Source organism: Labrus mixtus, chromosome 14 (assembly GCF_963584025.1).
Source record: "Labrus mixtus chromosome 14, fLabMix1.1, whole genome shotgun sequence".
NCBI classification, from domain to species: Eukaryota; Metazoa; Chordata; class Actinopteri; order Labriformes; family Labridae; genus Labrus; species Labrus mixtus.
The window spans coordinates 12,831,950-12,902,331 of NC_083625.1; the positions used below are offsets into that span (position 1 = coordinate 12,831,950).

General features: G+C 39.4%; 1 protein-coding gene across 1 annotated transcript; it reads left to right on the forward strand.

Moving 5' to 3' along the window:
* The first annotated feature begins 3,156 nt into the window (after window positions 1–3,156).
* gabra6b (gamma-aminobutyric acid type A receptor subunit alpha6b) lies at window positions 3,157–33,449 on the forward strand. The gene is made up of 10 exons (XM_061055135.1): window positions 3,157–3,522; window positions 3,678–3,796; window positions 4,206–4,273; window positions 5,398–5,618; window positions 6,140–6,222; window positions 6,846–6,989; window positions 7,281–7,433; window positions 11,985–12,265; window positions 23,688–23,944; window positions 32,479–33,449. The coding sequence occupies exons 1-10, from the start codon at window positions 3,434–3,436 to the stop codon at window positions 32,489–32,491; spliced, it is 1,428 nt and encodes a 475-aa protein (XP_060911118.1). The 5' UTR covers window positions 3,157–3,433; the 3' UTR covers window positions 32,492–33,449.
* The last annotated feature ends 36,933 nt before the right edge of the window (window positions 33,450–70,382 follow it).

The window sequence follows — 70,382 nt, forward strand, 5'->3', positions numbered from 1 at the left end:
GTACAGCATTCAGAATGTTGAGACGGGTGAGATCTTTCTTTGTCTTTCTTCTGTTTCTTCCTTTCTGTCCTTGTCATCTGTTTCTGCAGATTTCTTCTCTTCCTCACAGCATGCTTTTATGTATGTCAGTCTCAGTCTGTTTTCCACAGAAAAAAAATGATGACTAGCACTGAGCAAACAGCTTATAAAAAAAAAAAACACTCTGCCATCTGAGAGCTCTTTTTCCTTCAAAAAGGTCAGCGAGTTTTTGAAAAGTTTCTTACAATAATCTGCTTGCTCAGCACCCCAGCGTCACGTTAAAACGACTCGAATCCAGAGAACATATCATGACATGTATAATTAAATCCTATTTTGTGGAATAATGAACCAATTAACAAACTCCTACTGAAGCCGCCTTTTCCGTCATCAAAACACGCCGGGTTTTGAAGTGTGTCCCCTTATCTTCCCAAAGTAATTGTACTTCTGGAATTGACATAATTGAATTGCTACCCATCCTGGCATACGTGGCTGTATTGTTCTCATGGAATGGGCCATTCATAATTGCAATCCATCACAATTACTGCACCCTTTTCATCTCCATGAATTGTTCAGTGATTATATTTATTGGAAATATTGTCTACAAGGTGTATTAGCCTTCAGTCCTTTAACATTCTTCACTTGACATGGACTTTAAAAACTAAAGACTGATTATAGAAAAGATGTAACTTTGGCCAGGTAGCATTGATAACTTGATTTCTTGGCTTGAAGTATGGCACCATATCAGTTAAACCTGTCAAAGGATTCACCTGGGTTGACAATAATCTCGTTGACTCTCTTGACTTTTAGGATTATGGTATCTGTTTTTATTCTATGATCTGCATTTATGTATCTCTAAATTTAGCGCGTCTCACCATCTGCTTCTCTGCATCACAAACTGTGGATGTTGGCTCAGTGACTGACGGAGCACGCTCGGTATCCGGGGAGACGGTGTTTAAGTCAGGAAGGCAGGCTTTTACTTTTTGAGAAGCAATCCCGAAATCAGTCATTCTGTCTGCTATTCGGCCATTTAGAAGAAGCACCTAGCTACTTAGCATGCTATTATATCCATCTGACAGTCAGACAAAATGAACAAATGAACTCAGTACAGTACAGCGATGATACAGTATTATGCTAATATTGTCCAAGTAACAGATTTTATTATAGGTCACATGCCTAAAAAGCAGAGATTAATAACGACTGTGTGGGTGTGTCAAGTGCATGATACTTACAGCTACCAGCTATAGAGGTGGATTAAGAGTAATGGTCCTTGACTATGTCGTGTGAGTATGTGTGTCCAACTCATGTGTGTGTGTGTGTGCACTGTACATGTGGTCCTCTGCTTACTTGTGATGCTAGAAGCCATCGCATAACATGCTAAGCACTAGCACAAAGTAAGTCATCCTGGATCATCCATAGGCTCATCTAGTGCCAGCAAAGTGAATCAGGTCAGAAGCATTTCGTGGGTAGTGCGTAAAAGAGCTGACCCCGGTTGATAAGATCAAGTTGATCACAGCATTGGGGTCGGATTACTCTGTCAACCAGCGTGCCAAAAGGGAAACTGAAACAGCAAATTGTTGACGAATAATTTAAAGGTTAATCTCAACAGACACCCCACCCCATCGCAAACCACCGCATCTTTGTCTACTACCCCTACAGATATCCCCCCTAAAATGTTATTACATAAATTAAGGTCACACCTGCCAATTCTACTCCTACAACTGCTACAACGTATTTTTCCTCTTTCCCTGCAACTTTTGGATAGTAGGTTGTACTGCAGACTGAGAACGTATCAAAAGATGTTTGCTTGATCCCCAGTACTTCCAGTGTGGTTGTATATGTGTCAGATTAACCGCCTAGACCAACCAACAGATGTTGTATCACTGTCGTGTCTCTGAGGAAATCCATTCACTCTAGTGTATTACATGTGGAAACAAAGTTTTACTTTATGCGAACTTGAAATCCTTCAGAAAAGTTTACCTTTATTATAACGATGGAGCTAAATCTAGCAGCACTAACCCAAGTTTTTTAGTGCAACCAGAGAGGAATGCTTTCATCAGATCTATTACAGTTTTGTCTAATCCCCTTTGAACGGACTAACTCTGGGTTCACTTGACCTGAAACTGATCCATTGTTGTTTGCATATGATTTTAATCATGTTTTGAGATGATTATATAACTTCTGTTTGGACTACAAAGAGAACAGAGTTGAAGGATTATGTTGCGTAATCATTCCCCACATTTCAATGCTGTCAGAAGAATATCCTATATTTTTCTTCTGCCTCAGAATGAATTATTGATAACATGACTATGATACCACTTATAATTAAAAAGTAATGACGTGCCGAAAAAACATATTCTAGTTCACTGATCAATGGAGAAGTGATGCAGTGAAGACGTGCGTTGACACTGGAACATCAGAAAACATCAGATCTTTGATTGGTTTTCCTTATTCATACATCACAATATATATGGGTCTACCCTTTAGTGTCAAGTAGGGCTAAAGTTACTTATATGGTTTTTTTTAATAAAGTACCACTGAAGGGGCCACTGGTGAAACTTTCCACCCAAAACTGAAACTAGACTCACCAAAAAAGTACAAATTCTACTCCCAACAAGGTTAAACTTCTTATTTCCCCCCCGTGACTAAACTGAAGAGTTGGTGGTTTTCACACTGCCACTTACTGCACAAGTGATGCAAATTATTTAATTCTGTTTCTGCAATAGAAATCAGCTTATGTCATTCTGGTTGAAACAGCTGATTTTGGCTGTATGGTGAGGTTTCCTTGCTCCTCATCCATGGATATTGTGAGTTTGTAGTTGCACTAAATGTATCTACCACCTACTCCACTCAACCACCCAACCAATATATGAATCACAGTTCAGCATGCTTTATGTGGAGTAGCATTTTTTTGTCTTTGCAGGGGCCAAATACGTACTGGTAACAAAAGCTTCCAAGTTGATAGTGAAAAATATATAATTCACAAATTATTCTGAATTCAAGAGGTCCCTCCTTATAGTGGCAATTTATTTCTGAGAATTGTGTTTATGCAAGAATTCTTACACTTCTCCCTCCCCTCTCTTTCTGTTTCTATTCCTCTCCTTTCCCTTAAATCCCATAATCAAATAGACACAGCAACCACTCAACACACACGCTCTGTCAATATCCACGTTGCATGTGAGACCAGTGTATTTCTTGTAAAATGCCTTCTTCGGTGGACGCTAAAGCCCCCCTCGTCCCTCCTCTTCACTCTCTTAAAAACTCTTCAGGTTTTTCCAACTGAGCGATTCAGGCTGAGGCGGGCGCAACCGCACTAGAGGGAAAGTGAAGTCGTGTTGGACTGGCGCGATATCCTCGCACGGTTCACAACTAAAAGAAGACCTGACGCGCGTTTAATCATGTTTCTAAACGATGGAATATGCTGATTTTGAAAGTTGACCAGGGATTTCTAATTGTGGGGTGTTTGCGAGGGATGGCTTTCCTTTTAACTTGCTTATTTCTGGCTTGGTGAGTATGACAACTCTTTCCTCTGCATGTTCTCCGACTTTTACGCACGGGAATTAAAGACTGTGGATCGATGTGCATTTTGAAACTCTGTATTTTCCAATGTTCTTAATCCATTTGAATGAACTCTCAATATTGCTTATGCACTTTGGTTACAGTGCAAGCAGTGTTTGGGGAAATAAGAACGGTGACACCAGTATCTATTTGGATAACATCACGCGCATATTGGATAGATTACTGGATGGCTATGACAACAGGCTGCGACCTGGATTTGGAGGTATGCCCATGACCGTGTCATGTTGTATTGTATAAAATATTGCTCCAAAAATTATTAAATTATTTCATTCTGCCTGAAAGAAAAGTTTTACTCCATGAGTTGTGTGTGTCTCATTTTGATTCAGTATATTGTGCTAAAGTCATCTAACACGGAAAATAATTTCTTTTGTTATACAATGATGATAAAATTACCAGCTAATGACAGGAAACAATTTGAATACAGTTTGGAATCCATTTCATGCCCTGTCGTTGTTGAAGCCGATTTGAGTCAGTTACCCTTCTTTCTTTATGAGACTATATATAAAAAAATATCTCTATCCTTGTTTTAGAAAAAAAAACCTTTAAATATCTCTTCAGAAGTTGTTGTCTTTTTTCTGCATCAAAGCAACTTACTTATCCCTCTGCTGTAGGTCCAGTTACAGAGGTCAAAACTGACATCTTTGTCACCAGCTTTGGACCTGTTTCAGATGTTGAGATGGTATGTAAGATATGCTGACTGCTGAAACACACACACACACACACACACACACACACACACACACACACACACACACACACACACACACACACACACACACACACACACACACACACACACACACACACACACAGGCTGATTTCACTGGCTGACATGCACACGCACATGTTTCATCACTTGTTATCAAAGTCAACGTCAATACACAAACAGAAAAAAAAAAGAATATGTCCAGTCTTCCCGGCATCTCTGTGCATTGGCATCTCAAGTAATGGTCCTCCCAGCCTTCATTATTCCAGCATTTGGGCTGGATGTCATTAGTGCAGCTTAGGATTTTAATCTGGTTGACAATCCCCTCGCCAGAGAGAGAGAGAGAGAGAGAGATGTGGCTGATGTTGGGATGGGGATAGTTTTCCACTCCTGACATGGGATAGGCTGAGCACTGTATATCTGTTGTCCTGCTTAGGCTTTAGACACTGTTTTCCTGCATCTATAGCCTGCTTGAACTATCATGTGATATGCTGGTGACAGTTCCATAGAGAGGCATTTAAAAGGCTCTCCAGGGAATCAGGCCTTCCATTTGATCTAAAAGCATCCAGGATAGACACTTATTGAAGAGTTTATGCTTACTCTGTAGATGAAATAAAGTCTATAAATAACGTAATTATTCATGTTTTATAAGATCATCAGTCACCAATCAGTAAATTCAGTTTATTTTAATATCTGACAGGGCATAGAAAATAAGATAAAAGCTCAAATAACCTTTAAAAAAAATGAGAAAAATTATGTTTAATGTCTTCAGTTTGAGCTGAATTGTGTAAAGAAGGAATTTGATATATTTTCTTAATTTTTTTCCAATCATAATACTAATAACAGCAGGAACAGCCTGGCTTTTTTATACTGGTAGCACCATATGAATAGTCCATAAATAAAAAAAAAACAAGTAATCAGATTGCCAGAAATCCACCAGCAGGTCCATCAAAACCACGGCTCATAAACCCATCTGTTATTCTCTCCGGGGGTACTGGAGATACTAGCAGCAGAAGCAGCACCAGCAGCAGTAGAAGGAGACATGGTAGAGATGGTAGTCAACACATCCTCAATTCACACTCTCACCTCCCACCCAGGAATACACCATGGACGTGTTCTTTCGTCAGACTTGGATCGACGAGCGGCTAAAATTCGAGGGCCCCATCGAGATCCTGCGGCTCAACAACCTGATGGTCAGCAATATCTGGACACCCGACACCTTTTTCCGGAATGGCAAGAGGTCGATCTCGCACAACATGACCACCCCCAACAAGCTGTTCCGCATCATGCAGAACGGAACTATCCTCTACACCATGAGGTAAACAGTGCTGGACAGTCAGCTCCAAACCCAGCCAAGACCGGAATAGAGCGCAGACCTGGACAGCAAATCAAACAAACAAACGTCCAAGAATATGCACAGACATGAAAAGAAATGAGGAGTGCTTTTCCAAAAAAAACATGATATGTGGCATCTGATACTGAAAACAGGCCCTGGAAGGCAATTCAAACAAACATGACTCCGCTTCCGTTCCAAAAAGACGATGTGTAGCATGAAAAAATGAATCCCCTCGAGTTACTGATGGCACAAAATGTGATTTTAAAAGTAATTAGGTGGCTCAAACATACTTAAAAACATTTGATAATTAAGTTATTTCATCCAAATATTCACTCACATGAAAAGTGACCTTAGTTTGAGGTAAAGTTACATCTTTCTCTAAAACAGCATAAGATATATTTCTAGGATGTGATACAAACTCTTAAATATTCAGTTTATAAAATGTTTCAGTGTAACAACAAAAAAGTCAAACCCTTCCTGTAAACATTTTATTATTCTTTCAGATTGACTATAAACGCTGAGTGCCCCATGCGTCTGATGAACTTCCCGATGGATGGCCACGCCTGCCCACTCAAGTTTGGGAGTTGTGAGTTTGTTGGTTTGTTTGCTTTTGAAGCCTTGCTGTTCTGACAGATGGTGTCACTCTAAAATGATCAGTCTGTCGTCGAGACAGTGACTGATGGGGGAATCTGACAGTGCATTGGCAAAGATTTCAATTGGAAATGTCATACACAGTACATGTGGGTAAATGTAATTGTATATATAAGGCCCTATCCTGAAAACGTTGTACAAAATGAAAAGTGTCAAGGTTATCTGTAACTGTTATTTTGTATCAGCTACAACAAGACATAGTTGCTGCTTTCCCTTTGAACATCAGTGTCATGGGTCAAATTCTTTGAAAGTACAAGAACGTGCTTTTTTTGGCTCAAGGATGATGTCTAAGAACTTTTTCAGCATACTGACATGCAGGTTTGTTTTCAAGGCTTGACGGTTTGTATGCTTATTTGATTTCTTATTAGTGGGAAAGGTCAACTTTGAATGCCAGACACCGTTGAAGCATTAAAGACTGTCATGTATTTTAAGCCATCCTCTGAACATTTCAAAGTAACTTTAAGTTACTTTGCACTTTGAGTCCAAAATTATTGAAAAAAAGAAAGAAAATAAAGCATCCAGCATTTTTAACATAGCTCTTCATGTATCCTGCCCTAGATGCCTACCCCATCAGTGAGATTGTGTATACCTGGAAGAAAGGTCCCATGTCTTCTGTTGAGGTGCCAAAGGAATCATCCAGTTTACTTCAGTACGACCTCATTGGTCAAACAGTGTCAAGTGAGAGGCTAAAGTCCAATACAGGTGAGCAGAAATGTGAACAGAAATCTAATCAATTGTACTGTATGTGTTGAGTATGTTGATTTCTGAATTGCATATTTGAGTGTAGACTGTGGTTATAACATAAATCAATATGCATACAAGCAAAACGATTGATTAATAATTCCATTATTAGCATTCTAAGTCTGATGAAGCAGTTATCAACAGTATGATTGTTTTTGCACAAACATATGTTCATGAATGGATGATACATCAATTGTTTCTGTAAATTGCATATCTGCCACCAGAAAAGCTAACTTGTGTTCCCCCTGTCAGGTGAATATGTCATCATGACCGTCCACTTCCACCTACAGAGGAAAATGGGCTTCTTCCTCATCCAGACTTACATTCCCTGCATTATGACTGTCATCCTGGCCCAAGTCTCATTCTGGATTAATAAGGAATCCGTTCCAGCTCGGACTGTGTTTGGTGAGCTTTCATTATTCTCATTTTCAGCTGTACAACTTCCGAGCTCATTTTCCAAAATCATGTAAATTAGCAGACCGAGGACACATGGAAAGGAACACATGCTGCCCATAACTTTCTGGCTGGTTTGGAGTCATTTAGACAATCAGAACGTATTCTCGTGCCAGAAACGATTTTGCAGATAACGTAGCAGTCTTCTCAGTTGTCATTTTGCAAGATTGAAAACACTAAGAACTGTAATGTGTAAAAGAAAATGGAATTCACATCAATATGCTTGGTAGAACAAGGGAGAAGGAGATTTTCCAATGCTCCTGCCATGGGTCCTCCCTTATGGTGTAGTGTCTTACAATGAAAAGTTTTGACCTTCCATTACTCAACTTCAGCTCTTATAGCTCAAATGGAAATTTCCTGGATTTATCAGCTCACCGCCCACTGCTTGACCCCAGTGTGTGTCCTTCTCTGCAAAACTTTAAGCCAACATACTTCCTCTATTTACTGCATCCTAATTGGTTAAAACTATGCAAAGAAGCCCATAGAACATCACCTTCTACTGTCGGTTATGTCGATTCCTCCTCCACTGTAGTGCGGCTGAATTAACTGGGAATAAATGTCCTTTTTTGAAAAATTGGACATGGAAGGGGCCAAGAGAGGGAGGATGTTTACTTGGCCATCATCCGAGCACTCACAGGTTCCGCTTGCTCACATTACATTACGCTACAGTTGCCATCAAGATCTTGCCTGGGGAGCAGAGAGGGTGAGAGACAGTGAACAAAGACAGAGACTAAGTGGAAAGAGGGAGATACAGGGAGATGGAGACGAAGGACAGAGAAAAATAATGGGGAACAGTGTGCAAAAGGTTCTGGGAATTCTTGCGAATGTTTTTCAATTTAAATTTCTCCTTGCGTTAATCTTCAACAAGCTGCAGCTGAGAGCGGAGTAGCATTCTCAGCTCTGATAGGTTACGGTTCTGTACGTCTGCACTCGTCTTTGGAAATAAGCCAGAGCTCCGACAAGCCTGCGCACTTCTTCAGAGAATAGATCCCAATCATTAGTGATGGTGTAGAAGTTGAGAACCCCATGCTGAAAGCACATCTGTGGCAACTCATTAACCTCACTCGTCCTGCTGTTTTTGTTTCACTCAATATTGTGGAGTACGATGAAAAAAAAAACGTCTCTTTCTCTGTATCAGCTGTTGTTAAAAAGGAGCTCTGGGCTAACCCAAGGGATGTACACTATTTCAGAAGATGTTTTATTGAAGAAATAAAATACCACATATTGGATTTTTTATGGCAAAAAGGCTTAACTTTATCTTCAAACTGTGATAAAGTTTGATTCTTATATCACAGCGTCCTGCTTATGAGCTCCTATAAAGTGCTTGGAGCTACAAATAGAGGTTCCATATGTTTCTGCTATTAAGAATAGAATGCAATTTGTCCTAAAAATACCATTATTGAAGTTTATTTAATGCTTTTTGATATTGCATGAGATGGGAAGTTGAAAATGAGGTAACACTGAAGAGAAGGGAAATTGCCATATGGATGTGCTCCACCCTGAGAGTACATTAAGTACTAAGTCATAGTATGTGGTGTGCTGGATTGTCAACAACCTCTCTAAGAGCTGAAAGTCCCTTGAGCACAAGTCTCACAGACTTAATTGAGTATGGCCTAATTTGTACCTTGCTTTTTTCCCCCCTATAAAAGCACATAAACGCCCCAAGCATTTCATCTCTTTCCTGTCTTTATATTTCATCCCCCTCCCTCCCACACTCGTTCTTTCTTTTCTTTCTGTCTTTTTCTCTTGCCTCTCCCTCCTACCCTGACAGGCTTTCTTTCAATGTCTCTCCTCCCCTTTAGCGATCATTTAACTTGTACTCAAGCTTGAGACAGTGTGCATTGCTTGTCTATGGGAGGAGATTTCATACAAGAGTTGCTAGCTTTCATTGCTGCAAGTGTTGAGTGGAAAGGAAAATGCTTCTGAGACATTAGCAAGTGCATTAAATCCCCCATAAGTTCCTCCACTGCTAATGAAATGAGTACAACTACCGCGCACATTTGGTAAAAGCATGGACAGCAGGGCTCAATGGACCTTTTTCCCTGCTTGCTTTAGCTTGATGAAAGTGAATTGGATATATACTTTGTTAATGGGCCATTAAAAGGGATGTTCATTGTCAGCATCTTTCTCTGACTTAATAAGGATAGAATCCAGGCAAGTCAGAGATAAGTGAGGAAGAGGCGTTTCACTAGAGGCAAAAGCTGCCTTATTTTGACATGTTCAGATAGTTTGATACTTCAAAAGTGGTTCTAAAATGCACACCCATGAACCTTTGTTTGTGCAACATTCAAACTACCATGTATCTAAGAGAATTTATGAATGGCCTTAGATCCATGCAGAGTTGTTCCAGCCCAAGCATCAATCTGGAGCCATGGTCTCTGATGTACGTCGCTTTGGATAAAAGCGTCTGCTAAGTGAATTGTAGAATGGCCAGAAGTTTCCGAGAACTTTCGACGGACATCAAACAGCATAGAGCAGCCTTGATTTAGCTAAGAAAACTATATCAAAAACATGTCATTGTCCTTCTCTAAATCCATTGAAATCATTTGTCTTCTAAAATATAAAAAACATATTCTGCACATTCCACCAGTGCCTTGTATTGTACAATGCTTATTAAGGGATAAACAAATGTTGGCAAATGCTTTGTGGCATTGGGTCCTGTCATCTGAGTGGTTGCATTGCTCAAGAATGTGTGCAGATATGTGGTCTCTTTTATTAGAGTGCAAAAGCGGGGGCATGGGTTAGTCCCCTTATGGACAGATTACTGACGTGACTTTTTGGCGGGCTTCACTGAACTAAAATGCCACATGGCCTGACATTCTAGTTCAGGGCCATGAAACAGAGCTGCTGCCATATGTCAAAGATATTCCTTGGGATAAACCATTGTTTACTCAGTACAATTCTTCAGCATTTATGTGCTTTCAATTCATGTAATGATTTGTTGTTGCCATGTTATATTACAAACAGCTTTTGTTGAATTAGTTTAGAGAAAGGAACCGGGGCTATTTTTGACTAACACACTGCCATTGCCATCCAAGTTATTTTCAAGTTAAATTTAGCCCTTTTTCAAGAAAATATTATCTGCCTCTCTGCCAAGAGACCTTCTGCATTCTGGATCTTTAACCACAGATTGAGTCCAAAAAATAATAATCATATTGCTTCTGTTCAGTACTCTGGCGATAGGGATGCAGTAATATTTGGGGAAGTAAACACGTTCATCACCTTATGGTTTGTTGAAAGTTTTGAGACCTGTGTATCACTGATGAAGGTGCATGCTGAGACTTATCTGTGAATCAAGACCGCTGTATTGTGCTCCAACAAACACAGAAGACAAGAGTGCCTCATTTGCTTTGCTTCTGCAATGCTGAAGTGATCCCAGACGTTCTTAGCCAGATGGTTGATTTTGCGAAGACAGTTGAAATGGCAATATCCACCGAGATGCTGCCATTTTTGTTTGCCACTTAACTGCTAAAATAACTTTGCTGAGAAGCCCTGAGGTTTAATATATAAATAATGAGAAAAGGCACTCTGGAGTCAGATGAGGGGCTAAATGGGAGCAATTTATCCTCATTATTTCCTAACATGTACGTGTATGTATATGTTTGTTCATTCAAATCAAGCTGATTGCAGTGATCTCCCATAATCAAGCCTCTCCATTGTTGTTCATTGACAAACATTCCCATGTGTTGAGTCACAGAGAAGCAAACAAAGACATTCAGATACTCATTTCTCTCAGGAATATCACTACTCACTGAATGAAGAGTTGGTGCTTAATTACAACTATGTATCATTCAACACATGGCATTCTTTTTCCATGCACCATTATGGCATTATTGACTTGTACATGTACAGTATTTTTTCCAATCTGGGAATGCCCTACAAGGGTAAAAATTACTAGATCAAGATTTAAGATAAAGGACAGGCTTACATCGTACACAGTGTTCAATTTAGCCATTTCACAAAACCACGTATAAGGGATAGTGCAAATTGAGAAAAAAACATATTGGCTTTGTGCATTAAGCTCCATGGCCAGGAGGCACTTAGCTTAGCATTGATTCTGTAAACATGGTAAAAATGTTAACTTAGCTAGCTTACATGGTAAAAATGTTAACCTAAGAATCTGTGGGGGTTTTACTGCTTTTGCTGACACAAAGGTGATGTGGATCCTCATTGTCGTGTCTGTTTGTGCTTAAATTAATTGGGAGATAATGTTCTAGTTAGTAAACTTCACAGATTTTGTAAAGGCAACCATTACCTATTTTTTTGTGGAAAGGGCCAGGGAAGCATTTTTTTTTTATGTGCTTCCGGTTTTAACCAAACACTAAGCTAACAACACAGAGTTTCACTTAACTCTGCAGTAAAGCACATTCCTAAAATATCTAATGATGATTTATGACCAAACATTTTCTAACTTTTAAACACAAGGTAAAGACATATCCAAAAAGCCAATCATAACCAGATATTTAATGATTTTCTGTAACTCTATCTCCTCTTTGTTTACAGGGATCACCACTGTTTTGACCATGACAACACTCAGTATCAGCGCCCGCCACTCCCTCCCAAAAGTATCCTATGCCACAGCCATGGATTGGTTCATCGCTGTTTGCTTTGCCTTTGTGTTCTCCGCCCTGATTGAGTTTGCAGCGGTCAACTACTTCTCCACTCTTCAAGCTAACAGGGAGCTGAGAAAGGCGGCGGCCATGAAGGCGGCGGCTCAGGAGGCAGCAGCTGCAGCTGCAGCAGCTCCGGCTGTAGCCACAGGGAACGATACGGAGGTTTCATCAGTAAGTCTTACCGACGGTTTCATAATTGGTGTTCTGTTGCATACATGTGATCTGACCGTGGATTCAACCTCATGATAGACTGATATGAAACTTAGTTCACATGCAGGGAGAGGATTATTGCTGTTGCATACAAAACTTAAAAAATAACTGTGGCCAGAACCATTGCTGAAATATATTGGAGGGAAAAATGCTTCTCTTTGCCTTTTTACATATATGCATTGCTTCTATTTTTTTTCTTTGGTGTGTTGTCTGATGGTGGTACACATAAAATACGTTGATGAAAATAGTTCTCATTTGTTGGTTAGTTGCAGAAAGGAAACGCATGAAGGATATACCCTTGTTTGTTTTCTTACTTGCCTTGTGGACAACAGTTGCATGTGTTGTAGTCTGTCAGGTTTCTCATGAAAGGAGGTCTCCCGATGTTTTAGTTCCAGAAAAGCATGGGGATGTGTTAAGGACACATGGAAGCACATGCTCTTGGGAGGCTGAGTACTCGTAGGCTCTGTCAGTAGTAAGTTTGCGTTTAAGTTCTGGCCAAAGAATAGCAAGAGTGAAATGTATTTTTTTTTGTTTTTGCTGTATTGGTGGCACCAGGGAGGGGTTTGGGCATGCTGAAGTTAGCTTAGCCACAAGACCCCCAAGAAATGTATATGGTTTAATTATATTTTTTAATGTCTTTACATGCAAGTCCTATACATTTCAGTATTAAAGAAGACATAAAAACAAACCAACAATGAAAAGTGGAATCAGGTGATTAAATTTGGCCAATGCCGTTGAGCAAATCACAATGAGACATTAATACACTTCCTTTTAGTTAGAGTGCAACTTTTCAAGTTTTCGCTAGTTTGGCAACAGTTACGAGGGTGTATGGGCAATGGATCCTTTTGTATATTTTAGAGACGCAAACAAAAAAAAACTCAAACAGGATGATGATGAACCTAGAGAGGCTCATACAGGTGCTGTTTATTGGGCTGATAAAAGATTTAGAAACACCACTTCACTAAAGGAAAAGTCAGTCGGAGCATTGCCGATGATATATGCAGTCATCCCTATGAGAGTCCACGTGGAGTTTTAACATCCTAAACTGTAGCAACAGACAGGTTGTTTTATCAAGTAGACATCAAAGGGTAGGTGTGCGTTTTTCCCAGCAGCTGTGTATTAATGCAATGCATTTGGTTGGAGGCACACATTTCAAATTTTTGTACGCTACTTATATCTTTGCTCTGCTCATTTATACTTCAGGATGCAATGGTAAAATGTTAATTTATTATCTGACATGCTGGCAGCTGATTTGGTCTGATCTTAGTATCTGAGGGTGAAGGGTGCATGAAATTAAATGTAATGCTTGCTGCGTGTGTGCAGGCCCTGCACTTGCCTCAGTCGTGCTTAATTTTACATTTAGATGTGTGCATGTAGGCAGGCTTGTACATTTGACTTCAGCTGATGTTCCACCTATAGTTTAACATCGAAAGACCTTTCCAATGTCCCTGGACAGGTGTTTATGCATGCTTGCGTGTGCGATTGTGCATTTGTAGGCATATAGGTGTGTTTGCGCATCAGTAGTGTTGGCAGCACATCAATTGCTAACACTCTGTTTGAAGAGCACCATCACTCCAAAGATGAGCACCCCAATAGCACCTGAAATCAAATGAAAATCTCTGGCCCCACCCCTGGTTTGCAGCACCAAATCAATACAGCATCTGTTTTTTTTTCTGCCACACTACTAAAATGTTTCACAATCATTCTTAACAACTTTGGTAGCTAGCATGTCAGCAGCTTATGGCACGCCAAAGCCATATTAATCAGCTTGAAACTAGCGGTCTCTCAACTCCGGTTCAGAGGACGGAAACAGGAGAAGAACTGTGTTGTGCTTGAAAAAAATATAGTATCGCACCAGTTTTTCTGACAGTTTTAGAGTAATTCCATCAGTCATTATTAGCTTTGTCATTAACAGGAAGCACATTTTTTGATGATTCTTTTAAAATCTTCAAATGTAAAAGGCGTATTATTACACAGTCTTTCTTATTCAAATATCTAACAGGCACAGTGTAATGTAGATAAGTGTTAGCGTCTTTACCTAAAATATTATTAATTTAGGTCTTGAACTCAAACCACATTCTGATGACACAAATCATAACTACTTTGTTTACTGATTTCATATTAAATCTGTGCAAGGACTTGTGGGCTAATGGCTTGCTGACTACTAGCTGTCTATAAATCTTCAGCTGGTGACAGCCCCATCCAAGCTTTGTTGGCTTCATTCTCTGTAAAGTGATAACCTAACTGTTTTTGAACGCTTCTATTTATTGCCTTAAATATATGAAAATAATTATAAAAATCGGTAAAATTAAACGTAAAATAATCACTTATGAGTCCAGTTTTTTTTATGTTGGCGAAACCACTTAGACACTTACATCACCAAGACAGTTTTCTACACTCAGATATGTTAGCTGACTTTATTTGGAGGTTATGCCTTAAGGGTCTACTTGTACATCCTGTTTGCACTGTAACTATGGTTAGAATAATTGTAATAGTATTATTATTCCATTAGTGCTGGCTGTGTTTTGTCTAAGAGAATATAGGATGTGATTTCTGTTTCTGTATTTGTTATTTTGTTGCAAAGGGTAACCCAAATAAGAGTAAGATGATACAATAGCTGGTAGACATATCGAGGTTGGATTCATTTCAGTATAATACAAATCTTTTCTTGGCTTTCTTCTTTTTCCCACTTTCAGGAGTCTAGTTTGACGTGCTCAGCTCTTGTCACTTGCTAATCTTGTCTCCACTTCCTCCTCCTATGTCATTTTCTGTTTGTCTTTCTTTCTTAATCCATTCTCAGCTCTTTTCCCCTTATATAACACGTTCAATGTTCTGCACTTTTTTCATTTTCAATTTGATTTATTTGCACGAAATGTAAACACATCTGTGCATGCAGGGCATATAAAGTAAAGGCTGGATGTGGAGAAGTAAAGAAAGGGTGACACAACTGGTGATAAAAAAACCTTTCTGGTATATGAACAGTTTAAAATAAACATTTACCCCTCTGTTATGCATACAGCCAGTGTGTTCACAAGGGGTCAAAAGTTTTACAGTTGTTTGTATTATATCATACTACATATGCCCCCGCCCCGAAAAGAAGAATAGTCACAAAGCTTGGAGTTTGTTTTAATATTAAATCCCACTAATATTTATAGCTTGTGTCTTATATCTGGGATATCCCCAGAATAAAATGGGGACATTTTACAGTTTTGGCAGTAGATCAAATGTTATGAATTGAAATATTTCAAGGCCTGGTCCATAGAAGGATTGTGCAGCTTTTGTGCCCACTTAGCCTTTGCAAAGGAATCAAAAAGACACTGATTAATTCATGAAGCATACGCAGGGGTTAAATCCACCCCTAAATGTGCTGCAGAGCAAACAGCATCTCTTCGAGCCACTGCTGGTTGCAAATATTTAAATGAGCCATCATGCAGTCATTTTGGGAAAAACGGTCTCCTTTCCATGATAATAATCCTCGTTGCAAAAACGCGTCTGATTTACAATCACCAGCGCTTACAGCCACTCGCAATTAGAGTGGAGCGGAAAAAACATCTGCTGAGACCAGGTAGTAAATGTGCCGTAGTATTTATTAGAAAAGTCACAGGCAAGTGATCAGGAAGAAAAGTCTACCTCTGTATGACTATGGAATAAATGATCAGTATTGGAATTCCCCAATTTGCCCCACTTTCTGACACAAACCAAGAGCATACTGTAAGGAGCAGGACCACTTTCATTAGCCCCAGTATATGCTTAGTGAATTAAACCTTGAGACGGAGCAGATATCGTGAGCAAATGGTGCACAGTTTTTGGAGCCATTACGTCAGAAAACAATTCTTAGTGAATCATGCCCTTCGTAGAAGTCTTCTCTATAAGGTGTAAGAGGTGTGAGGCTTGTCTTTGGTTCTAAGGTTTTGCTGGTTGTTCTAGTCAGTTTGGTGAGAGTCATTGTGGGCTGTTAAGTTTCGAAACTACACACAACGGATTCCTCATGAGCTTTATTCATGTAATTGTGTCGGGTTGACATTCTTTTTGGCTTTAGCCTTCTGACTTTTCATCCTTTTTTCCGATACAAAAAAATATTTACCTCCTGTTCATCTTCTCTGTCCCATCCCACTCATGCACACCACCAAAATATTGCACAAACATGTAACATTATCCCTCTTTTCTTCTGCATCCTCTCCAGCCCCCTGCAGTGCTCTTCATGTGAGCCTTCTATGCTCTCGACACACTCTCTCTCTCTTTATCGCACATGCACACAAACACATCTCTTGACCAACCTTCTTTTGCCTCTCTCCCTCCCTTTTTGCCTGACTGCACTGTCCACATATCCAAAGTGAAACAATGTCCACTTTATCCACGCCTCACAGTCCCACACATCCACATATAATCAGCAGCACACATTCACACACACATATACATATGCACTTAATCTGCAGTGAATGATGCCCCACATATCCATACATTTCAATCATCACTCTATACAATAATTCATCCATCCATCCATCCATCTATATTCCATCCATCCCTCTCATCCAGTCCTCTATTCTGCTCCGTTACTAAGTGATAACCGCAGAGAGTTACAAGAGGAGACAGGCAGTTCCTCTGTAAATGATGTTGCTGCAGATTATGCAAGAGCCATAGATTAAGGGAATATCCGACGGATCATTGCGAGGTCAAAGGAGAAGGGGGGCCGCCACCACAACAAGGCCGAGTAGGGTGGCTGAGAAAGCTGGCCCAGTGTGGTTTCTGTGGAGCGGGACAGAGCAATGGATGTGAGGGGCCGCTGTGGTTTATTTTTCTGCTGTGTTCTTTTTGTGCGTTCGTGAGAGCGCGTTACACTGACAGAAAGAGAGAGTGGGAGGGATGCATCATGGAAAATGACTGCTTTCAACAAATATGTAGGAGGGAAGACTCTTCATTACACAGAGAAAAGAGAAAAAAAAACAATGGTGTATCATCGGGAATAGAAATAGCCCTCCACTAGTCACGATTTAAAACAGTACGACCTGTTGTGACTGTCAGGTAGAGCCATAACAGGAATAGAAACCTTCATAAAAAAACACAAGACAAGTAGCTCGTTTAATGAATCAAATATACAACTGTAAGCACAAAGGGGAAGGGGGTGTTTATCAGTGTGTGTGTAAAGGGCACTGCATGCATTGTCGGTGTGGTGTTTGTGAGTAGGTGGTGCAGTATGTGGTGCAGGAAATTAATAGAAAATAAAAACAGTCGTGGGAGGAGAAGAAGCAGAGGAAAAAGTGAGAGGGAGAGGAGAAGAGACCCTTATTTATAGGCTCAGCCACAGGTGCTGGGAATCCAATGATGGGTGATCACCACTCAGCTGAGGCGACTTCCTTTTTCATACCAGGGCCGTTTTAGTTTCAATAATAATGAGTCGTTATTAGTGTTCTTATTTCCAAGCTCAAGAAACAGAGCTGACTCCAAAAGACGCCATGCACTACAGAAATTGGACATATTTAAGTCCCACCTGCAGTAGAGAAAACAAATCTTTTCTTTCTGTTGACTTTGTAGTGCATTCAGATGTTACCTCGTCACTCCTGTCTGCTAGCATTGACAGAAAAAGTGCTTAAAACTTCAGTGTGGTGGAGTGTTTTACCAACAGGGTGCAGAACACAGAACTAAGATTTTAAATCTTTAGGAAGAAAAGGTGCAGGATCCAGGCAAAAAAAAAGAAGCCTCAGCATTAAGAAGTTATATAAGGCCTCTAAAACTTTATGGGGGTTGAGACTCAGCTGTGCTAGGCTTGGTTTTAATGTTGTTGTGGTTAACTGACTGACTGATGAATTACTGCGTGACTCAGAGGAAACAGTTGTAATACAAAATTAGTGTTTTTAATCTCTGGCCATTTATTGGTATAATATATCCAAGAATTCAGTTTAATATATTCTCTAGGGCACTTAAATGGGGGCTGTATTTGTTTGAATTTTTTTCCGCTGTCATTTTGACAGCTTTTCTGCATTTGATTGTATATTGTGGCACAAAACTGTTTCACTCTAGTGTGCAAGGTTTACAGAGTCTGACATGTTGTGCTCTTTCTCTATACTTTAATTTCCCCCAATAAATACATTAATAATGATTTATCAATAATTTATACAATCAAAAGGTCTAAGTTCTAGAATTACCAGTACAGAGAAAACAGTTCAACAAAGGCAGAACTTTTGAGGAAATCTGTGGATCTTTATGGATGTTGTGTGTTTTTATTAAATCTTTTTGCTGGATTTGGACCCTTGCCGATGCAGCGGGACCGTTTTTGTTGGAATATCATGACCGGAAGAGTAATGCAGACCTTCAGACAGCAAGAACAATGAACTACAAAGACATGTTTGTTTGTTGGCGGTCTGACAGATGCGTAGATTATTGCTGCTGTGCAGGTTGGATCTTGAAATAGTTTGCATGGTTGGAATCTCAAGACGGGTGCATGTAGCTTTCAGAATTAACAAATTAACTGATAACAAATCTAATGTCTTAGTTAACGGTTAACAAAGTGACATTTTGTTTGCAGATGTTTTGCTTCATTCTATCTTTTTGTTGTTCAAAATGTATTTATGTAGCACTCCATTTTTTTCCCTTTATGAATGGTGAAAAAAACTGTGAAAGCTAATATATGTAAGATACTTGCATCCTTTTCCTCATATGCATTAATATAAAAAGAACATTAACATTCATCTCCACCACCTACTAACAATGATCCAAATGTGTATTCACACCCACTCAACACCTACATAGATGAACCTCCATGCACTTACTCCCATTCCATAAGGGTAGTGCACAGATGGAGTAACCTTAAACATGTACAATCAAATGCTCATAGGCACTCCTACATGTAGCTTCCATCCAATCCTCAACATACTGTATAAATACCTATCAGCCTTCAAACATCCATCAGTCAGTGCCCATCCTCCACGTGTCAATGTGGGTCTGTTGAAAAGAGCAGGAGCTGATCCCTCTGGGGTTCGACCAGGAAGGAGCCAATCAAGCCTGTTGTGGTTTTCAAAAATAGGTTGTGTATCGGATCAGCAGTACAAGTACACACATAGGAAATGCAAGTAAATGTGATCGCACTGATCATCTTTTATTAGGCAAGAAAGTGATAACTGATATTTAAAGCAGCAGCCTGGAGTTGTTGCAGTTGCAAGAGAAAAAAAAGAAAAAAAAGACGTCCCGGGCCAACATTTTGTCGCACTGTCTATTCTCATTCTCAAGTTAACCTCGAACGTATGCATGCGCTGCAATTCAACATACCTTACTGGCAGATATACAGTCATTTTAATTTAGTAATGAGTAAGCTTAACAATAGCAGGGCCAGATGTTAGATCATCTGGACTCTCTCCCTCTTACTGCCCTTCCCCACTGTCATGTTATTGTAGTGTTTTACAAATCCTGATCCATTGTTTTCATCCCTTCTGCTACCCCACATACCTTTAACAGTGCCCAATTATTATTATAATTATTATTCTACTCCTTTTCCCTATTACAGTATGTTGATGAGAATATTATAATTAATGAAATGTAAGAAATTATTAAAAGTCTAAGGGTAATTAAATATTATTTCATAATAATACAGCATCCTTCTTTTTCCTCTTCCTCTCTCGCTCCCTCCCTCTCTCCCTTTTACACTTGGTACTTGGCAACTATGAGTTCTATAAAACTGTGAAGGATTATCTTGTACTAAAGTGATAACATTGATGTGAGTTTCAAGTTTAGCCAAAGAGAAAATTAGATATTATAGAATCAAATAGAATGCCTTTATCATAGCACAGTGTACTGCGAAAGTTGCTCTGCTTCTCTAAAACAAAAGAATAACGTTCTTATCATTCAGCCATACACACGTGCCCGTCCAGTAAACTTGTAAAAAGTTAAATCTATCCATCCTTTATCTATACTGCTTTTCCCGTTTAGGGTCGCTGAGGAGCTGTCATTGGGCGAGAGGCGGGGAACATCCTTGACTGTTCGTCAGTCAATCACAGGGCTGACATATAGAGACAGACAACACTCAGACCACACTCACAGTCACACCTACGGGAAATTTAGAGTCTCTAATAAACCTAACGAGCACGGGGAGAACATGCAAACTCCACCCAGAGAGGCCCTGTTTCACGGGGGATTCAAATCAGGAACCTCTTCAAAACCGTGCAGCTTTATTAATAGTTATGTTAAAAAAGTTAGATAAAAAGCGGTAGATAAAAAAGTATCCAGTGCTTTCAGTGTTAAAGGACCTCTGGTTATTATTGAGTCTTATACGGATAGAATTTAATCTTCATTGTTATGAATTAAAGATAGCATTTTACACGAAATGTTACCATAAATAATAAAGGGTTTTTCCTGCATTCAAAACTCCTGCGCCCACCTCCACCTATTTTTGTACCGCCACCGGCCCTTTGGGGCTGACGGGTGTTTTCATGATGAACTCAGTACTGAAAGTACAGCAAGTGATGAATGTAATTTCTAACTGCAATTACAGCTGTACTGTGATATAGTGGCAGCGCTGTATCGTAATCAATCCAGTGCACCAGATAAAGGGCTGTTAAAAAAAACAAACAAAAGAGGAAGTAAAGGGAAAAGACAGGAATGCAGCTTAGGTGAAGAAGTAAAGTTCTCTCTATGTCATGTGTATCATCAGTCTCCATGTGAATATTAACACATTGACTAGAATGTAAAATTTGACATCCATGCAGGAAGTACCAGATATTTACTATTGATGCTGATCATTTTCAGCGTCCAGCGTGCAAAAAAAACACCTACTGCGGAAGCTATTTTTGGTCACTGTGCTCAAAGTGGTCTCAGTTGAAAACAGTTACATTTTTGGAACAGCGTCACCATCGCCATCACTTTTAATTCTCCCTTAATGACCAATCAAAATTGGGAAGGGGAAGTACCTTCTGATATCAGCTTTGTCAACAAAAATGGCGGACAGGATTCATTAACATTGTTTTTGTGTTTCCTTGGTCATATATCCTTGAATAAAAATGTTATATTAAGCACATGTAGCTATCTAAAACAAACAATGGTCATTACAGAGGGAAATGGAAGTTAACTTTGGTGACCTAGCAACATGAAGCTCCAGTGAGAAGCTCTCTGAAATTGAGGCTGTGAGCGTTTCCAGCATCAGTTGACACTGGCCCTAAATGTATGCATCATACTCAAGCTGTCAAATGTAAGTCCTGTAGTGTTCAGTGTTGTTCTGTTGTTGGCTGGGAGAAAAACTGTTTTTAAACCTTGGTGTGCAGGTCTTAAGGGCCCTGTAGAAACAACTTCCTGATGGAGGCAGAGATGGAAGGTGGATGTATAGGGGCGAGTTACATCCTTCAAGATGCAGCTGGCTCTGCGGAGACAGTGCTATCTGAAGGTGTCCTCCAGTGAGGGTAGAGGGAGTCTGATTATTTTTTGCGATGTGGTAATGACTCTCTAGAGAAATATGTATCTCTTCCAGAGTAGTAAGTTGGAACTGTATTATATAGATAACCCAAAGTCTTAAAACAAACATTAACCTCTATATGTAGAGCTTCAGTTCAGACATAGCAGAAAGAAAATACCCTGCTATATATGAATCTCTTTTCCCCCCTGTTATTTGCGTGTTTCCATGGTTACTCTCCAGACGTTGGACCATCATACAGAATTGGAATGACAAGAGCACTGGATTTGATCAAAGACACGGTTGAAAGTTGCACATCTAAAGATAGCTGCCATACAACATAATGGTAATATGTCTATGGAAAGAAGCATCAGTACAAATTCAAACTAATACATAGATCAATAATAAACATTCTGTAAAGTTTAAAATAGTGCAGTGATGTGTACAAGTGGAACCATTGTTTCTGCAGAAAATGTCAAGTTTGAAACAGCAGGGATTAATCTAGTCTTATTTTGAGATTGTCCTCCATGCACTTTTGGAAGAGCTCCCCTTCAGCCAGAGGATTGTAACAGTTCTTCAAACTTCAGAGGAACAAGTCACCATGTGGCCTCATAAATCCAGCCTAAACCGTGTAACTGCAATTTTGCTCCAAGATGGCAGTTTGGGTAAAAAAGCAACTGTGAACTGATTTGCCCAACTGCTGGAAAAACAGGACCAATCAGTGAGCTACAGGTTCTGGGTTAATAAAGTTCACTTCCCAAAGAAAGTGATAATTGAAACTCTATAGTGCTGTAGGCATTATTCTGCTTTAAAAATAAACATGGTCCAGTGACTGTTACAAAAATATAAGCTTTATGTGGCACTTATCTTGTGTAAATATTTCATAAATGCACGCTGTCAGTAAAAAATATTTGTGAAAATGGTCAAAATCATGTGGAAACCTTACATGACCTCACAAAGTATATATAGTCTTGAAGTCATTTAGTTTTAAAGAGAGATAGAAAAACAAACAAATGCTTTAGGTCAAAATGCTCATTCCCTCCATAAATCAATTTAGCCACTCTAAGGAACACAAAGATTAACATAGTCCAACACTATGACTGTATGTGTTGTTCTTCAGGAGTACACTGTCTTCTTTGGTTTAAAAAAGGGAAGCTTCTCTCTTTCACTCTCTCTCTGACTCTACCTACAGGCAACTCTGTGTTCCTTGACCCATTTCCCAGGCGTATTCTCTCTCCCCCTCTCTTTGTACAGATACTGTAGCTGATTTACAACTATTGGAGCAGGGAGCATGTGCTGAGCTTTCACTGGTTTGCTGAAAGTTGATGAGCCATAGCGATAACCATGTGTCAATACACTGTGCGCCTCTCTTGTTTAATATGTTTTGTTTGCTTCCCACAACTGCATCAGTCTTCATGGAGTGGGCTGATTGAAATCACATCAAATCTGAAACAAAACAACATTGATTTCCTTTATTGGGCTTAATTACTTTGGTTCTCATTGGTATTCTGGACAGATTTTTAGAGTCTCACATACACACACACACAGACAGCCTGACACACACACACACACACACACACACACACACACACACACACACACACACACACACACACACACACACACACACACACACACACACACACACACACACACACACACATTTCCCAATCACTGATAATCTCACAGCCATGCAAATATGCCTTTAAAATCAGGATAGAGTTTTCTAATATTTTGCATAATTTTGCTTGATTTGTATTTTTGTAATTATAGTTGAAATGTTGATGCTATAAGATATCTCTCCTTTGCAACATGCTGGACTGTCATCATGCAGAACTAGTTTCCAGTTTTAACATTATTACCAAATAGAAACTGATGTTTTATGATGCCCTGAGTACAACAGCACAGCAGTGGTTCATTATTTATACCCTTATATTACATCATGCAATATTCTCTTTAATGTGAATTTCCCCTAACAGATTCTATATCTTTCCTCTTTACCTCTCCAAGGTGGATGCCAGCAGTGTTCTGAAGAAGAGGATGAACTCTGCCCCAATATTTGACCGCCCTGCAAAAACATTTCCCAACCCACCCGTCAATGCCCAAGCCTTCCTGCAGCAGGGTTCAGCTGTACCGGCCAACAACGTCCTGACTGGCACCAGCATCATAGACAAATACTCCCGCATCCTCTTTCCCCTTTCGTTTGGCGCCTTCAACCTGGTCTACTGGATCGTCTATCTCACCAAGGACACCATGGAGATGTCCAGGTGAACAGATGGCACGGTTCTTACAAGTTATTCCAGCTCCTTCCATCTGATGATAATTTATTTGCCTGAGTGCTGCACATCCTCAGCCAGGCTTTTAAAATACATAAAACCAAGTTTTCTAATGTGTGTGCTTATATTAAGACTGGTTATAACCAACCATATTCCCTCCCCTCTTCAAATCCCCTCTTCCAATAAAGCTACTTGGTTAGAGGGCCAAGCATCAAAAGATTGATACCATGATGTGATAGTTACATTTTTTTTACACAAGCAACATCTAGTTAGACTTTCTAAATAAAGCTTGCTAACGAACATTTAATTTGACATACCTGCACATCACATAATACTACGTACTGTAACTAATACAAATTGTATTTTACGTAATTAGCACACGTTGTATTATGTACCTAATGTTCCAACTTTACTGACAGATTTAATGAAACTTAAAAGAGAAGTGAACTTCGACAAAAATCAAACATGGACTTTTATACCAGAATATAACCTGGTCTCCTGGACAAAGATCTTGTTTCTTTGACACAATCATTACATCTAAAGACTATTCAGTCTTTTTACTCCAAAATTGAAACTATACAACAATACAACAACATGCAAAAGTGTTGTTAAAGGGTACCTAGGCCATCATATTGTGACACTATTGGCCTCTGACCAATCTGCAGTGGTTGACCTATGGGACCAACAATGGTGGCTTCTATAACACATTAATCCTAAAGGAAAATGTGAATGAGTCTAAGCCAGCATGCCAGTTTTGAAATCCAGCAGATGGGTTGCTGCTGTGAGAATATAAACAAGGCCAGACTCTTCTCTACATCTATAACCTTTAATCTTGTGTACAAAGTGTTCTGCTACAGAGGTTTAAAAATTTTTATCAGAATAAGATTTTAATGAATTGCTTTTATGGAATAAGGAAAAGATCAAAAATCTGTCCACAAAGTTTTCTTTGCCAGCTTACAAAGCTGATGCTCAGCTGGTATCATCAGAGTTGTTTGAGCTGAATATACATTACTTCATTTACAGTGAGATGTCCACGGACAGATGCAGATGGTAATCTGTTAAGTATATGTAACACATTGAGACTATTGTGTAAGTCAAGTATATTATCAGTATATTACATGGAACCATTTAAATTAAAACTATATTTAGAACTACATGTAGTACTATATGTAGAACTGCTCTATTAAGGCATGAATACTGTACATAATTCAAGATGTATTGGTAACTTGTGTGTGTTTGTTTGTGTGTGTATGATGGAGGGTAGTATGTGGATGTACAGTATGTATCCGTCTCTATTATATGTTTATTTTCCTTTTTTATGCGTGTCTGCCAGCCTGAAAGCCCATCATTTATTCAGCAGCCACAAAAAGCACTTACTGCTCTAATAATTTACCATATGGCTTTTCTTAATGTATCAGCATAGTTGAAGAATGGGCACAGGCTTCATACAGTCGTTGAATTATAATTGCATTGCAAGACCACCGTGCAATGCTGGCAGGCTTTGTATTTGTCATTCAGTGTTTTGCACTGAGTCCAGCTCTGCAGTGCCAACAGGCTGAAGTCCTGAATAGCCTGTAGGTGTTTGTTTTCTTCAAACACAGTGAACCATAGCTTCAATGATGGCACTAAAAACACAGTAAATTCTAATTTGTATCCCAGTTTTAAAAAAAAGAAGAGTTTTTTGTTTTTTTTTACTTCAGGGCTATTTTCAAGACATAGAATACATTGAATCTGCTGAGCTAAATGTAAGGCTCTGCAAAGACACCACAGTGCCTTAAGCTAAATCTCAAGATGTTCAGTAGCAACACTGATTTTAAAGCCTCGTGAGGAACGTTCAGTTTGCGTTGATTTTGGCGCTTTCTGTGGACAAAAAGATATACAGTACCCTTATCTCCCTGCTGATCTTGTCCTGTTCATGTCTAGTGTTTTTTAATGAAAAATCATATCCTGCTTATTTTTTTATTTTTATTTTTTCAGTCAATCCTAGCACTCCTTATTAAATATTTGCCCCAGGAAATGCAAAATGAAATATGTTTCCGTAGCTTGTTACACACCCAAACTGAAGCCAGAACATAGATAGGGCAACAGGCCACAGGCCTCAAAGGCTGTACTTGGACATAACCTGAGATATGTCTTGATGAGTTTAATAGCTGAGAAGCTTCCATATCTAAAGGAAACACTGACTGGAAGAGCAAACAGCAGTATAGCAGGGCAATGCTGAGCTTTCTATTGATATATATAATTTGCTTTTAAAATTGATCTAGGAAATTCATCAACAGCATCAACTGCCCCGGAAGAAAATATTCTAAACATTCAAAAAAGAAAAGCCATATGGAGGAGTTTTCTGCAGTTTTTTTTTCCCAGTTGTCTTCAAGTAAGTCTCTCTGAATAGTCTTTTAAAAAATGCTCTCTCAACAACAGAAAACCATTAAGGTCATAAACATCCTCCAGTTTTTGAAAAATGTGATGTTCAAGCTGTTCAAGGAGAAGAAGAGAAATGGGCAGAAAAAACTCTTTTAAACTGTTAAAGTGCTCATCTATTCAGCTGGCCTATCGGGGAAATGTCCTGTCATCTCCAAAATCTCAAGGTTTCCTGCTATCTTTCTAGCATCAGTTTGAGAGGCAGCAAATATCCACTTTGCCTGAAATTATCCAGATTAACTCTATGCGCTTGTTTCTTTTTCAAGTGTTTCCAGAGAAACACTCAGGCTTCTGCAGTTTCTTGCTGACGTGGTTGATCTGATACAATATGTTGTACCAGATTACCTTGCACAGCACAAACCTCCATGTCATTGCCTCACTCACAATGCTGGTATGTGGAAATTGTCTCCAAATCCTTCTTATGCTCTGATTACTGTAGAGGTTTTATGGTGGAGTGCTTGAAAAACTTTCATAACAAATTGTCTCCATGTTCATTCAGTTTTGATGGTTAATGTAGTCAATTGAAGCATTAGATTCCTCAGTGTGCTACAATAACAGAGAAACTAAACTTTTGGCATTCTACAGGCTTTTCAGCAGTGCCTTAATATGCTTTAATTCGTTAGCCGTTTACTCTAGTTTGAAAAGAAAGGCAAAATATCTAAGCCACCCTGAATACTATACAAAAACAGCCTTGCTAAAAATGTACAAATATCTCTTCTTGTTGCATACTTTGATAGCTTTGGCAAAGAAAGCAAAGGTAAAGCTGCTGAAGTTGCTAGCAGTTAGTTGTGGCCAGTGTTTGGCCTGAACACACTCATAGTTTCAGTGACAGTCTAATGAATGGGTCAGTTTGCAAATCATGATGGAAAACATAAGCGTCAGTCACTCTGGAGCTGTGAACAACTGCTCACGCTTGGAGGTATGGAGGGCTCCAAACACTGTGTACTGATGTCGGATATGTGACCCCTGGATGCATCTCACATAACATGCATCTGGTATGCTTTTCAAAGTAAAAGCTCCATCTATTTGATATTTTCTGAGACTACCTGCATTTTCACACAATAATTTTATTCTTAATTGTTCTGCAGAACATTATGTTTAATGACACTTGCAAAACTGTTTAGCTCTTTTTGGTGTATCAGCTAAACCTTCTTGGAAAAAATAAGTAGTCTATTATATTGGCTGTACATAGACATGTACATAATTTGAAAATGTCAGGTTATTGGCGGTATTTAATTTTTTGTTATATTCCTCTTGTTCTCTCCTCTCCCCCTATAGTCTAAAGGCCCTGACACACCAAGCAGACGGCAAAGAACTAGTGGCGACGAATGCCGCCTGTGGCGTCGACTCTCGAATTGGCCGACGGGGGCCGACGGGTAGCGACGGAGCCGGACTCACCGCAAAAACTAGGGTGACTGGGTGACTGTTCACCGACCGGCAATCTCCTTGGTGTGTCAGGGCATTAACATAGAACAACTCTGTCACCCTTCACAGGTGCTGCCTAGGGTGTTTTAGAAGTTAAGTTTATTTCAATCAGCATACTAACAAGCTTTATTGATCAGATGGACTGTGTAAAAGAAATGGACGTAGCATCACCCTATGGTTTTCAAATACCCACTTTGAAGCTGTTGCCATCTTAGTTTTTTGGGACCAGAAGTGACCATATTTGAATGATCAGAGAGCCATGTCTCCATAATGCTTAAATGGATGCGTTGGAGGCAACTTTTCCATCACTGGAAGTATACCTTAATTTATCATTGATTTATCAGAAACTGGTACAATATTTGCAAAAAGAAACATGATGCTGTATTAAAGAAGGCTTGACTAGGGATTGAGGCCATTACATTGAATGTTAGCTTAGGCAATATATCAACTCCAAAGCAGTGTCAATTTCCCCCTCTCATTTATGCCATTTTTTTTTCAACCAGAGGAGTAGCCCCCTGCTGGACTTTAGAAAGAATGCATGTATAAGCACTTGAGCATTTGCTGCATTTTTTAAACTTAGAGACTACATCTATACTTCTAATATACAATCAACACAGGAGAGACAGCATGCTTTAGTTCACAAAACCGATAGAGGTTTCTGAGATATAATCATGAAAGGCATAACATAGTGTTATGCAGTAGTAACAAATCATTGTGGTTTCTGATTCCTGTTTGATGTGATGAAACTCTACAGTAATAAGAGCAGAAATCTGTGTGATTGAGGGAGTTCAATGAGACTGTGAGGATGTGCAAAAACTGCACATGTATATGACAGAAGTCTGCTGGACTTTGGTATGGTATTTTCATTAGGCTTGATGTTGCCACAATGTTATTCAATCAGATTTTATATCTGGCTAATGTAGATGCATAAAAAAACAGGTGTAAATGAGAGTTAAAATTACAGTGATGCACATTTAATTGAGCTGAACTGTGAGTCTTTACAGAGACTTACAAAGACTCAAGCTGTAGTGTAAAAAAGAAAGCAGTCCTGCACAGCTGAATCCCACGACATGGTACAATACTTCACACTTCCACAATTAACACTTTACGGTTCATTACTATTTTTATTCAGTACCACCCACACTGGTGACCCTTTGATTCTGAGTTAGTTCCATCTTAATCCAAGTATTACTACTAATACATAAAAGTCAGTTCACTGCACAGAAATAAATATCCAGCTCAAGTGGCTCAAGCTGAAAGCGGATCACAGTAAGTGCAGCAGCTCCCTTTCATTCTTTGTAGCTTTGCTTTTATCATAGAAGGTACTCTCACAAGGCTGAGCTGGACCAGAAGAGAACTCCGTTTGTGTCAGCGTGTGTGCAGGTGGATTTGTGTGCGTGTCTACTTTTGTGAAGATGCAGGCATAGAAGTGTATTAATGTGCCATGGCAGCAGTGCCTACCGACTCAAGGCTATTTTAATGAATAGCGCCATTCAGGGCGAGACATGAAGGAAACAAATTTGCTGAAAACACTTCCTCCTGTGAAGGGCCCCAGCTGGTTGCTGACTGGTTGCTGCCTGGCTGGTGCGCTGACTGTTGTATGTGTGTCGGAGCGGGTACAGCAGGTGATAAGCCCTTCTTCTCTTTATTGCCCATCAGAGTGCCGGGCTTGAAAAACAACTTGCCCATTGTTGCACGTAAATCAAAAGCACTAAATGCTGTTTCCAACTCAATTCCTATTTTGGACTGCAGGGCCAGAGCCATAAGTTTGGTGTAATGATCATTCAATTACAGGCCACTCACACAGGGAGCGAAGAAGACCGATAGAAACAGCGATCCCCCATCTATCATATTTCTCTCGGCGGTCTTGTGGGAATTGCTACATCTGCCTTTGTCACCTAGTTTGTGTGTGCTTGCATGAATGAATTTCTCACACATCTACCTGTGTTTACATGGACGCCTGTGTGCACGCTGAAGCGTAAAACATTTACAAATCCTTCTCGAGAGATAAATTGTTATCACACAGGAAAACTGCTCTTTGTCCCTGATTTGGTCTTCACTCTCTCTCTCTCTCCCTCTCCTCTGTCCCACTATCCCTCACACTCAATTGCTTTCTCTATTTCCCACTTTATCTCAGTGTCACTCTCTCAGACACACTCTCTTCCTCACTATCTCTTTTCTCCCCCTCGCTCTCTCTCTCTCTCTCCCATGCTGAACTACATGTACTCTGCTCCCTCTATGATAAGACAGGACAAACCAACAAGCCAATAAGCAGAGTGATGTCCCTCAACCTCATCTCCACAGCATTATCATACAGTCATTTTAGAGCAATGGGGAATCCGCTCTGTAATGACGATATAGAGTCATCTGTTTACTTGAGCAATTACAGTTAATGTAGCAGGGCAGCCTTTTTCAAAGAGAAATGGTCGAACCACCAAAGGTCAAAAGTTCAGTCACTGCAAGAGACAATTAGTCTGTCAGCAGTTGCATGAACTGCCATGAATGCATGAATGTGCCCCAAAGCAAAACACTGAACACTACTCACTCATTTATGACACAGCAGATTCAATTAGGAGTTATTAGTTGCAAGAGGGGCTTTTTCACTACTAAAGTTACAACTATTTAGAATGCTGCCAACAGATGAGACTGGCAAAAGCATAGCTGATGTCTTCAGAAAATGTGTAGCATTGTACAATGTGGACAAAAAGCAATGTGTGTTAAATGTTCATATATGTCAGAACATTTTGAATTGTATTATTATTATTCATGCATAGATATCAGGCATCAACCTACACAATAGTTTAGATTTAGACCTTATAATCGAATGGTCAGCTCCATTTTGTTCATTTGAGCTCTTACTTCTTGCAATATTTGGAATGATAAGTTGAAGGTGACATTTTAAAAGCCTCCAGAAAATGTGTCTTGAAATAGTGAATGAATGAATAAATAAATAAATATTTTCCTTTCGGGCCTCTCAACACAGCCCATCCCTTATGGTTTTATTCAGACACATTTAAAGAAAACATTAGCGCCATCACGCTGGCCCAAAACAAAACATATACAAAAAATGGGTAGTAAAAATGCATATGCTTTGTTGTCCACATAATTGTTAACACAATCTTCATATACGTGCAGCATTAACTGAGATGCCCCTTTTTGTTCTTAAAGGTTTGGATACAATTACAAAGCTAAACCCCACCACCACCTCGCTCACGTTTAATATCCAATGGGGGGAAATGGATCAGTACCTGCCAGCTCTAAACCCTGACAGCAGAAAATAGACAAACACATTTATGCTCAAGAACCCCAGGAGTAAATTATAGGCTTGCAGACAATACTAATAATGGGTGTAATAAGCCAAATAGCTCCAATGACATTTCTTACAATTCGGTCTCAGAATATATGACATAGTTGGTATAATATTAATTTTAGAATTGTGTCTTAAACTAAGGCTGCACAATAGTTTTGTGTTTTCATTTATATCGAAATATAAGCATGGGCAATAAGCATATAACAAAAGTCTAGATTTATTGATATAAATGAGAAAAATGCATGTGTGCATTGTTAACTAGTGGATGTAGACTTGGGCTCATACACCACTGTAATGCTGTGAGAATAACCTTAAAAAAGCTACCCTCAGACCAGTTGGTTCCAATTTAGTGGTGGAAAACAAAGCTGGTTGTTTTTAATTGCTATCGATGTAGAACAAACCTCCTCCATGACTTGCTTTTTTATTTTCATTGGCTAATTTTTGAGACACTGGTGTGCGGGTCTTTGCATAAATCTAACCAACTGACATGTCAAATGGTTAGTGTCAAACTTTATTATGCACAGGAACCACTCACAGAAACACACATTTGTACTTCGGCTGCTTTAAATGGTTTATGTACATCAGGTGATCTAATTTAAACCAACAAAATCCATATGGAGTAATTGTATCCTACCAAGATGGAAGTGCACAATAGCAGCAGATGCAATTCATTGGCAAAGTATGTGCACTTTAGAAAGTGAAACAAACTTAAATCAACTAACTTTAAAACAGTTTTGGCTTCATGTTTGGCCTTTAAATCACATGGATACTGAACATGATCTGCCACCCGAAGGCCTCTTGTCTACCTAACAATCCAAAACAAAGAAAGTTAGCCCTTTCTATGCCAGCAGCCTTGTACAGTAAGTTTTCTGGCTGGGAAAGGCTCACAATGCTGTCAAAAGTGCCTCCTGCTTTAACACATCAGGCGGAGGAGGTGGAGGTGTGAACTACCTGGCAGAGGTACCCAGACGAGCTTCACAGGGTCTCTGTGAACAACACTGGCAGCGAGGGACTGAATAATTCCAAATTTTAAATTCAGCCTGGAATGAATACCAGCCTCCACAGCATCCCTGAACCAGAGCATGCTGTTACATCATCCCACTGTGCTTTTGTGCTTGTGTTTGTGCAGGCAGATGTGAAATGAAGTAGGTGTGTGTGTGTAGGTGTGTGTATGCATAAATCTGTGTGTTTGAATATGTTTTAAAAGATCCATAATTCGAAGCAGACCTTGATTTTCTCCGTGCAGCATAGCAGGATGCTCCTCTCTCTCTCTCTCTCTCTCTTCCTGTCTCTGCTTAACACACACTGAATACTTGGTAGCCATCTTTTTACTGACTCTGTCTTTATTTCTCTGTCTTCTGTCTTACAGGGACACCGTCTAAGCCAAGAGTTCGACTCAAGTGCACAGGAACACACAGAAACACATATATATATATATATATATATATATATACATATATATACTCAATAAATAGATGACAAACGTTTGCCAAGCATTCTTTTATGCCGCCTCAGTGCATTGTATTTCTTTTTAACTCCCTCGGAAAGTGAGTGTGTTCAGAGCAGATGAACCAGCTCCAATTGCCAACTTGACCCGGGAGCTCACAGCCTGTGTGCCCCAGGTTCTGGAAACGTTTCAAACAGGTATTAAATCTCTCGCTGTTTCCCTCATTTCTTTATTTCTCTTCGCCAATATTTAAAAAAAAAAAAAGCCACACATGATGACACTTTTTCTGTATCTGTCTCGATTCCCTGCTCAAGTCTATGGGGCAAGATGTAGCTTGCTAGGCTAGCTAGGCTGCAGAGCCAGGGGGCAGAGCCACGACTTTGTTCTTCGTAGTTATTTCTGTATGTGTGCAACATGCATGCATTTCCACACGAGAGTGATTTTGCATGAGTTGAATATATCCCGTTCCCTATAATGATACTTAGGACACACAAGGTGGGTGAGTGCTCTCTCTTTCCTGACTGGATACATTGTGACTGACTGACTAGCAGGAACTCTCTCACTTCCAGCCCTCCTCCTTCTTTCCACTCCTCATTTTCTTCCCACAACACCCATTTGCAACAGCCTTTTTTTTTTGGTTCATTGGCTTAATTTCCCTCCGCTGATGGAGTACAGAAGATGTGGAGCACAATCTTTAAAGTGTTTTTATGGTGTGTTCCAAATATGCATTGCCCTGGTTGAATATTCACTTTGACATGCAGATTCAGACAGAAAAGAAAAAATATCATGTCAGATATTTAAAACAAAAAGAACATGCACACATACTAGAAGCTTACATTTAAAGTTTGTAATGTTTTCCACATTGACAGGGTTGCTTGCCCTAGATTTTTTTTTTTTAAATATGAAATGTCAGTGCATAATTTAATGATAAGTACGGAACGAGTTGTCAAAGTCTAAAGCTGTGATATGTCTGGTATTTTTTTTTTAACCCAGAAACACCCAAAACCTGCCTCCAGCAATAGAATATGCAAGTTGTACTAGATATTTAATGTTTGCTGGAGGAATCAGTTTAAGCTGCAAAATGTATGACACAAAACACTTCATTGCAACCCCATTAGATGTATCCACATGGAAGAAAAGTGTGACAAACATTGACAAAAAAATAGAAGAAACATAATGATACATATATAGAGAGAGAGTTCATCCTCTGCTGTACATACACTTGTGAGCATCTCACACAGTACAGACTTCATGTATCCTAGTAACAAATGTTCATTCCCAGGAGCTGATTAAAGCCTTTATGTGCTAACACTGTTATCATCTTCTTGTTTATTGTTGCTATTTATTGTAGTCATTTAATTGAAGTAAAGGACTCCTACACTGGTTGCCAATTAATTCTGGAGTCGACAGCTCTGGCATCTGGTTTTCATTATGAAAGCAGCAAAAAATAGAAACCTAAACCTATCATCATCAATTATTCCAAATGCCAAAAACGTATTCATTAATAATCCACTTGTGTGGATTTGCATACGATTACACACCATTTCCAATTAAGCAGAGAGGGTAACACGTTTAAGCCATGTGGGCTTCTATATATAAGCTGATGTGTGTTTGCCTCCTCATGACATCCATCATCCACGAGGATGTTCTCATTAAAGAGTCTCTTAATAACACAGTCAGGTTTTGAAGTGATAAAGCTGCACACTGCAGCAAAAGGTTACTCTAGTCTTGAAAAATGGACACTTCCTCTGGTGGTTTTGTTGATATTTCATTTTTATGAAAATTCACACAAAATAACTGTTTAAAAAAAATGTGCAAATGTGAAGTTACTGAGGTGATATGACTTCCTGGTCCTTTAATATTGTCTTATGTTTATTTATTTTTTATTGCCGGTTTGTAAGGATGCTCTTTGTTTGTTGTATATATTTATGTCTTTGTTATGAGCACTTTCAAAGGACCAACATAGGAAGCTCCGTTCAACAAAAATGACATTATAGATGAATAATGCATGATTAAAACGTTGCATCATGAACTTTTTAGAGAATCAAAATATGCAATGCAATAAAAAATGCAATATAGCCTCTGGTCGGACTCCCAGGGTTTGGATCCAATGCTCTGAACTATTTTCTGAAGAAGCTAAGCTTTCAAGTCGCAAACAAGAAGCTCTATCGCCAAACAAGAACATCAGCATTGGACTTTTGTGCAAAACCTCGGATGACATCCAGTGCCAAGGATTTTTGAAAATTGTTTTCTACAATAACTGTGCATGGGAACTATGGTTTGAAAAATGTACCATTAGGGTTAGGCTATAAAACATCATAAGGTTATATCATTTAACCTGCTATGTTTGGACTTAAGCTTTGAAAATTTAAAATGTGGGAATAAGGCCTAACATTGATAATTATGGACTCAAAAGGATCATTTGAAGGCCTGTTGATGCATGTTTTCTTCCATCTGTGCACCACAGGACTAAATGAGCAGAGGTGTCAGACTGTATGAACTGTCTTTCCATCCTCCCACTTCCTCTTCTTCACTCACCACCCTCCTCCCCCCTCTGCCTTTGAGCCAAAGGCTAAAGAGAGAGGCCATTTCAGCCCTTATTGCCCTCTGTGTCAGGCTACATTGTGGAAAAAAACCTGACTGCCAGTGAACTCTGACTGCTACAAAACTGCTGGCTCAACCCCAACGGAGAACCAGAACACCAGTGACCATCCTACTGAATAAACTCCTGTCAAGTCAAACAGAAATATGGATGTGTGCTCGTGCGAGTGCGAGCATTTAAAAAAAAATGACTTAAATCATTTTCTTTAACCAGTGACCCGATTGATCTGCCCTCTGATCCCCAGCCTAGCTGCTCAGCTCCATCACTCCGTCCTGAGAACCACAATTGCATGACCTCAGACGTTTTATGTGCTTGTTAGGGTTGTTGAATGTAAAAGGTTGTGAACTCCATAGAATGTAGAATTCTATCACTATGGTGACTGCGGCCACAAACTGCCCTTTTGTCGTTTTGTTTCATTCCAGACCACAGGCATGTGCTTTATTCATGTTTTCATTTAGCCAGTGTTGACCTAGAAATTGTAAAACACAATTTAGAGACAATGAAAGCTATACATTGTCATTTTATGTGTATATTTTGTGAATACAATCGGTTATTTCTGTAGGTTGGTATTTATATTCCAACTGTTTGACCCTGCTTGATGATCATCTGCACCACATTAACCATTTGTACTGATTTGTATGACCTCAACTTTTGTATTCAAGCAATTAAGTTGCTCTAGACTTGCCCCTTTATTAGTTTTTAGTGTCATGAGAGTGGCTGTTTTTATCGAAAAACAAAACACTTATTGCATATTCAGGTAATTTGTCCCCTGTTAATAAATGAACCGCTACACACTTTCCCCAGCAGAATGTAAAATATATGTTCAATAAAGACCGAATATGTACATATATACAAACAGAATACATTTCTCTTTTTCACTTTGCTGGGAACTTCCACTATACACCGAGCGATGCAATCTTTTGATGATGCCTTTGAGGCTTTGCTCATTGTGGAATAGTATTTGATGCAATCTCTGCCGCCCTCCTTAGCAGGGCGCTATTCTTTCTTTTTTATTGCCACAATTTTAATTATCTGACATACAAGGACAATTTTTTCATCCTTACAGATACCTAAAATTCAATTCCTGGTTAATTATACCCTTCCAGGCTCACGCAGATAGTTATTATGGTTGAATATAACCGCGTTAATTTATGACGTTTAACCACACATGAAGACAATCATTCTAATTTCATACATGAATGCTACTGAACACTATAAATGTGACTCCCACTGCTCCCAGTTATCATAGAGATGATGTAATATGAGATGTCATGAGAGACAACAGTAGCAATGTGGCATATCAAACACACAAACTGTGTTGAAGCAGCTATATATAAACATGTGCAGTACATGCCCTCGTATAGATGGAAAGCTGTACAGCCAAAGAATCAGACTATTTTTTGTTACCTTAAACACAAGAAAGCGACATTGCCTTAAAACCCAGAAGTGTGTAGTCTATATTCATCCACACAGAGTGGTGTAACCTCCACGCCTGCTCTAAGTCACACACTCCTCTCACTTTTTTTTCATTCTCACACATTAACAGCAGCCAGCAGGCATTAAAAAAAGCAAAGGACTCAAAAAAAGGAACTTTAGTGAACCATCTTCCTGTTCCCTTTGGATGCAAAGGCATGTGCTTCCAGACCCGTCTCAGTCTGGGTCATCATAACCAATCACAAAAGGGTAGAGTGCCACCTATTGGTGCACAACCTGCATCCATTTTCCTCTTTACCACCACCTCTTCACTCTCCCTCCTCCCACAGACACACTGGCGCTCCACTCCTACACACTGACTCACCATATGTTTTTTTACACACGCACAGTGAAAAACACAGTTTGAGCGCACACAGTAGCTGCACGCACACAGAGACTGACATGGAGGAAAATCTCAGTTTGTGTGCATTTGAGAGGATGCACACAGGATGCACATGCATTAACAGAGAAATATTAAATCACAGACAAATGCATTAATGATTACATATTAGCATGCACAGTGATTATGAGAGGAGTTGATAAGAGAGGTTGATTCTGTATTATTGCTTTGCACAAGATGGGGACCTTTATTGCAGTTCTCTGCCCTGTTCTTTCTTTTAATTTCTCTTCATTGTGATATTTAATAAAAGTAAAAAAGTGAATATATATATATATATATATATATATATGAATGACAAAAAAAAAGGGTTTCAATAATCTTGCAGGAATTTTGGTCTCAAGGTTTATTAATCACAAAAAGCTATTCAGTATGCAGGGGCATGTTCTTTTTTGATTACAATTCTAAAAAGTGGGAAATACATATATTTTAAATTATCTAAAGAACAGAGAATATTACATTCTCAAAAAGGTAAATATTTCATGAACTAGTAATTTTTCTAGGCTAAAGTAACTAAAAATAATGAACAAATGTAATGAAAAAAGTGAGTGCAATGCTTTATTTAAGCTCATACAGTGTGTCAGTTTATTAAAATCTACTTTGTGTTTTCAGCAGTGTCTGAGAGAGGAGCAGGCTGAGTGATCGTGTATTTTTTTGCTATTGCATACAAAGTCTAGTCTAGGTAAACACATAATATTACCCATCTCTTTAGAACTGATCTCATACACTTAAATCTAATATGCAACCTAAGTTGTGTTAGCACCTCCTTGTGTCCTGTTGGCCCCCTTATCTATCCAGATGTGGATATGAATATCCCATTAATCCATCCGATGAATCTCCTCAGCTATCTCTGTCATGGTGATGGGAATTCTTGTAGAAAAAGCAGGATGATACCTGTGGGGAGAGAATAAGGATGGCAGCTTATTCCACTGACATTTGACCCCCCCACGAGAAAAATGTTTATACATTCAGATATGCACACATGCACAAGTATGCACACATAGAGGGCAGCTGGGCCTAAGAGGAGCTGTGCTCCTCCACTGTGAACAATTTCCACAGCGCTGTCAGCAGGAACCATATTAACCACATCAGATTCCCTCAAATGCCAAACTGTCACATGCAGTCTGATTCATCAACTTTCCACACTGTCAACCCGAGGAGAGAGGAAGATAGAGAGACTGATGTAGAAGAGGAGGGAAAGAGAGAGTTAGAGAGGGAAGAGGACGATGAAGGTAAGAGGAAAAATTGCAACGATGGTGAGGTGAATTAAATAAACTGAGAAATGGATAGAGGAGGGAATCAGAGAGAGAGAGAGGGAGAAATTATACAGTGACATAGAGAGGTAGAGGGGAATTGGGGATTCAGATACAAGACCAATAAATAAAACAGGCGCACACGCATCTCTCTCGTGCCTGATATGCCAAGCTGCTGCTCCAGGAGAAACACGACGGCACAAACCAACCAATAACCCGGAACGCCGTGTGTCACACGGATGGGGAACACACTCCGACACGCTCCCTTTTTCTGTCTCTCCCTGTGTGTGACAGAGCCACAGAAACACTCACAGCTGTAGTGGCGTTTTGTGTAGAGGTGCCAGCAGCTGACTCTCATTTCATTTGGTTCCATCTCCTTTCCCTCTGAAGGATGTAATGTGGTGTCATGCACACTGATCTCCAGTTCCATTTGCTGCCTAGTGGCAGTACAGTGCATGAAACAATGCTTAGGAGGCTTCACTTGATGTGAAGTATTTTGAATGAAACTACCACCAGGCGTATCATGTTTCAGCTGTTGAATATATGGGAAAATGTGGGTCTGAAGAGTTCTAGAGAGCCAGTGATGCTTTCAGGGTCCCTGTTTTCTCACTCTATCTTTTATGAACTCGAGAAGAAAATCCTCCGTGTTTAGTTATATTATGCAATGTGTCACCGTAGGAAATGTAAATGAGGTCTGAAGGAGCTCATCACAGCTGAAGTGACTTTTTAACTGTCACTTGTTGAAGAATTTCAAACAGGGACAGATTGCTCGTCAGGGTGATGTAAACATTAATCATCCTAAAACACCTGTTTACCTCAACTTCATGAACACATTTAGAGGTCTAAGGGTACTGTTAGAGCAAAGTAGGAGGGAGTGACTACTCATTGGTTGTGCAATAAGGAAAGAAAAAAGAGAAATGACGTGACTAAAAAAGTATGCTTTGTGGTTTGCTTAAATGTTAGACAACTTTCATCAATTCAATCTCATGTATTTTTCGAATATGGTTAAGAATATTTCTAAAAGTACATTTTTGCTGATTTTTCATGTATGTTCCTTTAAAAAGTGCAAGAAAACTGCTACAGTGTGCGGGAATGATGCAAGAATACAAGTCCCATATGGTGCAAACTTTCTTTATGAACAACACAATGTGCAGATGAGTACTGGTGACCTGATCAGACTTGAAGGCTTGTTTTCCCAAAATCAAAGTGAAGAGTGGCATTCTTCCTCGAAAGAAGGACTTCAGGATTATTGCAGAAAATACATTTCAGAACAAACTGGTTTCTTTGAACTAACTTTATTGGGCTTGTTCTGTGGCTGATTAGCTATCGTGGCTCATTCTGCAGATGATCAATGATGGCAAAATGTTGATGTGTTCAACATAAGGGATCTTATTTTCTTCCGCTGCAGTTGATGTAAACCTGGGCCTTCACTGTTATAATGCATAATTGCACAACTTATTCTGCACATGTTTGGCTTATACTTAGCTTTTATCTTTATGAGAATCCAAGTATTCATATTTGTACCAAACAGTTAAGTATTGTTGTAATTACTGAACCACACAATAGAGACTCCAATAGATAACGTCATTGTGTGCAGGTCTTCGTGCTCCTCAGTTACAGAAAAACTAAAAACGAGGACCCACGGCAGAACCAACATGATTTTTTTTAACAAAAGACTAATTCCACAAAAGAAAAGCTTACTTTTTAACTTAAGTTCAAAATGCTAATTGAAACAAGAATGTCCAAACAAAGGGATAAACACAAGCTCTTCTTCTTCTGCTGTTAGGGGCATCAACCACCACCTTCTGAACTGGAGTGTAGGACCTGAATTAATCGATTTCTTTCTATATCCTTGTTTTGAGTCTGTATTTTTTCTCTTTCTAAAAATCTAAATAAAGCTCTATACCCAGCATGCCCTGAATTCAACTGTAACTTGATGTGATCTTTAGTTTTTTATTTTAGAATCTGTCTTTGCGGATTTTAACAGGCTCAATTGTCTCCTGTGCAACACAGTGCTCACACATACCGGTTGGATACTTAACAATGATCTTTAATTTACAGTTCAGGTAATTATGTCCGAAATGCATTTTTGTAAAGCACAAGCACACAGCAAACAATCCACACAGCAAACAATCCACACAATGCAACATGGAGGAGGTTTGACTACAGACTGACACTGATGCGAATTAAAACAGAGACTAAATAAACACTGGGTTAATCAAGACAGGTGTGACTAATTACACAGGTGAAGACAATCAGGGTGTGGCACGCAATCACAGTGGAGGGAAACACACAAAGGCAGGAAATGCAACAAGGGGGCAAGAACTATGAAAATAAAACAGGAAACACTAAAGTCTAGACTCAGAAATAAAACAGTGCAAGAGCAAGAGGTTAAAGAAGAGATGACACACAAAGGGCAAGAAGAAACACTGAAGACAAGACTAGGGAATAGAAAATTCAAACAAATGTAAATTGAGAAACGTGAGGAAAGAAAAGACAAAATAAAACAGGAAACACAAACAACTATGAATACTTTGGAAATGATAATCAAACCAAGAATATACCAGACAGATTTACTAAAACTATTCATAAAGAATTCATTTTTAGAAGTGTTATACAAAATAAATGTTGCTCACATAATAAAGTGTCAAAACTTGAGGTTTCAAGTCTTTTTTGACAAAGTTTATTTTTATGATGGCAGAATAAAGTTACTAATTTTTAAGTGAGCTAATGCCACAGTATAGAATGGAATAGAAAGTATGTTTTCTACTTTTGGATTCCAAGACAGACATGTGTCTTTGACTTGTGTGTGGAATATAGGTCACACAGAAGGTAGCACTCAAACAAAATAGCCCTTTAAAAAATAATTAATAATAAACTAACTAATAAGTTTAACCTCCTCTGATACATTGCTATTAGTGGAGAAATCAGGCTAAACCCTGATCTGCATTTATCCCCAGTAGCCCTCCTGTGTAATTGACCTCAGTCTGCAACATCATGGAGGGTTATACGTACAGACCCAGTCTCATTTCATGAAATATATTTCCTGGTTAATTTGATGAGGAATATCCTGTTCCGATTAGACCTGTACAAAGGGGACTGTTAAAAATAACCACAGAATCAGTGACGAACGACCTCCTTCGATACACCCCAGTCCTCCACACACCCGAGGAACGGAAACACCTGACTGGGCACATAAAGAGATCTGACAAGCATTTTAATTCAAGATAGAGACAGTCTTTAGGTAGTTTACCATACAATTATTTTCTAACTTAAACAATGAAGAAAGTTAAGTTCAACCCCAGAGTTTTTAATTTGTCTTGCCAGTATTTGAATTTCAGGCAATATCTGGAAAATCCAAGGGACATATCGGCCTGCAGTTCAAAAACCCACTTATTAATAAGTAAAACCCAATTCAAGCATGCAGATATGGTGCACTCTCTGCTGCATTAAAAGTTCTCTCAATAAAGCCTCTACATAGCAACACCTACAAGCATATCATTAAAATTCCTCTAGAAACCATGGCAACCAAGTTTTTTCACATTGTGAGAGGTCAGCTGGAGCTTGTGGAGGAGATGGCAGGGTACCAAGCCTGGGTCGCCCACGCTGGCAGGTCATAGGTCACATCTCGACTTCTGCATCAGGCTTGTACTCTTCTCCAAGAAATTATTCACAAGGACACATCTGTTTCTTTATCTGTGCTGCTCAGTCCTCGCCACATATCACAGACTTTTAATGTCTCTTGTTGTTCGCAACAATCACCATTGTTATCCTGCTTTCTTGGTGTTCTTCTCACCACCTTCACAAACGCCTTTGGCACAGCAGACTCTGTGCTGTCTCAAAGGTGGTGAGTAAAGACTTCATTTATCTGCTCCCCTAAGCTTCACGCTTCATACTTTTCACTCAGCAACTGAGCAAGTTTTCTCATGTTAATTCTAACTAAGTATTATAAATAACCTGTGAACTGAAAGGTAGCAAAAAATAAGGCATTTGATTACAGTGTGTGGCAAATGCATTGTAGATGAAGGCTGCACTTTATGTGAAGGCTGTTGAAGTATGTGTGACTAGTTATAATGAGGAGATACTAATAGGAGCTGAATGACTACCAAATTCATTGTTCAACCAAACAAATCTGTTTTAAACAAGTTATTATATAAAACTGTATTTCTTTCAGACAGATCATTCCATGTTTGTTTTCATGTACATACCAGGCAAGTGCACCCTTTTTTATTATCAACAATTAACTCAAAATGTTGCATTTGAAATGAGATGCAAAGTGCATGAGACAATAAATAAAGCTGAAGGAAAATCAATGCGTCAATGGGTCAATGGGTCAACGGGTCAACCAGTATAGCCTGACATGCCTCCAGTTAGAGCGCTGACCAGCAACAGAAGGTGACGGATAGACATTTAGAAAATAATCAAAATCAGTAAGGTTGCTGGACATGTCCACCCCAACAAATAAGCATGTGTGTGCTCCTATTAGTCAAATAATGTCAACAAAATGGTGTAAGCATTTTAGTGTGAATTCAGATAGCTAAAATGTACAGTCAACTCGGCTAACTTGTATGTGTATGTGTACTCATTTTATTTGTGTAGTAGCTAATGATAGCAGTACATATATATATATATATATATATATATATCATAAGGGTTCTGTTTCACTATGTGTTCAAAATGACATGAAAATACCCTGGACAACCGTAATGACACACTGGTATCACAGTGCCTCTCCTCTCCAGCCAACACAATGCGGAAATTCATCTGTTCCTCTATCAGATAAAGTCATTAGATTCACGGAAGCAACAACTAAATCATGTGCCAACAGAAAACAGAAGCACTGTTTATTAAATCAAAAAATAACATAAAATGATGGATGAAGAGCTGATTGTCACAGTCTTTATAATTAATCCATAGAATGCTACATGTGAGAATCCAGCAGGTTTAGGTTAAAGGGACAATTAAGAGTGTTCCTCAGGGCTTGATTGGTTATATTGATGATGTGTCTGATGCCACCATAAACAGTGCTGATGGCCGACTCACTTCTTTTAATGGCAGAACTCAGGTACTGAGGATAGACCAATTTAATCTTGATTACTGTTATTGATCCTCAAGGACTGTAGCATCATAGTATTCATAGCAGTATTATGAAATGCTGCCATTTTTCAAATATATAAACGTTTGTTCTGATGTTTAAACCAGACACCGATCACATCATCTCAAAGTATTATTCTGTGCTTGCATTTTTTTTTCATAACCTTAAAAAGAAGCACATTTCTTTAACCTCTAGACTTGAATTGATTATGATTCTGGACACTGACGTTGAGTATCAGTGATTTTAAATGCAGTCCATTATTCCACTTTAACAAACGGTGTCACATCAAATTAATCTCAGATTTTTATTCACAAAGAGTCACATATTGTGCAAAATACACTTCTCCATGTTTTTTTCGAACACACATATGTGTTTCTAGTCCGTCAACAAACCCCCCAGTTATGAGAAAAGTCCATCCTTTCGGTCTTTTGCCTGCTCAACTTTTTTAGAAAAAGTTTGCTCAAGCAGCACACATTTGGAGATTTTCCCTTCATGACATCACAAAGGGTAACCCCAGTAACCCCTTCCCCAGGTTGGTGACACTCCCATAGCTAGATGTTTGTTCTGCCCTCTGAGTCTGCCTTCTCACCGTACACATCATTGACGCATGGAGCGATTTATATTTAAATACAAAGACACAGAAGCAGCCTGTTCTGAGCAGGGCTGAATTAGAAGGGTTCATAGGCATGATAAAATACAGGATTGGAGTCGGTTTTTGGCGAGAAACTTCTCAGACATGTTTTGAAGAGCTTTTAGACCAATTTAAACAAGTTGAAAAGGAGGGTAATATGTGACCTTTAAAAAGCTAATAATCATATCAAATAATAAAACAAATAATCATCAATTATACTAATTTAACTTGGCAATGTTGTTACAGGGCTATTGTAATGGATTGCATTCAGGTGTGTTTGTTAATTTATCATGCATTTGTATTCGTTACATATTTTGGCCTGTACTTTTAACCAATCACAAAGCAAGATGTACTCCCTGTTGCTCAGCCGTTCTGTGATTCATGTTTTACTTCCACCCCTGACTGCAAACTGGTACACCTAAATTCCCCCAGTCATTCAGGATGTTTAGTGTTTTTCCTGACACTGCAGTTAAGGCAAGACATACATTGTTAGGATTACAGCAGGGCAGAGTGAGAGTGACGGAGAGAGGAAGAGAGAAAGACAGAGAGAGAGAGAGAGAGAGAGAGAGAGAACATACTAAAGCCGATATGTACTTACAGAGGAACCAGTGCTATTAAGCAGCTTGGTGTGACCTCAACATCTAGATTATACTGTAGATACACAATCAGTACTGGGGATGCACTCTGCCAATAATCCACATAGCAGCGAATAAGAAACAAGCTGATGTCACACGTGTTATATATCTCAATACTAACCTTTTTTTTGTATATATACATCTGTGCAAGCATATTGGCATTTGAATCATGAAAATATAAATAAAGGGAATAAAACTGTTGATGTACAAAATCTTTCATCTAGTAAGCACTTAAAGTATAAGCAGCTAAAGTATATATGTAAGCAGTTCATAGCAGCCAACAGTACATTAGGCACCATGATTTTGCATCAAAGAATGTCTATGCATCAACTTTGCTTCCTGGCGTTATGCACTCAGGTGGAAATAAAAAGGATTTTATTGGCATGAAAGGCTGCAGTAATAGCAGATAGAACTCAATGATATTAATCCATATCACATTTTGTCTTGTTTGGCACATTTGTTTAGGCTTTATAGAAGGCTGGGAGAAGAGAAATGACCAGACGGCAAGCAGGGAGGAGAGAGCTCAGTGCCTAGTGGAGGAGATTTTTTTCAAAGTTTAGCAGCTCAGATTTAAGATGGCTAAGGGCTCAGTTTAAAGAGTGTTTAATTAAATACACCCTCTCTATCATCTTAAAGCATCTATCTGATTGGGCATTTTAGTTTTTAAGAAGCATCATTTTTTTTCCAGTAGGATCCGTGTTTCAGGGGTGCGTCTTGGTGCATCTGCAAGCTCTGCTGTTGTTCTGGCACCATGGTTATCTTGGTCGCCTTGGATCTGCATTTTATAGTGTCCTCCTCCACTTATTGCAAACAAAGATTTTAAAAGTGAGAAATTGCCCACTTATAATATGAGTGAAGAGGAGGAGGATACATATCAGGGTATTTTTGTCTGACTAGGATTTTTATTGAGTTGAGAGGATTTGGCCGAAATAATGCATATTGTTACTTGTAGGCAGAGCAGTAAATCTATGCTTACATGTACCAAGCTTTTCTGAATAAATAATTACATCTAGGAAGTAATCTATTACTTCAGTTGACTACATTCATTACAAAGACTGATGCGACATCCACAAAAAAATGGTAAAATGTCACTTTAAATCTAAAGCTGAAGTGGACACACGATCATTTTTGCCAGTGAGAGTGGAAATAAAAAGGTTCATGCATAGAGGTGCAAACAGCTAGCGCCTTGCTTCCTTCACATGTAGCCACAAAGCCCCATTAACTTCATCACACAATGTAGATATAAAATACAGAAATTGAAATGTGACTGAATCGAATGATATACATTTACAGAGTCACTCTGCAAAAGAAGCATTACACTCTTTTGTAAGATTGACCTACAGTCTTCTGTTGCCAGATTTTTTTTTCTCTATCTTTGCATATCTTAAGTGGAAGATTGATGACAGGCTGCATGCTGTGGACAGAACCTATGCTAATGAGGAACACAGGAGACCTCCCCTGGGTTTAGAAAACAAGTTGAATCAGAAGTGGCAACAGTGACTCCGAGCACAGCGGGCAATCTTGCTTCTGCTGAAAATGAGTGTATGTGTAAGCATGGGTATTTATATTTTCAGTTGATGGCTAGGTAATGAGTGCAGGTAACATATATGGCCATATAGTGTATACTGTGTGGTATCTCTCGTATTAAAGGAAGGATTAGGTGTGGTGGAGCAGAGGGGGCAGTAGGAATATTAGACACAAATAAGGTCAAATCCACATTACCATGGTTACCCACCAGAAGAGACCAGCTGGTCCATCTGTTCCTTAGCTAACTTTGAGTCGGTTCTCCCACACCTCATACCAGCTGCTGTTGTTATAGCCGTACAGGATCTGCATGTTCACTCAAGCAGCAACGTACATTGCTACCATTTCACTGGGATCCAAACTACAAAAACACTGTTCTCTCCTATTATCATAGACTTAACTATCATTTTATACCAACAAAATACAAGAAAGCTTCCTCTTTAGGTCAAATATTTCACTTTCTTTCAATAGAGAGGGAAGTCTGGTTTTGTGGCAAGAAGGATAGGGTTGCCAAGGAAAATAGTTCTCCCTTGAAGGTACCAGGTTTTTATTTTCTGTCCCTTGTCCAGTTATAAAAAAAACATACTGTACGTGGATGTTATTACTGAAGTGCTTGAATGTTGGCTTATTTCTTTACAATCCAAGATGGTCACTTACTTATTCTTAAACTAAGCAAATACAATTACAATACATTTAGTTCAACTTATCCTCTACCTTTGTTATCTTGACAAAATGCATGTTATTTAGTAGAAGAGGCTCTTATACTGTTTGAGGCATTTACCTACAATTATTGTTGCATTCCCATATTACACGCAATTTTGAAACATGTAGTATACTCTCACATCCCAGGTTACAAGTCGGGTACAAGACAATCACGACCCTCATTTGGTAAATTAAAACCCAGATGTCTTTGGTGCAAAAAATGCGAGCGAAAATTGCTATGAAATTAGCTCTATCAAATTGTCCTTTTCATAAATGGACTGTCCAACAAGGTCTTCAGTCTCGCAGCAGGAGACCACGACACGAGTTAAAGGTCTCATATTATGCTTTTTCTGGTTTTATATGCCCTTTAGTGTGTTTTCCAAGTAGGCACATCTATTTGCAAAAACTCAAAGTCTGCGGAAACGCGGCTTCTCCTACCTCCTCGTGTTAGCTGCAGCATTAGCCGCATGTAACGCTCGGTTCTAGCCCCCCTCGATAAAAATTTGTCAGTGCGACGTCATTGTCAGTGTGAGATCACTGATCTAAGCCCATTGGCTCGTTGTGGCAAGCCCTGCAGCTCATGTTGAAATTTCCGAGACGCGTGCTGAGCAACTGACCAATAACGACAGAGAGGATCAGCAAACCAATCAGAGCAGAATTGGCCCACGTGGGGTCTAACAGCTGACGGACTCAGAGCATAGAGGGAGCAAGGAGGAGCAGTATATGAAAACAGACACTTTTTTCTGACTTTAGCTATTGTGAACGTACAAAAGTAGGAACATAGATTAAATATACGAACCTCAAAATGGGCATAATATGACCTCTTTAAGGTATCAGATGTACCAGTTTTCAATCTGTATATCAAATTTATGTTTCCCTGGGTATTTTCTGACCATGGTGGCCAATTTAGTTATCCTAAAACTCTGATTGGTCGCAAACCGAGAAGCTAAAGACTTGCGTCTTCTGCCAAGGTTGTACCTTGACAGCAAGATGTTTGGCATGGCTCCCTGCTCACTGGAGCAGGTTGTTCATATCATGGATGGGCTTTGGGAGAGAGAAAGAGTGAGCAAAAGTGGGAGAGAAAAAAAAGAAGGATGTGAAAATACAGGGAGAGTAGGGAGTAAGAGAAAAGGTTGAGAAAATAATAAATTGGCTAGCGCTGTAGCTGGCTGGTTAGAACGTTTGGAGAAGGGATGAGAAGCGGTTTGACGAGTGGATGGATGGATTTAAGCATTAGTTGATATGTGGTTAAATGTCATCTGCTCAGAGGTTGAGGAAATCTGATAATCAAAATGTCAGAGGCAGTTTGGATGACACATTTTGTCATGACAAACAATTAATTACCCTTTGCAACTACTCCACAAAGGTAAGGATGGGAGTAGCTTTGAAACATTTGAAAAACAAATATATGAGTGCAAACCTTCCAGTGTAACAAACTTTAAAGCAAGTGATGAGCCTTGACCAGACAGTTGTGTCACATGGCTCTACTCCTGGCTGTTATGGTTGAATTGTTCTTGAATTGACAGCTTGGATGCTTTCAGCTTTTCTTCATTATCTTAGGCAGTGACTTAAAACAAACAAACAAGCAAAAATCATCAACTAAAGAAACAGAAATCTAGAAAAAATGGATATGTGTGGAAGGATTCTCTCAGTGAGATTGATTTGATGGAGTAAAAAAATCTTAACATACTCCTTTACAAACTAACAACTTTACTAAGCGTTAGCCCTGAAAAGTTCAGTGCTGATTTAAAATTGTAGTTAGCATAGTGAGCCATTTTCTACCCATGATGCATTTTGATTAAATATTTGACATGTTTCATTACAGTATAGTGATGTCCATAGGTTTTATGGCTCATACTTTATGAAACCAAAGGAGCTTTAGAACAAAAATCATTTTAAATCACAAAACACGTTTTTCATTAAGCAATCACGATCAGTTAGAAATAGACTATGCTAATCTATTGACTAATATATCTATGTAAGCAAAACTCTGAGGATTTCGTAGACTTCATATGACTAATGTTCATGAAGAAAAAAATCTAAGCGTAAGTCAATGAGTGATGCTCAATCAATAACATCAGTGATCCTGACTATGTACTGCTGGCTATGCAGTCGATATCATGCACAAGCTGTGTGTTTCCCACTGGTGGGTGGTTTTGCATGACCAAGCTCAAAGCAAACTCTGAATAATCCCTGTTGAGCTCACGGAATGAGTACAATTTATTAATTTTTTTCACATGAATTTAAAAGCTTTCTTTCCTGGCAAGACATTTGGGTGTCATTGTCTTTTCCAACTGTTTAACAAATATGGTTTAATGCAGGCAAAAACATTTTGTGGATGTGTTTGTGACAAAATCCAGCGTGAATTTGTGGAAAAAATGCCTCTTTTTCACATGTTAATCAATGAGTCATTCACAAACTAGGTTCCAAAAAAAATATGCTCAAATTCTGAAGCAATGTGCACATAAATCAGTGCTTATTTTGACACATTTAGCTCTATTCTGTCTACTTATAATGCATGGAAATAAAATCAGTGAATACTCAAATGAGACTGTTGAGTGCACACTAGGGGGCATGTCAGATTTAAGAAAAAGGATAGCAGGGTGGAAAACAGAGGAGGGAGGAGCAGGGGAACACGGGAAAGGGGCAATGAGAGGATAATGCAGAAAGCTAAAGAATGATATGTGGAATACAAATCAAATGGGATAAAGCATTTGTGGGGAAAGGGGATCAAAAATAAGAGGAAAGGAGGGGTAGGATGTAAGAAACACTTTCATGGTTAGGGGTTAATATTTCAGGGAAAATGAACGGGACAAATAAGAAAAAGGAAGGGGCTGAAAAATGGTCCAGGGAAGATCTGACAAGTGAAGAATACAGGACACACATATGGAGGGAGAGCAATTGTGAAGGCAGAGGGGCTAAGCAAAGGGTGAACTGGAAGAAGATAAATTGGCACAGGCTAGTGAAGGAGGAAGCAGAAGGATGAGAGACATATAACAGCACAGGTGAACCTCGGATAAGGGATGAGGGGCGTATGTAATGGACACTGTTGGAGGAAGATAAGGGATTGGCTGGATGGACAGATGAACGTATACGTGTGAAAAAGTGAATAGGTGAATGATGAGTTGGATTGGTATGAGGATGGATGGATGAAAGCTGTAAATGAGAAAAAGGGGGATGCCTCAGAATAGAAATTAGAAGGGACGCATTGAAATAGATCAGTAAGAGAAGGAAAGTAAGCAAGCAGATAATGATATGAGAGACTGGACAGGGCAGAGACCTGTCACAAAAATGAGTGTAGAGAAGCAATGCATTTTCATATTAAAAACAATAATAATGATGATGACAATTTGCTTGATGAAGTCCCAACCCTCTGTTCTCAATCTTTCTGTCATGGATGGCCTTCTTGTCAGAATGTACCTCATACAGAAATGCACATCATGACTGTTTTATGTCAACCCATAAATAACCTGCTCAAATATGCTGACAATGCTGCAGTTAATATTTGCTCCTGGGAAAAACTTCATGCCATGTTGACATGTTTTACATTAGCAATGCATGATTTTAGGCCTGACGCCAAGCCCATGTGGAAGAAGATTTAACTCTTTCCATTACCCTCAGAAGCAGAGCGGCCCTCCCACAAAACCCACAGCAAACAACAGATTTGAAATGATTACTTCCAGGCAATTGAACATAAAGAAGCTTGATGGCACCATAAATGTCACATTGCATTAAGCATAAGATGGAGTCCTAGCAATACAAAGATAAACACTTATCTGTGAAAATGGGAGAAAAAAAGCTGGTGGGCATAAATCTAAGAAAATATTGCTGTTACATCTTTAAATTAAAAGACTAGAACTGAACACAAAAAAAATACAAAAAATGGACACAACTCTTTAAAGAAAATGCTCGTAGAGGGAAACCAACCAAACCACAACATAAATAAAAATGACAATAATTAAAGCAGCAACCAGCAGAGGTGCACTAAATGAGCCTTTAAGTTAACAAAGTAAGTGAAGTCAGTCCAGAGTATGGCTATGATGTAATGAAATGAACTGAAGTGTGTTTGTATGATAGAAAGTTTTCTGATGTACACTTCCAATGAAATGTGTCAAAAGTCAAGTCACATAATGCAGTTGGGAGTATAAAAACAAACAAATAATGTGTGTAAACTATAAAGCATAAAACTGTATTACTCATGAAAATGTGATAAATTGGGAGACCTTTTAGTACCACAAAACTCTGAGCTGGAACCCAACCAGAAACGTTGGTTTCTGACACTGCAGCATCCATAGCAAAGACATTTAAAAGTTGACTAAAATTTGACTAAAAAGCACAGACAGTAATGTGAGCTGTTATTAGACATTAGTCTTCTTGGTTTTGTATTTTGCCACTTACACTGTTTTTATCATCATTATTGTCATTATCATTTTGATGATGGTATTTGATTTTTTTTTGTTTAACATTGTATTTTAAAGAAAATAAAAATCTGTAGATTGTAATTGTGTTTACATGTATGGTCTCCAGGAAGAATTGTTGCAACATTGGTAGTAGCTAACAGGGATCCAAAAAATTCAAATAAACAGCTCAGTCAAAGCTCAACAATTTGAGTAGTATAATTAAGTTCTTCACTTGTAGCTGTGAACAAAATTGCTTTGAATGGAATTGGCTCAGAGTTCTTGCCAGAAAAACGTTAATTATTTGCCTCTGTTTTTTGAGGTTTTAACCTTCAGGGGAGCTCTGCCTCTAGGACGTGTTTGTGGAGCTAAACCTCCAATCTGCCTTCTCAGCAGCTGATGTGTTCACTCCTGAGCCATGTCATTAAGGAAGACACTCGACTATTCCTGCCCATTTGAAAGAGCTGAGGGTGAGAACATCAGCTGCATGCCAACATGATCATAAGTATGGGCGGCCACTGTGATTCAGTGATTTCCTTTCAGGACTGGATAAAAGGGTCACTTTCTACCTTGTTGCAGCAATATCAGAGGGGGTTAAAAGTAAATGGCTTTGTTTAAGACCTGGGCCTGGTGGTTAGGATCCTCTGTCCTTTAACCCTCTGCTAGAAGTAGGAAATAAAGCCAGAAATAAAAGACTCCTGAGCTAACATGGTCACTCTCCGAGCATATCAAATATTTTAGCTTCAAACCATAGAGATCCTAGCATCAGTTTGGTTCCTTCAGCGCCATGTGGTAAAGTTTGACTTCCAATTAGAGCAGACCAGTAAGGAAAAAAAGAGGAACATCCAGTTTGATTTTCAAAACAAAGCTGGCAACAGAAGTTTAAACTGTGGGACAACTGGATGTACAACAATCACTGACATGCGGTTATTACTGCCTAACAACACTACTACATTGAACTAAATTAAAAGATCATGGTTTAGGTTCAAAAAAGGACTTGTGTATGATGCTTGTCATGTAACTGACATACCTCAGGCAATGTATTTGTTTCTGTATATGAGGCACCTGCTCCTACAACTGGGCCAATCCCAACATTAATATCTGGCCGACATACTGGTCTTTTTCATACTCTATAAGTCACAAGACTTTGATGCTATATCAAAACAAAACCTTAAGGCAATTTTCTCGAACATTTTTGACCAATCCAACCATTTACAAAGCTGCAGTCTTAAGACTTTGGAAGTAGAATTGGCTGCCTGTGAAAATTAAAAATCTACAAGCATCAAGAAGCATCGAGAGGTTGAAACCACGCTGCCTCACAGAAGTGTGACCACCAGCTGGGAAGCTTAACTTGCCCACCCTGCCCTGGAATTTACCACCTGCTTTGACACCATCACCATAAAGTGGACAGGTCATCTTATCAAAGTGAAAGGCTCCAGGTGTTCAACACACAATTCTATTCCCTCTCCAGAGATTGATGTCACAGCCCTGGAGGTCAGAAAAAGCATTAATATGACAATTCCAAATCATAGCCCGGGAAATACCACAGGTGGGGGAAGCACACAGGACCCAGGGGACAAAACTGAGGAGGATTACAGAGGTGACTTCAGGGCTGATGTGATAAATGATGAGTCAAAGCATCTCTGAAAAGGGGATACACATTTCTTTAAGGTCCAAACATTTGTCTCAATTGTATTTGTTCTAATGGACAATGCAGCAACTATTCTTATTCCAAAAAGCATCATGCATATGAGTATAATATAGGAACAAAAGAAGAAGAAACTTCTCAAATTTCACTATATTTGAGAACAGTAACACGTAGGGATGCGGCAATATGCATAAAACATAATGATTTCAAGACATGTATTATCATATCAGGATGAACGCCTTGAGGGATATCACCTCGTTTTCAGGGGGATCCCAAACAAACATTTAAAAAGACAAGAGTACAACACAGTAATACAAAGACAATACATAACACACTAAAGAGGGTTACATATTAGAAGCAGAGTAGGGTTTTTTTGGCACCAACTACCAAGGTGCATGAAGAGTGAAAAGTTTGAAGAGGTCAAAAAGGTCCAGCAACACTTGTAGTATAAAGATTCATTTTTTAAAACTTTATTTCGCCGAAGTGTTTTGGCTTGTGGCCTCGGGATGACCCTGATGAAGGCCACAAGCCAAAACGATTAAGTCTATTAAAATGAATAAAGTTTCTCTTCAGACTACTAAGTGTTCCGGGAGCTTTTTGACCTCTTAGGGTTGCGCATTGCAAGAGGGAAAAACAAAACACAAAGAAGAAATGTAGTTCCTTGTAAAAAATAGGACTGGAATTTTTTTATGTAAGTGTTTAGTCTGATTAATCTAAATAAAAGAGCACTGACAGAGGAGAGACTGGAGGGGGAGCAAATGAAGAGGTTCCACTGTTCTTACTGTTATTTAATTTTAGTTGCAGTCCCAAACTCATCATTTGTCTTGAGGAGAATCTGTTTAAGAATTAAGGAAATAAAAAATAGACCCAGAGATAAAGGTATATTTGGACGAGCATTTTGAATCTGTGTTTCAGGCTTTCTCATCTATAAAAGCTAATTTTACCTGTCACAATTACATTGTATCATCTTTGATAAAGACTTTTGATTTATTTAAACTGAAGTGATTTTTTTACATTTAATGCACAGTACATACACACTTCTAACACTCCCTGAGTTGAAGTATGCATAGAATTAAATGTCAATATATGACTTACTTCAAATACAGATAGTTATGAAAAGGGAATTTTTACATGCAAACATTATGACTTTTTTTTCTTCCTTCAGCTTGTAAATCAAATAACTTTTAAGTGTGGAAATGAAAATGTCGACTTGAATACACACACTCACATGCACATGTGATCTCCCTCCACTGAGAGTCTCTCTTCTGCTGTACATCCAAACCCTAGAATTAACCTTTACCTAACCATTCATTTACTTGCGACCATAAGCACAGGAATAATTGAGCCTCATTTTCTCACTATAATTTTGAAACACCTATGCCTCCCATGGGTGACCTCATCCTGAACACCATCCTCATGCTTGCATTTGTTCCTGATGACACAGTAAATGCAACATCTGCCCATTACATAGGAAGACATGGGAGGCCGTGCACAACACACAACATGCACCTCTCATCCAGTGTGTTGTCAGCATACCTTCATTCAAAAATTTTAACCATTACCACGGTGACAGTCTGCTGAATCTGAAGCTACTCCCTTTACCTTCTGCAGATAGACATTAAAAATTGAACTTTAAGCGTCACTACCCAAGTTAAAAAAAAAATGATAATGTAAAACTGAAATGCGGACTGTCCTTTGATTCCGAAAATGTACATTTTATTTTGTTACTGTAGCATCTTTCTTAATCATTCACAAATTATCCCGAAGCAACTTTGAAAAACGATTTATCCTTTTTTGGTTTTCCTCGTGCATTGGCAGGCTGCACATCATCCAAGAGTGACAAGCTCTCTGAACATACAGCAACTACAACACTGACTTACAAACTGTCATAACTTCATCCCAAAAATCGGATTGATGCCTAAGAGAATGTGAACCTACAATCTACTGTATGTGGCACTAATACATCCAGTGCAGCCATCTAATCCAGCATCACACCTTATTACCTCTGCAGGCTTCGGTGGTCACCTCTCCCTCTCCAACGTGGTCGAGTGCCATTCATCAATCACAGTCAACGAGCTATAGAGGCTGAGTGGAGGCTCAGTGGGGGTTGAAAAGCATTTGGGGACGAGCTCATTTAGCCCAAACACACAACCCGTAAGCACTGTTTACACATATATGGCATATATGAGTTTCATTTACACTTCTGATGCACTTTTATTTTCAAGCAAATAAAGATCATAGGGAGGCTTGAAACATGATTATCTTTCACTCTCTCCATATTTCTCTCAGGCGAGTTTACACACAAGCACACACACTAACACTCACACCCACAATGCCACACTGTCACTGCTGTCAATTTAGACCCACATCACACCAACATCAATCTTCATTAAGCACCTGACCTTGGATTTGACCGGCAAAGCATGGATGATATCACCTAGCAAGAAGCTGGAGGGCCGATTGTGCACTTATGTGTGTGTTTTGTGCGAGCAGGCACGTTTTGCTGAGGTGTTTGAGTGCTTTTGGGTCAATGTGGGTTTATGTAGAGTTTGAGATGCATTTTTATGCCCAAGTGCAGAACTTGAATAGCAGGAAAACAATCTTGTTTACAAGACGGTTATGCTGGAATAACAAGTGTTACAGCTGCAACAAGGAGTCTTTTTTCTTTGTTTATTGAACAGTTTCAATGTATTTTTGATGCCTCTATATAACTGGCACGAGTATTTACTCTGAGACTTGTTGTTTGTATGTTTAAATACCACTTTCCTGAAAAAAAACGGTCACGCCTGATCTTCTCATAATTCAAATAGGGTAATAAAAAAAAAAGTAATCTGTGAGCCAGAGATATGAGAATGAAGATTTAAAAGACTTATTATAACTGTTTCTTTAAGGAAAACATTTCACAAGGTATCGATGTCTCCACAGATACAAAAAGCTTTGTATTGTTTCTGTACAAGCTGCAAGCTATTTACACTGCCACATCACTCCTCTTTCTTCTGCTCTTCACAACAGTAGCATGGTTGAAGGTCATGGATGACGGCAGCTCCTTCTCCGCCAGAAGGTGATGGCAATCATGCTAATCTCTGAGATTTTTGTTCCCAGGGGGCTAAGAGACTCAGCCAAAACCAAAAATTCGGGGGGGTCTTGTTTTCATTTTCTCTGCACTCTTTGTGATGAATAATCAATGGGGTTTATATATAAACACTACTTCTTTTGATTTGTAATTGATTAGACTCTAGAAAGACAGCATGCCACCAGAGCCATTTCGGCTTCTTGCTTTCTGTAATGGAACACTGACACCCGGGACTTAGCCTTTCTACAATAAGGAGAGTCCAGTCTGATCTTGTTAATTGCTTCCATTATGCCAATTAGTGGCTGAGAATGTTATTGGCCGACTTGATTCACATCTCTTTAAGGACACACCACAGCATGGAATAACAGGGAACAGCTCTTATAATTCACATTACGGCACAGCAGACTCAGAGCAGACTCGGGATTTTTGAGTGGAAGTGGAGACATTGACAAACAAACATGGCATCCATAGCTACAGATCTAACATCTGTCTATTAGTTTCTTCTAAATACATTATTGGTGTGAAGCATTTAGTTGATATTTTTTTTTAATTGTGTCTATAAAATTGATTAGTTTATCACATTGTTGTATCACACCTATTTGTTGTCTTTGTTTTTAAATCATTCTGTTGTGTTTTTCTGCTTATTTTACACTGCTTCCCCTCAGTTTAACAGCCCATAAGTAGGGCTGCTTGAAGCCAGCATCTGTGCTCGCTGACAGGCTGACTGACAGGCAGTCAATTGTTTAGCTGTTATGACAAACTTGACTCGCTCTTTCTCTCTATGTATATTGTGTTTTTCTTGCCCTTCCTCTTATGTAGTCTAAGTGACAGCTGCTTATGCTGAACGAGGTTTAAAACTGGGAAAAAACAAAAACAGCCGTCAAGTTTCCACTTTTGTTCCCACTACACTCTGATCCAGGAGGAGTAATTGTAGGACTGCGCCTGTTTGATGGCCAGCAACACGATATGGACTTGACAATATTTGCCCTGAATCAATATAGAAGCCAGATAACTTGTTAAGTCAAATTGCTCAATGCTAGTCAAACGCTAATGATGTCACATCACTGGCTGTATCCATGGTAACCTGTATTAAAGTGCTGAGTCTGTCTATTATATGCTTTTTAAGATTTGTGTTTAAAACACTGCTTAATATACTGTACATTGGAATTGAAGGAAATACTATGTTATTCAATTCATAGGTTTCTTGTACACCGGACAGGTCATTGCATTATTGCACTCCCACAGCTATAGGTGTTTGTTCTGACCTCTGAGTTTGTCTCCCCAACGTATAAAAAAAAATGTCCCACATGAATCAAACCCAAAAACATGTTGTTTTTTTTTAAAGATTATTTTTTGGGCTTTTTGTGCCTTTAATTGGATAGAGTCGGAAATCAGGGAGAGAGAGTGGGGAATGACGTGCAGGAGGGGAGCCACGGGCCGGATTTGAACCCGGGCCGCCCGCTCGGGAGACTACAGCTTCCATACATGGGGCGCATGCACCAACCACTGCGCCACCAGCGCCCCCAAACCCAAAAACATGTTTACACATTTTTCCTTTTTCCACTGAAACATATTGGCAAGTGCACCTTTAAATTGTACTGCAATGTTTAACAGCGATTTCACACATTTAACCAGAGAGTCAATAGAGGAGGAAATCTTTGCTTGTTTCAAAGCAATTAAGCAGAGTACAGTGATCTTCAGGAGGAAGTAATACATTAATTGTAAGGATTAATGTTTTACAGTGCCTGTTTTCTTTATTTAATATAGGAGTATGTGCAGAAGGTCTCTGCTGTGCACAGCTTACCACCTGACCGGTTTCAATATTGTAACAATCACTCCTGAGGCATTAATCATAACAATAAGAGTATGAGTCAAAAATATTCTAAAGTCTAAGCTGAATTGTGGGAACTGAAGAGCAACTTTCTGTGGCTGAAACCCAGAATAGCACCTCCATACTAATTCACACTTTCACTGAATGACTGAATGATGGGCTCTAATGAGGTACGAGATGTGTGAAAAATCCTTTCCTTTCCCTCCCCCTGTCGCTGTGTTTCTTTTTTTAATTCCGTCACTATCTCCCTTTACACACACACACACACACACACACACTGTGACACCATTGGTTTCTCTCTACATCATAAACACACACACACACACACCTACACACGCATACACAAATACTCCTACACAACCAGAAATAGAGGCAGCAACAGTCTTGCTGAATTTCTCAGCCCACATGTTGATAATGTCACCTTTCAGTGTTTCGTTACCTTGTGCTAACAATCACAGATCGTCTCTCTCTCTCTCTCTCTCTCTCTCTCTAACAGTCTGTCTTTATTTTTGGATTAGTGGGGTGTACGGAACCGTCATTCCATATAATTGCCTCAGCTACAGTTATGGTGCTGCACTGCAATTTCTACATCGCATCTGGAGAGGGCAGAGAGTTTATGATCCATTAACGTTTGCACTCTAACTTGTAAACTGCTCTCAGAGGAAATGTTGGACAAATGGAGGACAGAGCGGAACCAACGTCCGTTGCAGTGGAGATTGAGTCAAAGAACAAATGCAGAGGATTTCATGGGTATAACAATCAGTTGACAATCATCACACAAACAACCACTGACTGAACACAGAGTTGTTCTACAGAGAATCTCAAAGCAGAAAGTCACTGATAGATCACATAACATCAGCAGTATAACCCTAAAGGGAACAGAATTTAACAGGTTGATGCTGGAAAATCCACGAAAAGCGGGCAGCCCAAGTTCAAATCTGACCCCTGGCTCCTTTCCTACATGTCATTCCCCTCTCTCCCCGATTTCTGACTCTACCCACAGTCCTATCTCTAAATAAAAGCATAAAAATCCCCAAAATAAATCTAAAAAAAAACAAACACATGTTGAGTGTTAAATAAGTTGTGAAATCACGTATCAACACAGCACATAAAGCATCACTGTTGTGACCAGTTTTTACTACTAAGAGATTATTTGTGAGACTGGGATGATGTCCTCGACTATATAGTATGAAACTGTGGAAAATGCTAAATTAAAGGAAAAAGAAGGAAAAGAAATGTCACTTCTCATGAAAATAATTTACAAGCGCATACTATCAAAATAAATACAATAATTTATAATAAACGTATTCAAAAAGGGAGTACTTTGCCATGATTATTTAGCAGTGTATTGATTCTTCATCCATGGTGTCACAGTATTTATGTCACTCTCTAATTACGCTTAGAACATTGCCATTGTTGGAAAAAAAAGAAGAAGCTACATTTGTTTCTTCAGCTCATCGTGCTCCTGATATATTAAATACCTGTCCTGCAAATCAATCTGACACTAAAATAATTGAAAGTTTTGATCTTTATGGTGGCACTTGGAGCTTGATGCATCACTATGAGCAGGTACTACAACACAACCTAATATAATAATGCAACCACGATTTGATTGAAATATTCCAATTCAACCACATACAAGCACATCATATAAAAACCTAATAACACAAATAAACTAAATACATCAACACAACCACTTTTCCCCGCAGAACCATATATGGCAATTGAACTACTACAGACATGAGCAACAAAAGGCACAAAAAATGACTATTACCATTACGATTACCATTGCTATGACTAATACTACACACACAAACTAGCTCTGTGGCATATTTCAATGGAATAGATTCTAGCGTACTCATATCTAAAAAGATCCAGTGTTTTTTTTTAAATCATAGACTTAGACGCTCCCATACTGCTGATTTAAAAGAAATGTCAATTTTTGCATTCAACCAGCTTTTCTAATGATTTATTTTGATAATCTTTATTTATAATAGTTCAGTGTAGAGTTTGAGAGAGGGCCCTAAGCATTGGACATTTTAGAAGGAAAAACCAGAAACACTAAAGCAACAGAAGGTAAAGACTCATCACTGCTCTCTGATGTTTGATTGGCAGTAGTGTACATTTTCAATATCAGCAGCCATGAAAATTACTTGAAGGAAAGCAATGGAACAGATGGTCAGTGAGATTTCAAAGCCCAGGCCAAACTGAACTGTTGCTCAATGGTTGGCTAAATCTCAGGGTTATAATCAGTGTTATGTAAACTGATGAGTGAGTGCTGCTGCTGCTGTGCGTTCTGCCTCCGCTCTGTGGCCCCACTCGCCTGCATACGCAGCTCTGGTTGTGTGTCTATGTTAACAGTGAATGCACAAGTCAATGTTTATGAGAAGGAGAAGGAGAGATAAGCCAGTATGGACATGGACCAAGATGGATGGATGAAGAAGCAAAGAGAGAGATCAACACCAGCAGGAGGAGCCATTGAAAACTTCAGACATATAGTGGAATTTAGATATATTTTTAACAGTCAACTGAGTGAGAACTACAAGTGTGATGCAAATGTCATTCAACAAAATATACAGTTACCATGATGGCCAATACAGAAGTGTGCACAGAAACACTTCCCCTAATTGCTACCAAAGGATGGCTTAAATGAGATGTAAGTTGATGGGAGTAAGAAAAACCTTGACATATCCAAAAGTGGTACAGATTAACTATAAAATGGTACAGTTGATTTCTAGCAACTTATTGTTTATACTTTAGAATCTTTTAAATCTTGGAAAATCTTGTACACTATTTTTGCACTGAATTTTGGTGTTCCTGTATGAAGCACTTTGAGCTCCTTGTTAGTATAAGTGCCGTATAAATAATGTTAAGCTGAGTTGAGTAAAGGGCTTGTCAAATAGGCACTACTGCAGATGAACAAAAATTGCAAACCTATCTTTCAAGTGTGTGTGTGTGTGTGTGTATGTGTGTGTGTGTGTGTGTGTGTGTGTGTGTGTGTGTGTGTGTGTGTGTGTGTATGTGTGTGTGTGTGTGTGCGTGTGTGTGTGTGTGTGTGTTTGTGAGTTTGGTGTGTTGCACCATATCAGGGGTGTCACCAGGTGAAATCAGATTGGCCACGTAGGTGCCACCCCAAAAATCCTAAACTGTGATTTGCCATTTGCCGTGTAAGAAGGGAGACTTGTGCTTTCTTTTTGGATAGTCTGCTCATTTTTTTTCTAACTTATCAATGCCTATTTAGTAAGACAGGTGCTTAGGAAAGTAATACACTCTGTCTTGCATTAACTAACTGGCAATGAGTTGGGATTTATTTTTGCAAGTTAGAATGTGCAGGAGTTTGTATACACTTTTTTATACTTTAGAGTTTGACTTTTACATAAATCTTCTATTTCTGTCATTAAAACATTAAGCTAATGTTCTATTATCTTGAGTTATGAAGTACCGTAGATATGATTGATGAAGTTAAAAAGGGTAAATAGTTGACATTTACTTTTGTGTGTGTGTGTGCACATCACACTTTGGGCCACGCCTGCATAAGTCAGTGCCACAGTTTGGCCACCCCCCGCCCCTGCATCGTGAACATGCACTGTGTATCCAATAGCAGGTCAAAATTACGGCTACATTGGAAAGAGAGCTTATGAAGTAAATTATTGCTTACTTCCCACTGAGATGATCTCTAACTGCATTATAAGACAATATGGTATAATATACCAACTATGAGAACAAAACTATTGAATTACATAACATAAAGAGGCTTTGAGTAAAGATTTGTTTTGCAGTATCAACAGTGTCACTGTGAAGATGCAAGAGTTAAATAGGAGAGAAGAAGAAAAAGTCTGTTTTCTTATATTTTGGTTTATATTTTAAATTATTGATAGCTATTCAAAGCCATTGGTAGTCTCCCAGAGATATAATTCATGTTTTTTCTCAAAAGGTTTCCTCGATAGCAAGTTGCGTCATGAAAAAGTGGGTTGAAAAAACATCTGAAAAGCTGTAACCTTGTGAGGATACTGCTAGGTAACAGCTCATTGCAAGTAAAGAGCAGTAACACACATGTATTCATACACTGTGAACTGTATACATGTATGTACGCAAACATCAACACAGTTCACACTTTCAAGGAGGACTAAGTAGTCCATTGAGTTTTCAATCAATGGTATACGTGTACTTGAGGGACAAAGATGCATCAGAGACCTCTGAGGACTTTATCTGAGTTAAGCCATCAATTTATTTATTGGTTCTGTAGTGCAGTTGCCTACCTAAAGCTTTGCAAGATTATCTTTAGACATACGTACACCTCGTTTTATATATTGTGCATGTGAATATATTTGTGTGTAAAGAAAGGTGGGCTTGTAGCTAATTCCCAAACCCTCAACACAGTGTACTTATAAGTGTAATATAAATGGACATTTGGGCACATTCTTGTCTTTGTATAAGAATGCTGTCAGTCATGTGCATACCATAGACCAGGGGTTCTCAACTGGTAGGTTGTGACCTTAAAGTGAGTATCAGCTGTTTTCAGTGGGTTCCAAATGTTTGCCAGGATAAAAACAGGTGTCAAAAAGTCAATAAAGCTTTTTTACATGTTTGTTTTTTTCCATCTCATTGTTCTATTAGGACTGAGGTCCAAACTTTCATTGAATAAGTCTGTTTGGTAGAAGAATATCAGAAAATTGGGTCACGATTTGTCATTTAGGAGTTGGGTGGGTCCTGAGGCTCGAACAGTTGAGACACACTGCAATAGATTATAGAAACTAGTGGACAGCGTCCCTCAGCCTTCTTCAATATGCACGTCACTCCCACTAACGAAAACACACATTCAACGTACTGATAAAACAGCAAAAGTCCCTCAGGTGGGTACAGTCCACTGCAGAACAGATTCTTATGTCAGTTCAAGGATGACACTCAGGGTTATGGAAATATAAGGACTCTTGTGTTTGTGTTTATTACATTGTCTTTTGCTGTTTATGCTTCTCTGCTAGTCTGATTCACATAGTGCTGCAGGAGCTGCATTCATCAACAGAGCTGTCAATCATGCCATTTTATTCCCTTTTATAGCATCAAATAACTAATTAAAAAGAAACTTAACAAAAAAATGACTTGAACATAAAATTGTTTGATAGAAAAAATGTATCTCAAAATATGTGGTTTTTTTTATTATTTAGATTTTATAGTTTGACCCATTTGTTATCATTGCGGTGGCAGGATTTATGACCTAAATTCAATCAGCAGGGGGAGCTCTAAATATTATGGCTTTACTCCCAGGGGACTTTTGCTCAGTCCATCTTAAAATACAGTCTGGTGCATACACACAGGACTGGCTTGTATGTGAAGCTCAAACACTTTTAATTTGTTTATGCTCTCAATTTAACACTGGTAGTACTGTGCAGATTACATAAACGTATTGGGTGTGCACCAGACGTCACGGTGGGCGGAGTCACTGCACTTTGAGCCAGAAAGAGGCAGAAAGCTTGTACCGGTGACAGAAATCAATAAGAAGTGAGCTTTAAATCAGATGAAAAGTTTAGTCTTTTCTGTTATTAGTCCTTGATGATGTTCTCTGGGAGCAAAATAGATCCTCAGCTGAACCCCCTTTATTCTCCATCATCTTGTTTTTGCCTGTTTGTTTGTTTCATGCAAAATTAAGAGCTTAAATATTAGCAGCTCAATCATACAGTAAAAGAACGATGATGACTCGGCATCTGAGGACAACAGATTATGTTTTTAAGCTTGGACATAAATCCTGCAAAGTCTGATACAGTTGGTTTTACATCGAAATATGAAGAAAAAAAAACGTCTTGGTCCACACATATTCATACCAGATTAAATTCAATCATCAATTGTCTAAATACTAAAGTTATTTCCACATATTTATCAAGTATCCAACCTAATAACAGTCCCTGTCTTTACCACTGAAATAACAACATGGTTTAAAGCTGTAGTGCAAGAGTAAGAATATGAATACAGCTTAGCACCAAGCGCATCTTAATAATAATTAGTTTGTGCTGTACAAAAGCGCAGAGCTGACCCCATTGATGGAGACAGGGGTCAGCTGTGCTTTTGCCCACCTCAGATTCACTATCAGTTCCTTGGTCTTTGTCATGTTGAGCTGGAGAATGTTCTGCTCACACCATCTGACAAAGTCACCCACCACAGCCCTGCACTCAGCCTCCTCACCCTTGCTGATACAACCAAATACAGCAGAGTCATCAGAAAACTTCTGAAGGTGGCAGGACTCTGTGTTGTAATTGAAGTCTGTGGTGTAGAGGGTGAAGAGGAAGGGAGACAGGACCATCCCCTGTGGGGCCCCAGTGTTGCTGATCACTCTGTCTAACTGTTGTAGGTGCACATACTGTGATCTGCCAGTCAGGTAGTCAACAGTGCAGGACACAAGAGAAGATCTTCTCACCCAGGAGAGCCGGCTTTGATGGTCTCAAAAGCACTGGAAAAGTTAAAAAAACAAGACCCTCACAGTGCTGTCCGGTCTGTCCAGGTGACGCAGTTCAGCTGGAAGGTAATGGCGTCCTTGACTCCCATTCGGGGTTGGAGTTGACAGGAGGGATTTTTCTGCTAAGAGAGGGCAATCAGCCTTGGAGCCAGAGGAGAGGGGGTGAGAAGGACCCTCATCTGATGATTGTGGGCTGTGAGGAGGGGGAGGGGGCAGTGGAGTGGCTGCAGATAGGCAACTGATGAGGCAGAGGGATGGTGAACAGGGGCCATGTCAAATCTATTGAAAAATAGATTTAGTTCGTTGGCCCTGTCCACACTGCCTTCAACTCCTCTGCTGCAGCTTGACCTGAAGCATGTGATGGTCTTCATGCCACTCCAGACCTCCCTCATGTTGTTCTGTAGGTGTCCTTGGCCTCCCTGATCTTCACTTTCAAGACCCCGTGTATTGTTTGCACCTCTCTGAAAGCCCTTTTCTTGGAGTTGAGGATGGCCTTGATGTCCTTTGTTGTCCACGGCTTGTTGTTTGCGCGACAAAGGACAGTCCTTGCTTGGACAGTGCAGTCCACACAGAAGTTTATGTAGTCTTGTGATGCATTCTGATGTCCCCTCCATGGGACTTGCAGAGTGCTTGCCAGTCCATCAAAGCACCCCTGCAGTGTGATATAGGCCACCTCTGACCATCTCTTCACTTTCTTCTTGGTTGCAGACATCTTTTTAACCAGAGGTACATAGCGGGGGGTGAGGTGAATCAAGTTGTGGTCCGACCTTTCCAGGGGGGAGGAGCTGTATGCGTCCTTTACATTAGCATACACCAATTCCGGGGTCCTCTCCCTACTGGTTGAGCAGCTGACATACTGGGTGAAGTTAGGTTGTGTCTTGGTCATGGTGACGAGGTTGAAATCACCGGGTATAATGATGAGGGCACTCGGGTGGTCCGTCTGGAGTCTGGCTACTACGGTGTGCATGACTTTACACGCCATCATCAGGTTCGGACAGTCTGGAAGCCGTTAAGGAAGACATTGATATTGGGAACACCCTGATGCAGCCACGTTTCAGTGAAGCACTTCAAGCTGCACTCCCGATACTCCCTCTGACTCCTTGTTAACGCTGTTAGCTCGTCCATCTTGTTTGCAAGGGACCTCACGTTACCCATGATGAGAGTGGGGAGACACGGCTCCTCTGCATCCCCTGTGTCTCCTGAATCTCCATATTTCTCTCGGAATAACTAGTGTTGTAACTAGAGCAGTGGCCGCCGGCTTCAGGGCGAACTGCTGATCCTGGCTGTAAACAATACGGGGTTGCTGCGCGACGGTGGTCAGGGTGATTGAACGTGTTTCCATGTTGAAACACTGTCCAGAACGCTCTCCAAAGCATGCATAGAGAGGGCACAGCTTTAAGAAGTTGCCAGTCAAAAGAATTTAAACAATAAATAAATTAAAAAGACAGTAAAGTACTAGAAAGTAAGAAAACGAACAAAAGAGCAACTACTGACTTTGAAATAAGGTAAACATAAAGGTCAGAAAACACAATTTCTGTCCAAATGTAAATGTCTATGGTACACTGTGTCTTTAGTTAACAGTAAGGATATTCGTCAAGTCCTAATGTCCTGAATTTAAGCAGAATTTTGTCTGTATTCGTCGTGCCCCCTACTGAAGGCAGCGATATCTTCAAATGTTTTGTCACTCCTTCCCACTGAGGGGGCGTGGTCAAGTGGAAAACATCAATGCATACCCTCTATTGGTTAGTTTTAACAACTTTGGTTTGTCATGCATTTATGCTGCATGATTAAACCCTACAAACTACACTTGTTTAGTTTATTTTGTAGGGTAAATATTTGAAGAGCTGTAGGATAAGTCTTAGATATTAAGTCTAATATTTAAAATAAATGTATTTTGTGATATTTTGAAACCCAGAGCTGCTACAGAAAGGTTTTTTATTCTCTGCTTGGAGATTTCCACTGGGCAGTAGCGTAATGTAAACAGTAAGATCTGATTAAGGGTACAGTATATTCTGTGATAAAAGATATTCCACAAAAATCCCATGATGCTTTCAACACAAAGAGGGATAAAGTGACATAAAAGGGGAAAGGTTATTCAAAATAGCCTTACAGTGGTGAATATCAATAAAGTCTGTAAATGTCAGCACTCCAAAAGCCTGTTTCTCAAGTGAAGTGCACTACTGCAGTGATAAGACTGAAGTGACTTTTTAATACAGGGTTATACAAGTACAATTTGCAACCCCATCTGCCAAACCTTTAAACACAGGTGTGGAACCTACTTCTGAAGTGATTGACAGGTCTTTCATTACAGAAGTAAATAATACCTTAACCCAAATTAATTAAATTTTCACTATAGACTCTATAAAACCAAGCAGTAACCTCCTGTGTTTACAAAAATCAAGCCAATATGGAAGTGCAAAAACCAGCAATTCCTTGAGCGTCCACTTGAGGCTGTCTCCAAAAGAGCCAGAAGGCACATACACACCTTACATTAAAATGTCAGTTTTGATAGCAGAAATTACCTTGTTTCCACCTAGGACAAAAAATGATTTTGGTCTGAATAGTTCATGTTTCCATCGGCACACAATGTTTTGGGAGTGAATCTGTATGTAACTCGTCTGTTTAGATTTTGTGAAGGATAATATCTGATTTGACAGGCGGATGCGATGTAGCTGAAGGTCAGTAGGCTTAAGGCTTGCCTCAGCTCCAGCATTTTGCCTGTTATGAGGTAGAACGAAAGTTAGTTTCAAATATGGGGGCATCCATCAACGGGCTTCAGAAGTCCCCTTCAGTAACCATTGGGTGAAATCACAGACCATTGTTATATACAGTCTATGTATAAAACATGAACATGTATTAAACATGACATCACCCATTGGTTTTTGAAAAGGCGTTATGAAGCCTTAAAATGGTGGTCTCTATATTTGAAATGCTGATTCCAACTAAAATCCAGCAGTAAGAGGTGGAGTAAATGCAGATGGAATGAATATCATGGTTTCTGAAACATTCCCTAGTGGTGCGTCTCACTTGTTATTTTGCCAACATATTCCAAAAGAAAAAAAACACCAATACAGTTTAAGGTCAGTAGCGGGATTTAGCTAAGGTGACACCTAGCCCCCTCCAAACGGCTACAACATGCCTACCTGTCAGTCAAATCAGCTGGGCCTTTTACTGAATTATGCCTAATTATGCCAAACAAAACGGATACGTTAAATAAAATCAACCCATATTTAAAAAAAAAAAAAAAATGTTAAAGAGACAAATACTTTTTTTGTACCAAGCTAAAAAAATCTTTATCCTTGCTGTAAAATTGGACATTTCAACATGGGGCTCTATTTAGGAATATTTTGAAAAGGGCTGTTTGTATGTACATCACATAGGAGGAGGGTGAATCAAGAAGTACCCACTGTGCACCACCTGGTTTGCTGCTAAAAGAATACGCAGTATTTTTATGGGATTATGTGAGGGACTTATTTTGCAGCACTGTACTGTACCTAAGAACGCTGTGAAGTGTGAGTGCTCGGTATCGTGAACAAGTACGGTACACTTCCTCGGCCCTCATGTGCTTGAAAGAGCTGGGCTTATGCACCAGCACCAGCACAGGAACGCCATGTGGACATGAAATATAATCTATCCCTGTCTTGCCAGGAGTGTCATAGGGCTGAGTGTCATTCGGGTGAAAATGATAACTGACCATTGTGTTTGTTTTTATCGTCTGTCTTGCATGACATAAATGTCAGTGATGATCGGATCTTGAAGACCTTAAAAAAGAGTAATTTCATTTCAACTGGATTATGCAAACCACAAATATTCTATTTCCTCCCTCCTTGATTTGGAGAAAAAAGTTCCAGACTCTGTTCTGGTATGCCTTGGCAGCACAACACGTATGATGATGATGTATTTGCAAGAGGTAACTGTGCTTAGGCCTGGTAGTGAAGGCCCTTAGGGTGCACTGACACTAGGCAATCCGTACCGTGCCGAGCACGTTTGACCCCCAAAGTCCAGTTTGTTTGACTAGTGTGATTGCTCTGTTCAGTGCTCAAGCACGTTACACTTCCTTGGCCTTGAGGTGAAGAGGTGGGCTTCAGCAACACAAACACAGGTACACAACATGGCCATAAAGTATAAACGATATACTTGTTGACCAAAATGACTCAAATTAAGACACAAAGTCAGTAAAGTTGCCAAGTCATGTTCTTTGTGTTGTTCCCCAATATGCAGATGCAGGATCTGCCATGCGTCCCTTTTTTTTAGATTCTGCCTTTCTTGTGAACCAAGCACGCTTCGTGAGCACGTAAAGACATGCATGTGTTGTATTATGATGTACAAAAGGTAACCATGCTCAGGCCCAGGTTGGTCGGGGGAATGGGGAGGGTGAGCAATCATGTCTCTCAGCAAGGTACGAGGCTAACTGTTCAAGGTTTGTCATCTTAATGACTGGTTTAATGTCTCTATGATGGGGCCTTCATCAGATGAGAATGTTTGATTATGCGTAAAGAGTGAGGATTTGTTTTATTTTACTTGCTGTTTTTTTTTTAATTGCCCTGCACCTATGTGATTTGAAAATGTAAGACTTACCTTCCTCCAATCCTAACCCCTTGACATATGCCTATGTCTGGCTGCCGTGTTGTTAACTGTGTCAAAGGACAAACTATTCATCTGCATCTGAATTTATCCCCTAAATGCTGATCTTTTCAATTAGGATTAAAATATATTCAAATGCATATGCAATTCAAAATAAATACACTTTAAGACACAACTCATCACATGTTGTATACAAATTTTAACACATGGTGTTGCATGTTTATCCAAGCTTAGCTGTTATTTTGTCTCTGAAAGTGTGTCTACTATTGTATGCATATAAATAAAATGTAGATATTGCTCTATTTTTTTAATGCTGTATGCAGTTCTGAATCTATTAGCAAGTGTTTATAAGTAGGAATAAACAGGAACATATTTGTGAATGTGTGCACATGTGGCTGTGTGTCACACAGGACTCGACCTAAAAAGTGAGTCAAAGGCTATGCCTGTTTGTGGCTGATTGCAGAGCAGCTCACAGAGGGGAAGCTCTATTTTGTCTTTAACAACACATTCCTCTGGAACACTGATTTGATGCGAGTCACCCTTTAACTCGTGCTCTGCTGAAAGAGAACTACAGGCCCCAAGACACAGTGAGTGTAAAACCACTAGAAAGTGACAAATAGAGCAATTTAGCATCATGAACTTCTGCAAGTGCACTCTGGTCCATTTTTGTGCCAACCTTTGTTCATCCTTGTTTGCATGAAGAGCTCTAACACTGATTCTGATTTGCAGTGAGTGTTTCTCAGGTGGATTAATCCTCACTGATTCACAAGCACCTATGGGGATTCTCTCTCAATTACCCAGCACCATTCAGATTGGATGTAGAAGGGATCAAAAATGAGAGCGGGATGTGGGCAGGAGAGAAATGAGACACTGTTGGGCATCAGACACTAAGCCTGGGTTCAAGAGCCAGAGCAGCAGCAGAGTTTAAACCCGCTGGCACTTTGAAAAGCACAAGCCCGAGGGGTGGAACAGGCCGAGCACAAATCAAGCTTTACTGCAGTAATTGAACTGAAGCACTGCACTAGGGTTTACCTCTCGCGCCCCCCCCCCCTCTCTCTCTCTTTTTCCTGCTTCAGCCTCACTTGGAAGCAGCCAGATTTGAGCCCTGCCTGCTGTCGCCTACTGGACGGAGCATAGTCTTGAGCGACCTTTTCATTGAGGAGCAGCCCTGACCCAACTGGGATACAACTTGCCGTGGGCTAGAAGAGTCCCTGACTCACACTAAGCTTTAGGAATTTCCAAAGCAGTGACATCACACGCCAAATTAAGACATTCCTCCCCTGCGAAGAGTGCTCCTGTCCTCTCCCAAGAAAATAAAAAAGAAGCCCTCTCCACCTGTCCTCCTTTCACCCCTTTTTAAAATGTTTTTTTTCTGCCTAAAAATAAACATATACTGCAACTTTATGTCCTGCTGTCTGTGCATTTGTGGACAGAATCTGGGGTGTAAGGATTGTGCCATTCAGAGTCATTAAAACGCAGGTGTTCATACACTAAAAGAGGTCAGCTAAACCCTCCGGGTTACTGAGTGTCCAA

Bases quoted from the DNA above. Each gene is read 5' to 3' on its own strand.
- gabra6b (XM_061055135.1), top strand. From the start codon at position 3,434: ATGCTGATTTTGAAAGTTGACCAGGGATTTCTAATTGTGGGGTGTTTG. The intron at 3,523-3,677 runs GTGAGTATGACA...CTTTGGTTACAG, and splicing joins ACTTGCTTATTTCTGGCTTG to TGCAAGCAGTGTTTGGGGAA. The intron at 6,223-6,845 runs GTGAGTTTGTTG...ATCCTGCCCTAG, and splicing joins CCCACTCAAGTTTGGGAGTT to ATGCCTACCCCATCAGTGAG.